This window comes from Maniola jurtina, chromosome 18, assembly GCF_905333055.1.
Source record: "Maniola jurtina chromosome 18, ilManJurt1.1, whole genome shotgun sequence".
NCBI lineage: Eukaryota > Metazoa > Arthropoda > Insecta > Lepidoptera > Nymphalidae > Maniola > Maniola jurtina.
In genome coordinates, this window is record NC_060046.1 from 11,163,678 (window position 1) to 11,224,335 (window position 60,658).

General features: G+C 37.0%; 1 protein-coding gene and 1 long non-coding RNA gene across 2 annotated transcripts; one reads left to right on the forward strand and one right to left on the reverse strand.

The window, feature by feature from the left end:
- The first annotated feature begins 16,544 nt into the window (after positions 1-16,544).
- Positions 16,545-41,031, forward strand: LOC123874382 (organic cation transporter protein-like). The gene is made up of 7 exons (XM_045919684.1): positions 16,545-16,792; positions 32,243-32,426; positions 35,531-35,747; positions 36,243-36,498; positions 36,968-37,588; positions 40,065-40,243; positions 40,794-41,031. The coding sequence occupies exons 2-7, from the start codon at positions 32,266-32,268 to the stop codon at positions 40,956-40,958; spliced, it is 1,599 nt and encodes a 532-aa protein (XP_045775640.1). The 5' UTR covers positions 16,545-16,792; positions 32,243-32,265; the 3' UTR covers positions 40,959-41,031.
- Positions 41,032-41,242: 211 nt separating this feature from the next.
- On the reverse strand, positions 41,243-48,605 carry LOC123874395. Its single transcript, XR_006797907.1, has 2 exons — positions 47,715-48,605; positions 41,243-42,024 (listed from the first exon to the last, which is right to left on the reverse strand). It is a non-coding gene; the product is annotated as an uncharacterized LOC123874395 (long non-coding RNA).
- Between the last annotated feature and the right edge of the window lie 12,053 nt (positions 48,606-60,658).

Here is a 60,658-nt window from a genome sequence, read left to right on the forward strand (position 1 = left end):
AGTGGCGGAGAGAGCCCTGTTAAGGCTATATTAGACAAGTATGTAGTTGTAAAAAATGGCTTGTTTTTATTACCCTGATGTCCTACCTCCTATGTCTTATATTTACCTGAACATGTGTTACACGAGTAATAGTAAAGTAGGTACTAAATATTAACTACAATGCAACGCTCGCTCCCGTGTTATACAAATTAATGGTTGTATTATGTACCTATTCCATTATTGTATACTCTAACTCAATATTTTGTATGAATTTTTTATCTATTTAGTATCTAGACCTTATTTTACGTAACCAGTGAGTTTCACACCTGCGAACTAACTTATGACCTGCTCAGCTCGCAGGTGTGGATGCTTCTTAAGGTTTAGCTTGCACTACTTTTTTGCTCGAGATTTTGACTCGAAGAGATGTAATATTCTATGAATAACGCCCACGCTACGGCTGCGATATAGGATTTCCTATACTTACCTACATAATATTGTAATGTTTTACTCAAAATATTTTAATAAAATAAAATATTGTATTAATAATATATAAATAAATTATTTCATTATATAAAATAAGTACCTACCTAATATAAAATAGCTATACAGCTTATAACAGAAACCTCCTAAAACTTTTATTTGCTAATAGGTTTAATATTACATATAATGAAACTGACTTATCCTTGCTTAGGTTATATATAACACTACGTTAATCATTTTTTGGTGATATTAAGTTTTTTCGTAAAGTCTGAAACAGAAAAACGTCCAACAAACCTCAAGAAATAAAAATCGGTCAAGTGCGAGTTGGATTCGCGACTTCAGACACAAAGGGCCCTTATATATGTGGTATGCAAGCTCAAGAAAATGAAACCAAGATGTTCCTTCATTACATTTTTTATTACAAAGAGAGGCTATCCTTACTTTGTTAGTACCTATAATATTTTAAGATTGATACATTTATTTTTATACATACCAAAGTACCTATTTATTATTAGATTTGACTATTCTCGATATTACATTTTGTATTGTGAAAATGCTTTTTAAAAAAAATCGTGTATATGTATAATATCACAAACACATTCAATGTGATTTTTTTTTAGTAAATTATGAAATAAACATTTATGAAAATCTAAGTATTACATTTTATTGACCCAAAACTTAAGTTCTAGGAGGAAGTGGTTCTCAATTCATCGGAATCTTTTTTTTAATGTATTATGTTCTCCGATTACTCAAAGACGCCTGGACCGATTTGGTTTTTTTTTTGTTTGAAAGGGTATACTTTGCAGGAGGTCCCATATAAAGGCAATAAATATTATGATGAGTATCTTCGGAGATGGAGAACAGAACTCCTCAATGGATAACAGTAAATTGCTCGCGATCAGTGTAAATAGCTTACTAAACAGTAGGCTTTTAACTAGGCATAGCATATTTTAGTGCAGTGAGGCCACTAAAAATTGTGAAATAAAATAACTGACTTCAATTATTTATTTTATTTTTGAAAGAGTTTGTTAACACTCTGGTCGCCTCACAGGACGCTCCCACATAGGTCACAGACTAGCTTTACCACAAACCCTCCTAGAATAAAAATGTTACAATCTGAAAAAGAAAAGTGCACTCTGACACTGAAAAAAAAAAACTCTGAAAAAAACTGAATCTCTGAAAAAATTGGCAGAAGTCCGTTTTTCAAAAGAACTTTCAATGATACCCAGGTACGTATAGTGCGCGACAGATTGAGATGGCAACTGGGGTGGAGACTTGCCGCACAACCTGCGCAAACACGCTGTGGGCGTGCGGGGAGTCCCCCCGCCTCATACTCCGCTTGCCATCTCAACCTGACGTTTATCTATACATATAATAAAATTGTAGAAAAGTGGTGTCTGTACAATGGAAATATATAAAAAAAAGTAGCAGGGGTTGTTATTATATCGATGCCGAACCCGAAATTGTAATTAATTTTTTTTTGTCTGTTTGTCTGTGTGTTTGTGCACGCTAATATCAGAAACGGCTTATTCGATTTAGATACGGTTTTCACTAATATGTTGTAGTAAGCTTCACTTAACAGGGCTCTCTCCGTCACTCGTTTCCACTCGTTTCATACAATCGTAGTTCCAATTTCATTTGAATAATAAGCAACCAAAGTCCATGAAATTTTGCAGACATATTCTAGAAACTAATATCTGTGTCTGTGGTGTTTTAGATTTTTCTAAAAATATGTAGTTTTAAAATTACAGGGGCTCAAAGATTTGTATGAAAATTTTTAAGACCGCGTAACTTTGAAACCGAGTATTTTAACAGAAATCTGGAAAACCAGAGACATAGATATTAGTTTCTAGAATATGTCTGCAAAATTTCATGGACTTTGGTTGCTTAATATTCAAATGAAATTGGAACTACGATTGTATGAAACGAGTGGAAACGAGTGACGGAGAGAGCCCTCTTAACATTTAGTGTTTATTTCATGTCAATCGGTTCATAAATAAAAAAGTTATGTCAATTTAAAGAATCACGGCAAACATTTTTAACGTACAGACTACAGAGTACGTACTACACGCCTCGCGCCTGAGCGTCCGTGGCTATATAAAGCGCGGTCACTATTCCACGCGAACGAAGTCGCGGGCACAGCTAGTTATACTTATGTTTTCACAAATAAAATAAACGCCTGTAGAATTAAGGTAAAAAAAACCTGATTTTGCACATTGCATTAAAACTTTACAAGGCGTTAAAAATGCAACGGTGAACTTGTTAAGGGTCCGCGCACACCGAACACAGTTCGCGCGCGTAAGGCGTTCAGACTGAGAATAATATTATGTCGCAGTGTTGTTATATTGCATGATACATCACACAGGAATTATTGTGGACAGCAAATTTTTTCATTGCATGTTACCTTGCATCAGTTGATACGCACACACAGGTTACTGTGAAACTGAAAAGGCACGCTCGTCACTGCACTTATTCGTATTATTATTGTAGCATACTCTCACCTTTTCTATACCTACCTACCTTGAGCCAATTGATCAGACCGACCGCGCCCTTACATTGCTTGAAATAAAATATTATTCAAACTTCAACCATTCAGAATCTACTATGCGATTTTGCTATCAGTTTTTGACTTTTTGCTTTTAAAAGCAAAACTTTTTCTTATTTTTCAGCCGAAATCCGATGAATGATGCATGCATGCCGCGTTTACATTCACTCAAATCGTACCGGATTGTGTAAAAATAAATATGTACTGTATAGACTTCACTCGTGGCGTCAATATACAGAGTACTGCGGTCGAAAATGGCCCTAACCAAATATGGAATACTCTCCAATCAATCTAGTATCGCCGTTTCTGAATAATTTTAGCGATCGTCAAATATTTGGAAAATTCAGACGGACTAGCTGATCTCCTGGAGTATCTGAATATTGAATATTGGATGTCAATTCTTTAAAGAGAGCAACCGCCGCGTTTCTTGCTGGTTCTTCTCGGTAGGAAAGGCATTCGGAACCAGTGGTAGATGCTTTTGACGATTCAAAAGTGGGTACTTTCAAAAGTTTGACTGAATAAAAAATGTTTTATTTATTTATCCTTTCTTAAACCTAAGTTATACCGAAGTGTACCTAAGTTATAAAGAAGTTAGTTATAAAGAAGTAAGTTACAAGTAAGTGTACCTAAGTTATAAAGAAACCCTTACCTTTTGACTGGGACAGGGAAGTTTCCCTCGCGCAGTGGTGAGCGCTGTAGTCTTATAAGTGCGAGCTCCCGGGTTCGATTCCCGGCAGGAGAAATTTCTGGTGATAGGCTTCGGCTCTAGCTATTTACCACTCTACCGTCAAATCCGTACCGCCCAGGATTTAACGTTCTGGTACGGTGATGCAAGAATTCTAACATTACCCATACATCCAAATCTGTTCCCGCATTTAGAATACAAGCTATGGTAGAAAAAAGAAACACACATACACACTGAAACTCTTTATTTTCTTATTTTTTATCTGCCTCTGCATTACTGAAGGTCAGCAGTCAGTTGTCTAAACTCCTCGTCCAATGGCTAGGCGGAATAGTTCTCCGACGGTTTTAATGCCAGTCCACTCCCTTATATTGTAACGTAGCCATGACTTCTTTCTTCTTTCCACCCCTCTTATTCCAGCTATTTTACTCATCATAATTGTCTGCAGGAGGCGGTACCTATCATGTCGCAAAGTATGTCCCAGATACGAGATCTTTTTTTAAAGAAAATACCGAGCAAACAAGCAGGCAGGTCACCTGGTGTTAAGTGATTACCGCCACCTATGAAGCACCACCAGAGGTACCGCCGATGCATTGCCGGCCTTTCAGTAATCTTGCGTTGCTTGATGGTTTTATAAAAAAAACTTTTTTTCTGGTAAGTAAACAGTACTTACCATTGCCAGTTGCCACTGAAGCTTGCGTCAATAAAGTTGTTTGAGTGAAGTCCCGCACTTCACAAGTTAACGGGTTAAACCGCTTATCTTAGCGGAGGCTGTGGTATTTTTAGAACACCGCGGTCTCTCTACAGGGGTGTTGTGAACATGTGCAAGCGCATTCTTATCGATGCAAGTTGAGCTAAGTACATAGGCAAAAAAACACCGACACAAAAACCTCTAAAAAGTAAAAAAAAAAAAAGTAAGTACTTAAGTATCGTTTAAGTTAATCTATGTAATTACTTAGTAAAGTTTTTGTCCAAGCGCTAATTCCTACCGAGAAGAACTAGCAAGAAACTCGGCGGTTGCTCTTCTCAAATGTTCAAAAATAAAATCTGCACCAAGCGCTTTCAGCGCCATAAATGAAGACGGTAAGAACTTACTCATTTTTCATTTTCTCAGTACAAAACAAACTTTAATCTCTGACCTTGTTAAATTAAAGTAAACAAAACCCCAAATTTAACAGGGCTCTCTCCGTCACTTAATCCATACAATCGTAGTTCCCATTTCATTTGAATATTAAGCAACCAAAGTCCATGAAATTTTGCAGACGTATTCTAGAAACTAATATCTGTGCCTGTGGTGTTTTAGATTTTTTTTAAATATGTAGTTTTATATGCGAATTTTTAAAAACGCGTAACTATAAACCGAATATTTTAACGGAAATCTGGAAACCCACAGGCATAGATATTAGTTTCTTGAATATGTCTGCAAAATTTCATGGTCTTTGGTTGCGTAATATTCAAATGAAATTGGAACTACGTTTGTATGGAGCGAGTGACGGAGAGACCCCTCTTAAAACAATAAAACTTTCCTGTCTGTAATGTCATCCAGTTCATGCAGTCTGCATCATTGGGGTCACACGGCCACGGTCTTCATTGATAATATTATGACTGTCTTGTCTAGTCTACAAGGCTTTAACCTTGAAACTTTTTGACGTGACAACGTCTTATAATTCGATTTAGATAGAGCCGGCTGCACGCACGAAAAAACATGACTCATGCGGCGTTACCTCGCTCTGAGGCGTTCCATGTAAGGCTTGAAGTGCAAGCGAGAGCGCGGAACGAGCGACAAAGAAGCACAATCGGCCTTTTTTGTCACGTTCAACTATCGTCAGTAAACCGACTTTACAGACAACCAATTTTTTTTTACCTTTTCAGCCGTTTAAACAAGTTAGTTTTACACCCTTTTGCATTGTTATGCAAACTTGAAACCAATTGTTTAATGTAAGTGTGGAGGTAAGTAACTAGGTACTTACTTAACTACTAGGTAGGTAGTTACTTAAAAAATTGTCAGTCAATGGGGACCCTGTAGTCCTGTTGGCCCTGTTAGCCGTGTCCCCTGTTACGGTATTGTATTAGTCTGTGTAATATCCTAACGTCATCTGTCACTTGTCACATACTTGTCACTTGTCACCTATCGCTGTCTTGATACAATGTCTGTCTGTGTCGTGTGAATGGAAATAAAGTCAAATCCAAGAGCATCCATCTTTTATTTGTAACACACCAATGAAATATGGTGCCAGAACAGGGATCACAATAAAGAAAAACAATGCAGGACGAAGATTTTGTGAACACAAAGCCTAGAAGACCACCAGGTCACAGCGAGTCGTCAACCAGCCACGCCATGACGCCATTGCCAGTAGGCATGACCCTGCCGCCGTTCATCGTTGAAGGTAACAACGTCCCATTGCTATGGAAAAAATGGCTCACACGACTGAAAGTCTATTTAAAGGCAAATAATTTAGATGAAGCCGAAGATGCACGTAAAACAGCCATTCTCTTGCAATTCATCGGATCAGATTGTCTGGAAATTTTTTACTCATTTGACCTAGATATCGAAAAAGTTAGTTTTGGCGATCTCTGTAACAAATTTACACAGTATTTCACTCCGAAAATAAACGTCACGATAGAAAGGCATAAATTATTTAGCAGGAAACAACTACCAAATGAATCTATAGACACCTATGTCACGGATCTAAAAAATTTAAGTCACACTTGTGAATTTGGTGACATACGTGAAAGCTTGCTCAGAGACATATTTAGCTGGAACTGCAACAACACTTACTATAAAGAAAGGATTCTAATTGAAAAACCGAACACCCTAGAGGAGGCAATAAACATAGCCAAGCGCTGTGAGTCTACTAAACAACAAGCAAAAGCATTGGAAGACGCATCATTACATTTCATAGGACGCGTGTCAAGATCACCAAGTCGCAGAGACTCTTCCCATAGAAACAGGTCCAGACACCAGTCACAGCAAAGACGTCAACGCACACCATCAACGTCAAGTCAGAGGAATACATCATGTGGTCGGTGCGGTCAGGTACATAGATTCAAGTGCCCAGCTCAAGGTGTCAAGTGCAGAAAGTGTAATAAGTCCAATCATTTCGCTCAGTTTTGCCGTTCACATCAAGTAAAAGTAGTCAATTGTGAAAATCAGTCTGTAAATAATGAATCTTTGTTTTATGTTGGTTCTGTCTACTGTATACAGGATGATAAGTCTAATTTGTCAAAACCTTGGAATATTGATCTATGTATAAACCAAATACAGGTAAATTTTTTATTAGACACTGGAGCAGACACAAATATTCTATCCATTCACACATACAACTCATTAAATCTGCCACTTTCCAACATACACAAAAGTAAGAACACACTTTCTACATACAGTGGAGAAATTATCCCTCTGGTAGGTCAATGCAATTTGTCAGTGATTCATAAAAATAAGTCATATACAGTTAACTTTCATATTGTCGACATGAAAAGTCAAAATATTATAGGTAGGGATACCTGTAAAACTTTAAATTTAGTAAGAAAAATTAATAGTGTTTCTTTCCAGAATTTAACATGTCAAGATATAGTTGATACAAATAAGGACTTGTTTGAAGGTTTAGGTTGTCTAACAGATTTTCAATGCGAACTAACCTTGAAGCCTAATGCAACTCCATCTATAGAGGCATGCAGAAGGGTTCCATTCCGTCTTCATCAACCACTAAAACAAGAGCTAGAATCTATGGAAAAAAGTGGAGTCATACAACGAGTTGAAGAGCCTACTGAATGGGTAAGCGCTCTAGTCTTAACCTCAAAAAAGAATGGTAAATTACGTCTGTGCATTGATCCTAGAAAGCTAAATCAGTCAATTTTAAGATCACATTTCCAATTTCCAACCTTAGATGAAATTAAATCTAGTCTTACTGGAGCTCAGTATTTTTCAACATTAGATGCCAATAAAGGCTATTGGATGCTCAAGTTGTCAGAAGCTTCTTCTAAGCTCTGTACATTTATTACACCTTTTGGACGATATAGATTCACTAGGTTACCCTTTGGTATAAATGCAGCTCCAGAAATATTTCATAGAGAAATGATAAAAAGATTTGGTGATATTGAAGGTGTTAAAATTATGATGGATGATTTTCTTATTTATGGTAGAACTGTAGAAGAACATAATCAACGGTTACAAAAAGTCTTAGAAAGAGCACGTCAAATTAATGTAAAATTTAACAAAGAAAAGTCTGTGTTTTGTCAAAAAGAAGTCAAATATTTAGGCCATATATTTAGTGAAGAAGGTGTACAAGTTGATAAGTCTAGAGTAAAAGCTATTTGTAACATGCCAAGTCCTAAAAATATAACAGATCTTCAAAGATTCCTAGGTATGGTCAATTATCTTAGTCCATTTATTAAAAATTTGTCACAGCAAATAAGTCATTTGCGAGCACTTTTATCAAAAAATACTGAATGGTATTGGTCAGAGCACCATGAGTCTCAATTTAATAATATTAAAAAAGTTATTTGTTCAACACCTGTCTTAACATACTATGACCCTAAAAAGGAAATAATTTTATCTGTAGACGCATCGAAGGATGCCATGGGTGCAGTGTTATCCCATGACAAGCAACCCATTGCATATTCGTCTGCTTCTCTAAGTAAAATACAACAGTCCTACTCGCAGATCGAGAAAGAACTACTAGCTGTCCTCTTTGGTTGTACTAAGTACCACCAATACATATATGGTCATAACATAACAGTGGAGACAGACCACAAACCTCTCATAACTCTTTTCAAAAAAGCTCTATATGACATTCCCCCAAGATTGCAAAGAATCATGCTTAGATTGCAGCCGTATGATCTAACTGTTGTATACAAGCCTGGTCGTTACTTATATATTGCAGATACTTTGTCTAGAGCAGCATTAAGTGAAACTTGTTTGTCAGAAGTTGATCAAGATATAGATTTACATGTTAATATAATAATGTCTAATTTGTCAGTCAGTCCAGAGAAATTAAAAGAAATTCAAGAGTCTACAGTCCAAGATCAAACATTAAGTCAAATAATTCAATATTGTCACAACGGATGGCCTGAACATAAGCGTTCAGTTAGTCAGTCAGTCAAATCTTATTATAGTCTCAAAGATCAAATATATGTCATTGATAACGTTGTCTTCAAATCTAACTGCATTATAATCCCAGAGTCAATGAGAGAGTATATATTAAAACTAATTCATTCTGCCCATCAAGGTATAAACAGCTCAATCCGTCTAGCAAAAACTACAGTCTTTTGGCCAAATATGCAAAATGACATAGAAAAATATATAGGTCAATGTAACATTTGTCTATCTTACCGTCGAAATAATAGTAAAGAACCAATTATGCAACATGAGTATGAAAACATACCATGGTACAAAATTGGTATAGATATTTTTGAATTTGAACGAACTAAATACTTAATGGTAGTTGACTATTATTCAAAGTATATAGAACTTGCCAAGTTAACATCAGGCTATTCAGCTAGCCAAGTAATTACACATTTAAAGTCAATATTGGCCCGTCATGGAATTTGCAGGATTGCAATAACAGACAATGGCCCCCCGTTTAATAGCAAAGAGTTTAAGTTATTCACTCAAGAATGGGACATAGAACACATAACTTCTAGTCCATACTTAAGTAGATCAAATGGTTTAGTTGAAAGGACTATTGGAACTATAAAAAATATGTTAATTAAGTGTAAAACTGACAAATCTGATATGTATTTAGCATTACTTTTGTACAGAAATACCCCTAAACAAAGTCAATATTCACCAGCAGAGCTGTGTATGTCTAGACAACTGCGTACAGTAGTTCCTACTGGAAAAGAAAACTTGCTACCTAAGCTTTGTGATATGAATAAAATAAAGAAATTAAATGAAAAACAAAAGTCATACACAAAATTTTATTATAATAAACATACAAAAATTCTTAAACCATTGCATGTAGGTGATAAAATCTTATTTAAACACAAACCTGAACACAAAAAATGGGTTCCTGGAGTTATTATCCAGATAGGTCCTGAACCTAGAAGTTATCTAATAAATAGTGAACTAGGACAGTTTAGGAGAAACCGTCAGTTTATCATTAAACAGTCAGTACACACATAATATCATTTTCCACAGCACACAACACAGTCAGTATACCTATAAAGATGTAAACAAAATGAAATTGTTATTTGTTAGTAAGTTTGTTAGTATTTCAATTATTTAAAGATGTAAACAAAATGTTAGTGTACAGGTATTTTTGTACAGATATTTAATGTACATATATTTAATGTACGACTGATGTCGCTGGATATATAGTAGCGCCGTGTTCTCTACCAGGGTAGTAATAAAAACAAAAGAAATGAACACTAAAAAAATATATATTATAATTCACAATTTTAAGTTACAATTTGTAAACGTCAACATGATACAACGGGCTAGAGGCAACTAACGAATTACGCTACGTCGTTGCACGCGTAGCCTCTAAAATGATTACTCGCTAGTGCCTCTACATCACACCACCCCAAATTTTTATCTTAATAAAAATTAAACAAATACAAATTTCCGCAACCTTAATTTTATTTCACAATATTCGTTCTTTATTTTTCGACAACCCTAACAATGTTTCCGATCCGCTTACCCAACAAATCATAATTTAAACACGTCACCCAGTTAAAGTGTTCCTTTGATTCGATGCATGGTACATCTCTTAACACATCATACTTGAGATGAGGTCACTACAACTTGAGCGGGTGGCGACGGGGTCGCTGTGGCAATACCACGTTCAATTGTTGCTATTCCCACGCCATCCAGCCTTCGTTGCACTCAACGCTTCGAATGTTGGTTACATTACATTTTACATTTACACACTATCCAATAAATTATAACAATCGTCAACCACTCTAACACTCTTAATAATAAGGTTTAGTTATGACTTCTAATAAAAAATAATACATGAATAAAATAAAAAATAATATATGCGGATCGGGGCCATTTTACAATACTTATTTCGTAATACTTATTGCTTAATTGCTAGTTGATACTCAAATTATTCTACTGATACCTAACGGGCGTTTTGCTGACTCTCCCACTCCGAGTAGTACGGATTGTATGAGTCGGCAAAACGTCATCGTCACTAAATCTACATTTTTTCTTACATGACGTTTCACCCGGCGTCTGTCGTGGATTTTTGATATCCAGGACAAAAGCCGGTTTTAACCTGTCAATTGAAATAAGTGCTTGTCTATTGGGTAACTGTACTAAGTATGCTTTTTCCAACCGCTTTATGACGTCATAGGGACCGTCATACGGTGGTTGTAGACACTTACGCATTACATCGTTTCTAACAAAAACTTTTTTACAGTCTTTTAAAGCAGGGTGCACAAAAATTGTTCGAGAGTCTCTCTGTGTCTCAGGTTTCGGTCTTAAATTACTAATTACCTGTTTCAACTGCTTTAGGTACTCCTCACCGTCCGTTATCTTACTATCCGATGGTTCGAAAAATTCTCCAGGGAGCCTCAGAGTTCGCCCAAAGGTTAATTCCGCGGCACTTACCCCTGTGTCACTGCGTGGTGCTGCACGTAGTCCCATCATAATGGTGTGCATTTCTTCAACCCACGATCTATTGTCCTTTAATCTCGCCATTAAGGCGGCCTTAAAACTACGATGCCATCGTTCGATCATGCCATTACTTTGTGGATGGTACGGTGTCGTCCTAAACTTATGAACCCCTAAATATTTCATTAACTGTCTAAAGAGACTGCTTTCAAATTGCTTTCCTTGATCTGAGCTCAAATTAATAAAACACCCATGTCTAGTAATCCATCCTTCATACACGAGTTTGGCTACTGTCTTCGCACAAATATCTTTAATTGGAAATGCTTCCGGCCAACCCGTTTCTCTATCTATCATTGTAAGACAATACCTGTAGCCTTCCTCTGAAATAGTGAATGGGCCTGTAATGTCAATGTGTAAATGACACATTCTATCTACTTTTGCAAATTGCCCTAAAGGTGACATAGTGTGTCTGTGAACCTTTGCTTTTTGACACTCTATGCACGACCTAGCCCAAATACCTATATCTTTATTCATCCCAGGCCAAAAATAATTATTAGTTACCATTTTCCTTGTTGTTCTAATGCCTGGATGGCTGAGGTTATGTATTGTTTCGTATGCGATACGCCTAAACTGTTTTGGTAAGTAAGGCCTAGCCTTATCGCCTCGCAAGTTACAAACAATCGGTTTATTTACACTCGGCAAGTCAATTTTTATTAGTCTCGTATTACCGTTTTTTGTTCCTAGCAATTCTGTGAGCTCTTTGTCGTTGGCTTGCGCAATAGCCACTTCTGTGAAGTCAAGTACAGACGGGCACGAAATTGTTTCAACGCGCGATAACGCGTCCGCGGGCGCGTTTTCTTCGCCTTTTGTATAGCGTATATCCGTCGTGAACTCACTAATAAATAATAACTGACGGGTCCTTCGCGGCGTTTCTTTACTACTACTTAGCTTTTTAAACGCAAACGTTAACGGCTTATGATCTGTATACAAAACGAGATCTCTACCTTCGAACATGTTCCTAAAATATTGCACTGACAAATAAAGCGAAAGTAACTCCCTGTCGTAGGTACTGTACTTTTGTTGCGTGTCAGTCAATTTTTTTGAAAAATAACCTAACGGAACCCATTCGTTATTTACTCTTTGTTGCAATGTGCCTCCAACGCAAGTATTTGACGCGTCTGCCATTATAGCAAGCACTTGACCTGTTATCGGATACGCTAACAAAGCAGCGTTCTGTAAATTCAACTTGCATTGTTCGAAAGCTTGAATAGCACTTTCTGTCCACACTATACTACTTTTGTCACGTTTCTTTGCTCCGTGAAGATACTTATTTAATTCAGCTTGATATTCGGCTGCCTGACGCAAATGACTTCTATAGAAATTTACCATGCCTAGAAATCTACGAAGTTCCTCTACCGTTTTCGGTCTGGGAAAGTCTACAATGGCTTGGACCTTGCTTGGCAACGGCCTTAAGCCACTGGCTGAGACCTCATGACCCAGAAACTCAACTTTATCCTGCGAAAATGCACACTTTGCTAAATTAATAGTTAGTCCAACTTGTTGTAATCTTTCAAAAACGGTCTCTAAATGTTTTTCGTGAAGCGAACTATTTTCGCTAGCTATTATTAAATCATCTAAATATGAAAAAACAAATTCAGTTTTATAATTCGCGCAATCCGGGTTATTTTGCTGAAAATTTGCCTCTAAATCCTGTAAAACATAATTATTCATGAAACGTTGAAACGTCTGTGCTGCGTTTCTTAAACCGAAAGACATACATGGCCATTCAAATAAACCAAAAGGTGTAATGATTGCTGTTTTCTCCACGTCATCCTCTGCTATCGGAATAAAGTGATACGCTCGGTTAATATCAATCCTGCTAAATACTTTCTTATCGGCTAAAATAAACGTAAAATCCTTTATGTGAGGAATTGGGTATCTATCAGGCTTCGTAATTGCATTCAGCGCTCTATAGTCTCCACACGGCCTTATATTACCATCTTTTTTAGGTACAACGTGTAGAGGACTCGCCCACGCACTCTTTGACGGGCGGCAAATACCCATTTCCTGCATAAGGCGAAATTCTTCTCTTACCTTTTTAAATCGGTCCGGCGGCAGCGGCCTTGGGCGCGCATGCACCGGAGGACCTGAAGTCTCGATGTGGTGTCTTACGTTGTGACGTGGTGGTTCTTTGAACGTCGCTGGCATTGTCAATTCTGGGAACCTACTTAGAAGAGAATAACATGGATGCGATTCGGCTATAGTAAAAATAGATGAATGCTCCGAGTTTACTATAGTGGAAATTACATACATGTTAGTCTCTTGATCTAACAATCGTCTATTTCTTAAGTCTACTAACAAATTATACTTAGCTAAAAAATCCGCTCCTAAAATGGGTTGTTTAACGTCGGCTATTACAAAAGTCCACTTAAACGCACGACGCAATCTTAAATTTAACACTAGAGTCTTTGTTCCGAAAGTTTGTATTTCACTACCATTCGCGGCATAAAGTTTGTATTTATTATTTACTGTACTGTCACACACTGATTTATAACTTTTAGGCAACACTGAAATGTTCGCACCTGTGTCTATTAAATAACGTATGCCATTGTCCTTATCTGTAATACATAAACGGTGGTTCCCAAATTCGACGCAGGTACCCACCGGTTCCACCTGCATCTTTACTAGTTTTCCTGCTTCGTATTCCAGGTGCACGGCTGTTCGCAGCGATTAGCTCTCTGCCTGTATCTAAAATGATGCACGCAGAGCCAGTCCGGGCTATCCGGGGTACGTCTGGACCTGTTGTCGTCTCGTCCTCTGGAACGCGAACGACCACGGAAACCTCCGCGACCTCGCCAACTGTGTCTGGACCTGTCCAGCTGGTCCAACCTCGCATGGATCCTGGCTATTTCAGCTGCCATTGACGAAGTTCCGGGTACCGCCTCCTTTGCTGCCACTTCTGCTACTGGTTGGGACTTCAGAGTTTCCATTACTTTGTCAGCAATCACGGCTAGTCTGTCTAGATCTTTAGCTTCTGTCGCAGCCAGAACGCCTCGTGCTGCTGCTGGTAGCAGATTCTGCCATAATACGCTTAGAGTATCATTACTAATTTTACCCCTGGCCAGATCCTGCATTTTCTGGAGGAGGTGGCTGGGTTTCTGATCACCCAGTTCCATCTCCCCGATGAGCTTCTGTATCTGGCGGTTCTCCGACTCTTCATATATGTTCAGCAACCTTTCTTTAAGTACCTCGTACTTACGCTCTTCCGGAGGATTGATGAGGATGTCCGTCACTTGTTGTATGACATCCTTACCCAGCTTGGATACCACTATATTATACCTGGATGCGTCTCCTTGTTTTTGTGGTGCCAGTATTGCTTCCAGCTGGATAAACCAGACCCTAGGTTGGTCGGTCCAAAACTCCGGGATCTTCGACGTGAGAGATATCGACGCTAGATACGTGTCTTCATCCTTCACTACTGTCGTAGGTTGCGCCATTTTTAAAGTTTTTTAGTTTTTCACTTCCTACGTGTTAATTTGAGTTGCCCTAGCTTACGTTACTTTACTTTATTTTAATTAAGAAAATTAACACGCGCTACCCTGGTAGTTCAAAGTCCGAGTCACCAATGTACAGGTATTTTTGTACAGATATTTAATGTACATATATTTAATGTACGACTGATGTCGCTGGATATATAGTAGCGCCGTGTTCTCTACCAGGGTAGTAATAAAAACAAAAGAAATGAACACTAAAAAAATATATATTATAATTCACAATTTTAAGTTACAATTTGTAAACGTCAACATGATACAACGGGCTAGAGGCAACTAACGAATTACGCTACGTCGTTGCACGCGTAGCCTCTAAAATGATTACTCGCTAGTGCCTCTACAGTTAGTATTTAAATTATTTTTCAGGAAAGGTAAAGGTTCAAAAAACAAATGTCAATTTTAGTAGTAGTCTGTCAATGTATCGAGAAAGGCAAAGGTTGTAAACCATGCAGCCTGGATAGTCATAAGTGATTTTCTTGTGGTGTTATAAAAAATAATGTTGTACTTGTACTATGTATATACTTGTGTTTATAAAATATAAAAAATCTGTCGTTGTCATAATAATAAAATTGTTAACAGTTAGTACCTAGTGTTAAAAAAAAAAAAAAAAAAAAAAGGGAGATGTTACGGTATTGTATTAGTCTGTGTAATATCCTAACGTCATCTGTCACTTGTCACTTGTCACCTATCGCTGTCTTGATACAATGTCTGTCTGTGTCGTGTGAATGGAAATAAAGTCAAATCCAAGAGCATCCATCTTTTATTTGTAACACACCAATGAAATAACGGGGCCAACGGGATAAGAATAAAATTAATAAAAATCAGTCCCGTTGGCTCCGTTTAATTCAAATTCAAAATATTTTGACTGCCGACAGAAGTGAAACCTTAAAATATGAAATAGCTAGGTAACTGATTCATGCCTGCGACTTCGTCCGCGTGAATTTAGATGTTCAAAAATTTCGTGGAACCTCGTTGATTTTCAGGGATTAAAAGTAAGATAGGTCACTCTCCATCCATGCGAAAAATCACGTCGATCCATCGTTGCTCCGTTGCAAAACAGCTTGATACTGTCACAGTTTTACGATATACTGAGATCATCTACCTATACTAATAAATAAAATTGAAGTGACTGTCTGTTTGCACGGGCTAATCTTCGGAATGGCTGAACCTATTTTGACGGAACTTTCACAGACAAGTAGAGGATTAACCAAGGAGTAACATAGGCTACTTTTTTAACTGACTTTAAAAATGGAGGAGCTGTGTTTTTCTACCTAATACGCACTGATATCTCCGAGATTTCTGAACCGATTTGCGTTTTTTTTTTTTTAATCGATAGAGGAACTTTGCGACTTTGTTCCATAAAAAAATTTGGATTCCAACTCCTCAATCCTGATGCTGCAGGGGATCTGACCAATCCACGCGGGTGAAGCTGCGGGCATCATCTAGTCGTTACTATGTTGATGTATCTACGTAGAGATTGTGGGAACCATCGATATGGTGGGAACACATTCGTTGCATCCCGCTACCAAACATAACTGCACACCGCAACTTAATGATGCACAAAAAGTTCGACGTACATTATCTTAAACTTATGAGAACAAATTAAAAATGATTAGATAAAAGCAGCAATGCATGCGCGTACATTGATAGAGGGGTTATGTCTGCGTAAGCGCGTCGTGGGGTTTTAATTCGTGGTAGCGGTTCAACCACATGAGGCGTCTTGTTGAACCACTCAACCAATGAGTGAGGCGAAACGATCGGCCCGTGACACACGCGATCATCACGCCGCCGCCGGCCGGCTGCCTTCGATTTCTAAATCTAAATTCGATTTTTAAAAATCTATCATAGACTTATTTTGTTTTTTTTTTTTAACACGGACTATAGTGCTGAGTGTACATGTATGAAATTTAAGTTTACGTCTGAATATAATACAGATAAAGACATTCCATTGAATGATTTTGTGAATTGGGACGTGAAATTCTGGAACTTTTTTCCATGTGAGTACAACATCTGTATATTATTATTGTTGTAAGGAGAAAAATAAAGAAAGTGACGACTGACGAGTTTTAGTGAAAATGTTGGGAAAATCCAACAGATGTTTAACTATACTTCTACGCATGCGCTAACTGTCGCTAATTAGATTGCAGAGTGCAATCCGCAATCGTATACCTACTTAGCTTTAAGTATATTTTAGTTCCCAACATTTTATTTGATCCCCAAGATAATAATTATTCTCATGGGATATTTCACAGGGCATTAACAAAGAATATTGTATTTAATGACAAGGTTAATCATACATAGAGTTACTTTGTCTTCATAATAAGTAGTTAACTAACCTAACCTGTAACTTAACTGTAAAATAAAAATTCCAGTACCTATCAGTAAAATGTTTCATAAATAATTTAAACCGAATTAAGTACCTACTGATATTCTTATAGATTTTTTTAAATTTATTATAGGTAGGTAGGTGTAATAAGAACATAGACACAAATATTTTCTACACTTCACGAGGTAGGTACTTACCCAGGTACCCAGAGCATCATTGGAATTTGTTTACAGCAGCACAACTGCGTAGGTAAACCTAAGCATAAGGTAAGTAGTAGGTACATACTTAACTTTGGTACCTATTTTTTAGGCTTCCGTACCTCAATAGGAAAAACGGAACCCTTATAGGATCATTTTGTGGTCTGTCTGTCCGTCTGTCGTGTCTGTCAAGAAAACCTATAGAGTACTTGCTGATCTAGAATCATGGGCAATTAGGTAGGTCTTATAGCACGAGTAAATGAAAAATCCAAAAACCGTGAATTTGTGGTCACAAAAAAAATTAAGTAAATGTGTTTCATTTTCAAAGTAAGATAACTATACCAAGTGGGGTATCTTATTATGAAAGGGCTTTACCTGTACATTCTAAGACAGATTTTTATTTATTTTTATGCTTGATAGTTTTTTTTATTTATCGTGCAAAATGTCGGAAAAAATACCCGAGTACGGAACCTGATTTGCTTAACCGTGTTTAATGTAATACCTACCTACGCGGTGGTACGACTAATTACGATAGCACAGGTCTGAGCTTATCAAAATATTGAACATTAGCGGATGCTCGCGACATCGTTCGCGTAAGTTTAGGTATTTTTAGTTGAGGGGTAAAGAGGTAACAGACACACTTTCGCATTTATTCTATGGATATCATTATGATACCTACATGAGATGGACGTATCAAAAAGAGGCCACAGTGGGAATCCAATTAAGTACATGAGTGTGTAAGAAAGGTACCCGTCAAGGAGGCGGGGAGACGAATTGATAAGCGATTAGCGAACCACAGCTAAAATGACGACTGTAATAATTAATAATTTGTCTGCCAAGACTAGCGCCTAAAGTAGAATATTATTGATGGAAGTGTTCAAAGTTCGGATTTTTTTAATTTTTAGGGTTCCGTACCTCAAAACTTCAAAAGGTAAAAAGTAATCCTCATAGTTTCACTTCGTAATCCATCTGACTTATCAAAATCCATTGTCTCTGAAATGAGAGAACGTATCAAATTGAAATTAATGTCAAATACGTCTTAGGTCTAAGAATTTGAATTTTTGAAACTGAAATTGATATCCCTAAAGCCTATTTTGATTTTTTACTCGCAATTAAATTAAAATCTTTGGAGCACGCTTGCTTAGAAGATTCACTCTTGTCTGGAAGGTACCTACTAAATTAATACTTATAAATTTATAGATCATTGATCAGTAGATGTACCTTCTGTAGTACTTAATTTATATGCCTAAATCAAATAACGCTGTTATCTTTTGAAATATCATTTGAATACCTACAAGTACATAGTGTAAATTTAGGCTGAGTTCCAATTACCTATTCGCTTAGTCAATAGTCGACAAACATTAATTCGTTGATTAACCGCGGTGATCCCAAGCATTAATTAATACGCATACAACTAGGTAGGAACTATATCCTCACTCCGAAGGTTACCACGGAAAACTAATTGGTCTGGTGTAGATATGGTTTCAGAATAGAATTTAAAATTTTAGTTCCTTTATTCGTTTGTTACTCCTAAACCACTTCCCACAGCATTGTAAATTTCATCTCATTAATGATCTTAGCTTAGAGGTCTTAGGTTTTACTCTTAAGCTCCTTAGTTTTTGACTTATAATGAAATCTCTAAAAAAGTACCGTTCCTCCCTTTTATCTCCGAAGTTTGCAAAATGATATAGGTACCTAATAAGACTTGATAGAACTCTTTGATACCATTATGGAAAAAATAAAACGAAGTTGTCTACTATCTAACAAGCCCAGTTTTTTTAGTACCTTTTATGTTACCTATTTGTTTTTGAGACGGTAGATTTTATTTAAATGTTTCTTTTCAAGCAATGGAAGCTATGGCAGACGGAACCCTTGGTGGGCGAGTGTAGCTCGCACTTGGCCGGTTTTTTAGACAAAACAACATTTCTGTGGGCCATCGGATAATATCCGATGGCCCGACGGATATGAAAGTGTATTTAATCCCATTGTACTCAAGGTTCGCGAACGCAGCGCATTGTTAAATAACAATCGAGTGCGCTCTGAGTTATTTCTGTATGGGGTTCGACAACCGCCCGATGACTCTGAATGGAACGGGACTAAGTTTAAAATAAACGGTCAGTTTTCATTTTTAACCACACATTTGCAAAATCTGGTGCTTTATTACGGTAAAATGATAGCTACAATGTCACGATCATAATCACCTCTGATTGTCTGACGCTCGCTCACTATTGGCTAGGTACAATCATTGTTGCCTGTGTGATCTAAATGATCTCTGATTGGCTGACACTCTTCCACTATCAGCTTAAATGTATTGTTGCAGCAAATAAAACACCATAAGTTCAGCCAATCACTGAGATTTCAGCAATATTATGACAATTATCTATACATATAATAAAATTGTAGAAAAGTGGTGTCTGTACAATGGAAATATATAAAAAAAAAGTAGCAGGGGTTGTTATTATATCGATGCCGAACCCGAAATTGTAATTAATTTTTTTTTGTCTGTTTGTCTGTTTGTCTGTCTGTTTGTCTGTTTGTCTGTGTGTTTGTGCACGCTAATCTCAGAAACGGCTTATTCGATTTAGATACGGTTTTCACTAATATATTGTAGTAAGCTTCACTTAGGATTTAGTGTTTATTTCATGTCAATCGGTTCATAAATAAATAAAAATTAAATTAAAAATTTAAAAAACCCCCGACACATAAACCTCTAAAAAGTAAAAAAATAATAGGTAAGTATGTATGGGCCCTTTAAGAATAGTATAAATAGTAAAGTTTTTATCCAAGCGTTCGTTGCGCCAGGGGACCGCTACCTATCATAAACTATGAAAATCATCTGTTATAGAAAGAATAGTCTTTAGCGGTCCCCCGACGCAACGAACGCTTGGATAAAAACTTTACTATTTATACTATTCTTAAAGGGCCCATACATACTTACCTATTATTTTTTTACTTTTTAGAGGTTTATGTGTCGGGGGTTTTTTAAATTTTTAATTTAATTTTTATTTCACGCTTTTTAAACTTTTACTTATAAATTACCGTTTATTTGTGCCATTCTAAAACCCAATTTCTATAATAATATAAATCCAATAAGGCAGCTAATATCTCTTCAAAAGTAACATCAATGTTATGTTAATTATACGTTCCATGAAATATTTTTAACCGAACATCACTAAATCAAGAATTATCTGAATGACTCACATAGTTTAACACGACCAAAACGAAATATCTGTTTCTAAATATCGTTGCTTTAAAAATGTACCCATTTTACGTAGTCGTATAATATAGTTCGCTTTTTAAGATATACGATTAAATTGAAATCGACTTTCACCCGATGAAATAAGGAATAAAGTGGCTTGTATTTCATTTTGTTTGTTATTGCATGTCAAATTTTTATTTGACATAACTTTCAAAAACCGGTCAATTGCGAGTCTGCCTCACACATGAAGAGTTCCGTACAAGTTTTTTTTTTATGTAATGACAATTCAGTTGTCGGATTTTTCTCTTTACTTGGGCCACAGGAGTAAAGTGCTTGGGCTATAAAATATTGCTACCTGCCTTTCATGATTCTAGGTAAACGGGAAGTACCCAATTTATAAGTTTTGATTCTCTTGAAAGATGCGACAGACGGACACACAAACAGACAACGAAGTGGTGAAGGAGTTTTCCTTCAGGAAACCTGCATGCTTGAGAGTTGGCCATAATGCTCCCTCAAAGGTGCGTGAGGTCTGCCAATACGTGCTTGGCCAGTGTGGTAGCTTCTCATTCTGAGAGGATACTTGTGCTCAGTAGTGAGCCGGCGATGGGTTGATCCTGATGATGATGAATTTTAAAGTATTTTGTCAAAGTAAATAAGCTGAGTTCAAGCAGATAAAATAAAAGAAGGTGCGCCTAATGCATCATCCAAACCTGCGCGACAAAGCGACTACGAGGCGGGAACCTCAGTCGCGCGGAGGGTCATCGCCTCCTACGATATTTAATGGTGACATGCACACCTACGCGACTACAACTGTCGAGGTTACAACATCTTTTTATTCTCTACAGATGCCTACTGAACCCTAAAAATAGTTTGACTATGGTTTGGGTTTTGATTGATTGTTCGTGGCCTTTGGTTGACTGTTGGATATTATAATTGAATTGATGTTTTCCCGTTTAACTGTGATTATAATATTTAATAAATTAGAAACTCCGCGCCTACGATCCAAAGTATCGGAGTTTTCCAAAACATCATTTTCAAATAAATAATTATGCATCTAGGCAACGTCCATCTTGACAGCTTGACATTTGTCAATTGACATAATATTATGAACCTCTGTTACAATAGTAAAAGATCCCAGGGCCACCAGCCGTCACGTATTTTCTGACGAACGAAATGTGGACGATTGAGTAGTGTTAGTATGTACTAAGAACGCATGCCTACAGACCTGCTAGCTTACTTAGACGGCCAATTTTCAGGTATCAGGTAATCAAGGTACATAAAAACATTACTTACCTCACGTAAATTCTCCATTTTTTTTTAATTTTTAGCAGATTTTTTTAAATATTAATAATTAATTGACATAAGTAAACTATAAGAGAGTGAGAGTCAATATACCTATCCTAATACATGTCTCACTCAGTCTCATGCGCGTAGATAATGCCCTCGCGCTCAAACCCACAGAGGCATTAAAATTGAATTTAGGGGATGATTGGCCCTCTGGATCGGTCTGTCTTCTTGTAAAAGGTTTTAAAATAGTTGTCTGGTGAACATATATAAAAATGGCGCATCAGAATTTACGTGCAGTTAAGTAATTACTTATTTTGGGAGCTTTAAAGCGTTTGCAAAGCAATACGGCCGACGCGGGAAGTGTCCGGGAGTATTGGCGACTTATTTTTAAGGATATTGCCTAAAATATACGTAAAAATCAGCTTGGAGAATTTACGTGAGGTAAGTAATGTTTTTATGTACCTTGATTATCAGATACCTGAAAATTGGCCGTCTAAGCAAGCTAGCACGTAGGCTAGGCATGCCTTCTTAGTACTTACTAACACTACTCAATCGTACATATTTCCTATGTCAGAAAATACGTAACCTCTGGTGGCCCTGGGATAAAAGTAATAAGAAAACCAGAAAAGAGCTGATAACTTCCAAACGGCTGAACCAATTTTTTTGGATTATAGCTAAGAACACTCTCGATCAAGCCACCTTTCAAACAAAAAAAACTAAATTAAAATCGGTTCATTCGTTTAGGCGCTACGAGGCCACAGACAGATACACAGATACACAGATACACAGATACACAGATACACAGACACACAGACACACAGATACACAGATACACAGATACACACGTCAAACTTATAACACCCCTCTTTTTGGGTCGGGGGTTAAAAAGTTATGTCAATTTAAAGAATCACGGCGCCTCGCGCCTGAGCGTCCGTGGCTATATAAAGCGCGAAAAGTCACTATTCCACGCGAACGAAGTCGCGGGCACAGCTAGTAATAAATAACTTCTGCATTTGACCTTTTGGAGGATATATTGTATACTTTTCTATACGGAGAAACGGACGCCCCCACACTACCGTTGCGAGTCACTTCATACCACCAAGTCGAACGATAAATTACCCACTGCGCAGGTTCAAGGCAAAACAGTCATAATATTATTAGTGTAGGTTACACCTATAAAGTTAAAAGCTGCTAAATACCATTTATCAGCTTATCACATTTATTATGTTAAACAGTGAAATTCATTGATTGTTTAGAATAAAGAGCTTATTATAATAAATTGCTATTAATAAACGCTGGAGCGCTGTTTATAAATAAATTATTAATTACAATTTTGTTCACGGAAACTGATAACGGTTCATTTGCTTAAGCTCCAACTGAAATAACGATTTATTCGATGATTTCAAATAATACTAAGCTTGTTAATTTATGAGTTTGATAACACTTTTTTGTGCTCTTTAACAGTCTACTAATCTTCCAATCCACCGACCGTCTTAAAGCACTCACCCTTTAAAGAAATTATTAAAATATTTTTATATTTGTATTCGGCCTATTTATTATGAACCCCGAATTCGATCGGGTGTAATTTCTGAAAATCCTTTCATAGTAGGGGACTTCTATATTTATAGAGAAAACTTAAAACATCCAAAATCTTAGTTTTTTAAGCTTTGGGCTTGAGCAGTAGATAATTTGATAAAATAATATTATAAATCAGCTGATTATTACCTAAACACACACATTTTACGCACTAATTTGAAGAATTTAGTGTTTTGACTCCAACGGCCATACGACAAGCATGATCTTTGGACGGTATACTACACAAGTTTTTTTATGCATGTGTAGATAAGTAGCCTATGAAAATGGTTATAATATTAGGTATAGTGCAAATTGGTAGCCAGTACCTACCATCTGTGTCTAAATGAATCTGATCAATTGGTCACGACATTATTAACTACGCGATTTGCGTATTGTTGCACTTCCACACATTGTTTCGTCTGAGTCAGTTTATACCAGTTTATGTTCATTGTGACTTATGATTATAGATTACTCTGTTGCTTGATAGGCTGAATTTATGGTATTTTTGCTGCAACAATGCATTTTCATATCAGGCAAAAAATTGGTTATCTTAAGGCAGCTAGATTTTAATTGGTTTACTGCCTGATTTAGCTACACTGTGGCAATATGAATAAGTATTGTTTATTCCGTAGAATGCGAGTACCAATAGAGGTTTTATCTACTGGCGCGAGTTTATGGCGCATTAGCTATGCGACCCACATCTACCACGCGAAATGCTAATGGGCTGGACAAAGTAACACGCCACGCCACCTGATGCCATGTGACGCCACGGTCGTTTTTTTAACATGATAGATGTCCACTGCTGGACGTAGGTATCTTGCAAGGATCGCCATAAGACACTATCTTGTACCGCTTGAAGCCAGTGGTTTCCAGGCCCAACGACTTAAGATCTGCGCTTGGGCCAACGCTTGCGCTTTCTTGTGCAGTCTCCATTCAAGCATCTTGACAAAGACCCCAAGGTCTAACAGTTCTTCGAAATCTTTTAAGGTTTTCTATAGAACACGATCTTTTACTGCTTGAGGCCATTCAAGCTCCTTGAGAAGGAACCTAACGTCTAACGGTTCTTCGAAATACCTACTTGCCCCAAATTGTCACTTCAGCTTCGTGACTCTTACTCTGTTGGTTGGTAGGCTGAATTTATGGTAATGTTGCTGCAACAATGCATTTTAGCAGATAGCGTGAGGGATCAGCAAACAAAATGGTTATCTTAAGGCAACAATCTTTTAGTTGGTTTACTGATTTAGCTACATTGTGGCAATATGAATAATTAAAATATGCATTGATTATTATTATTATTTAGATTTCAGAGAGCATTGATTGTGATTTGTGAGATTAGGATTACCAATAGAGGTTATATCTACCGGCGCCAGTTTACCGCGCAGTGCCATTAGCTATGCGACCCACATCCACCACGCGAAATGCTAATGAGCTGACGAACTCGTAACACTCGTAACACGCTACACCATCTGACACCAACTAACACCACGTGCCGCGGGTACTGCCATCATATAAAATATGTAAAAAAAAATATCGCTAGTGACTCCCGCGATTCCTTTGAGATCATCTGACCACCTTGTTAGGGGTCTTAACTCCCAATGCAGAGCTATCCGTTGCGGGATCTCCATTCAGGCACCCTAGGACCACTGTGATTTGGGTCCTAAGGTGCTTGGGCACAGATAGCTGATAGACTAATAGTCTATCAGCATATTCTGTGCCTCGCCCATTGAGGCATGTAGCCCTAATCTATACATATAATAAAATTGTAGAAAAGTGGTGTCTGTACAATGGAAATATATAAAAAAAAAAGTAGCAGGGGTTGTTATTATATCGATGCCGAACCCGAAATTGTAATTAATTTTTTTTTGTCTGTTTGTCTGTTTGTCTGTTTGTCTGTGTGTTTGTGCACGCTAATATCAGAAACGGCTTATTCGATTTAGATACGGTTTTCACTAATATATTGTAGTAAGCTTCACTTAGGATTTAGTGTTTATTTCATGTCAATCGGTTCATAAATAAAAAAGTTATGTCAATTTAAAGAATCACGGCGCCTCGCGCCTGAGCGTCCGTGGCTATATAAAGCGCGAAAAGTCACTATTCCACGCGAACGAAGTCGCGGGCACAGCTAGTATAGCCATATATTTTATGATATCACGTCACCATATTGACATGTCGTCGATACAGGATCAAACCGAGAGCTTCCTCACTCTAGTTCACTCTGCTCTAGTTTTTCTACGGATCGATAAAATTACCGATATTCTTTCAAAATGATACCCAGAGGCCTAGAGGTATTAATTTTATCGTCGCGAGTTTATGACGCGCAGTGCGATTAGCTATGCGACCTACATTCACAGAACGAAAATTGTTTATAGCGAGCCAGACTTGAACTTCGTCTTCAGTTGATATTGATAAACAAAAGATTTATACTCGGAAAAGTGAAATTCTTGTAAAATTACTAGATGATGTCCGTCAGCGTGGATTCAATTTTTTTTTTATATCCCGTGGAAACTTTTCGATTTTCCGGAACCAAAAGTATAACTTTATGTCCTTCTCCGCTCTGCAATATATCTCTGTACCGTGCATCAAAATCTTTGAAACGGATAGACCCTGAAAAGCTAACAAACAGACAAACAGACAGACAGGCAGTCACACATTCGCATTTATAATATTAGTAATTAGCATGAATGTATTGGATAGGGTATAATATGGTTCGAAAACCCGATAAATGTTGGGGTCCCAAGGTGTTAGAATGTCGACCTCGGACCGGAAAGCGCAGAGCGTTCGAAGACTCCCTAACTAGATAGGCAGACGACATCAAACGTCGCATCGCAGGACTGCTCCCTGTAAACATTTCAAAATGGCCGCCACGAAAATGAAAAAAAAAACAGTGTTAAGTATTTCTTATACGGCGGTCCGCGGTACGGAACCCTTCGTTTGCGAGTCAAACTCCCACTTGACCGATTTAATACATGTTTCAAATATTCAAATTAATCATTCAAATCTGTTTCGCTTTTGTGTAAATAAGTAAAACAAATGAATCACGCCACGTTTGACGTCAGGAAACTTTTGTTAATCAAATTAGGGTTTCTGCTCGAGTTTTGGAACAAGGCTGACGGAGTGACGTCTACCGCATTTCCCGTTAGCTACAGATTCTGTCTGGCTACCTACATATCAATACTTACTAACATTATTAATGCGAAAGTGTGTCTGTCTGTCTGTCTGCTACCTTTTTGACGGCCCAACAGTTTAACCGATTCTGACGGGTGCAGAGTTAGCTTATATTCCGGGATAAAAAGTAATCCCGGAAAATCAAAGAGGTCCCCCGGGATTCCTAATAACCCATCCGCTTAACCGATTTGTATGTAATCTGGTACCATGATACGTCAATGTAATTGACATAGGCAACTTTTATCCAGGAAAATCAAACAGTTCCCACGGGATCTTTAAACCCTAAATCCACGCGGATGAAGTCGCGGGCATCCTCTAGTAATTGATAAAGTATCTGATAACCAATACATTCATCATCATTATCAATAGACAGATATCCACAGCTGGACATAGATCTCTCGTTGGGACTTCCACAAGCAAATGTCTCGCGCTGCCTGAATTCAGCGGCTCCCTGCGAATCGTTTGATGTCCTCTGTCCACCTAGAGAGGGTCTTCCAACGCTGTGGTTCCCAGTGCGAGGTTGCCATTCAGTGGCGTGCAGTTCATAGAGACACAAACGCACTGCTTACCATAGTTGTAATCACTAAATGCGTACCGTAATTTAAATAATTATAAATTACGGTAATTTAAACGTAATTTAAACTCTGTGCACGCCATTGTTGTCATCCTAACACCTTAGGATCCAACGCCTATCGATTTTTCTAACTATAAGCCCAGCCCATCGCCACTTCACCTAGTAATCCATAATGCAATCTAATCCAGCACACCTACAACGTATCCTGTTATTAAATGTTATTGTTAGGTACATCTACCAAGTATGTTTGCTCATCAAACAATACACAAACTATTTGTGCTAGTCTGGTAATTGGCTCTACAAACACTGAAGCCATTCCGTAGATTCCTGATAATTATAATTATAATAAGAAATTAAATATAAGTTTACATAATTATTATGTACCTAAACTTGTATTTAGTTATTTTGTTTAAAAATAAATGGTTTATCCCCTCATCATTATGAGGTATCTTCGTTTTGAAAAAAAAACCTAAGTTTTAGAAATAATGACCGCCAAAATTTTTAGCAGTAACATGGCTCCGGAAGTCGGAACCCTACTACAAAGAACCATAAGCGTGATCTGAACTTCTGACTTCAAGTTTTTTATTGTTCCTTAGGTACCTCAAAAGGAAAAAGAAACCCTTATAGGATCACTTCGTTGTCTGTCTGTCTGTCTGGCGTCTCGTCTAGCCCGCGAGTACCAGCGCGGTCATTACGGGCAAAGCAAAACCCTGATAAGGGAGGTGACATTTATTAGTGCCTACGCCCGTGCCACTGAAAATAGAACCCCGTAACTTAATCGCTACGTGTAATGATTTTATTGAAACACGTGTATTTTATGTCTAACCTGTGTCTAATCAGTTAGCATTTATCTTTATCTTTTTTATCTTTATGTAAGAGATAACTGGCCGTCTTTAGTAGATAACATCAAATCATCATCAGGCGGACATGGCAGATAAATTACTTTGTACAATTATGTGCCTAAATAGTACCTACCTTTTATTTTAAATTTGTTTTTAATGTTTTCGCAGTATTACAAGATAATGAAAATTATAATTGAAACTGCTATGAAGTGGCTGTGTTTACATAGGTGTTTTTATTTTGTATATTATAGCAATGTTCACTCAGTTTTTAACCCCCGACCCAAAAAGAGGGGTGTTATAATTAACCCCCGACCCAAAAAGAGGGGTGTTATAAGTTTGACGTGTGTATCTGTGTGTCTGTGTATCTGTCTTGGCACCGTAACGCCTAAACTAATGAACCGATTTTAATTAAGTTTTTTTTTGTTTGAAAGGTGGCTTGATCGAGAGTGTTCTTAGCTATAATCCAAGAAAATCGGTTTAGCCGTTTCAAAGTTATCGACTCTTTTCTAGTTACTGTAACCTTCACTTGTCGGGGGTGTTATAAATTTTTAATTTACGCTTGTTATTGATAAATTGATAATGAACTAAATTTCAACTGAAATAGAGGCCAATAGACAATTGAAATGCCTTTGGATTTTCTCCTGCATTCATAGGGTCAGCGCACAGTACCACCCTCCTGAAACTATTAGGGAAACTACACATTAAAAGCCTTGTCTACCCGCGTCTCCCTAAACTAAACCATTATACGTACTCTGTTATCGAAAAAGTTTGAATAGAGTAATTTTCTCTACCTACATAAATTATCTAGATAAAAACAGATAAGCCACGAAGGCAATTACTTTTTCTACAGAGCCGTTTGCTATGCGATTAAAGCAATTAAGATTAAAGGGTTAACTAGTGTATTAATTAATGCGGTTAACTCCTCAATTAACCTTATAGGTAGGTATGTTGAATGTGGGCGAAATAACGAGAACTATGAGTTAATCGATGGCGCCTTTATTTTTACTAGCAAACGCCCGCAGCTTCGTTCGATGGTAAATCCCTATTCTCTTTATTACTCTTTATCCCCTATTCCGTGGGTATTTTGAAAAATCCGGCCTTCTTCACTGTCTTACATTATTAGAGAACTTTAAAAGACTAGAACTAGAGCACATTAAAAGCCTTTTCTATATTATTAGGGAAACAGCCCATTGAAAGCCTTGTCGACTTATTAGGGAAACTACACATTAAAAGCTGGGCGTTGATGAGTCAGTCAGTCAGTCTGTAAGTGAGGAGTTTTCTTTTGACGTCACAACGTCTTATATTTCGATAGAGCCGGCTGCACGCACGAAAAAACATGACTCATGCGGCGTTACCTCGCTCTGAGGCGTTCCATGTAAGGCTTGAAGTGCAAGCGAGAGCGCGGAACGAGCGACAAAGAAGCACAATCGGCCTTTGTTGTCACGTTCAACTATCGTCAGTAAACCGACTTTACAGACAACCGATTTTTTTTTTATTAGTGACTAGAACTAGATGATGCCCGTTATTTTGTCCTGCATCGATGTTCGATTTAGATTTTTAAATCTCGTGAGAACTCAGATCTACCGGGATAAAAATTAGCCTATATTATATTCGTCCCCGGAACGCAAGATTATCTATGTAATTGTTGTCAAAATGTGATAAGCGGATGTACCACTAAAACAAAGAGAGATTTAAAGGGCCAATAAAAAAACGGATAGACAGCAGAATAATTAATTATTATTATTATGTCAGACCCTTGTGTGGCAATGGTCTATGAGGTCACACTTAAATAGTCACCTACTAGATACCCATAAAAGGTATGCATATATATATATATATATAAGGTACCATAGATTATGTACTATATGTAGATTGTAGGTACTTAATTATGTACAGCTAAAGCGTGTCTGTAAACATTAATTTACATTAAACCTCGACATTTCAATGACAGAAGGGCAGAGGATTTTGTAGATCTCTCTGGTGGATCGATGCATTAACCGACTTAAAAAGGCGGATTTTGTATGCATGGATGTAGGTAGGTATGTCAATAAGTTTCGTAGATTTTTCACGCATCAAAAATCTATTTATTTACTAGCTGTGCCCGCGACTTCGTTCGCGTGGAATAGTGACTTTTCGCGCTTTATATAGCCACAGACGCTCAGGCGCGAGGCGCCGTGATTCTTTAAATTGACATAACTTTTTTATTTATGAACCGATTGACATGAAATAAACACTAAATGCTAAGTGAAGCTTTCTACAATATATTAGTGAAAACCGTATCTAAATCGAATAAGCCGATTCTGATATTAGCCTGCACAAACACACAGACAAACAGACAAAAAAAACATTAATTACAATTTTGGGTTCGGCATCGATATAATAACAACCCCTGCTACTTTTTTTTTATATATTTCTATTGTACAGACACCATTTTTCTACAATTTTATTATATGTATAGATTTGATTTTTATGGTTCCGGAGGTACCTCAAAAGGAAAAACGGAACCATTATAGGATTCTCCTGTCTGTTTGTCTGTCTGTCTGTCAAGAAAACCTATAGGGTACTCCCCGTTGACCTAGAATCATGAAATTTGGTAGGTCTTATAGCACAAGTACAGAAAAAATCCAAAAACCGTCAATTTAAAAAAAGTCAAGTCTCTTTGACAAATTAGAGCGTGGCTAAGTAACTTATCGACAAGTTAAAGATAGATTGAGCATTAATTGTGGCCGTAAGTCGATCATTCAAGGTATCAATATCAATCCCACAATAACACCTCGGACACCTCAACACCGGTAACCGCGTAATGTACACACAACCGCAGTCGTGCGACCACAGGTGGCATTAGCGATCGTAAGCGATCACATTACAGCCCAAATATCACACGTCACTGACCTTCGACTGCGGTACACAGTAGATAGGCATATAACTATGTAGTTTCATAAATATAACATTAATGTATTACAATTAATGTCTCATTTAAATAATTATAAATTCGTCTCGATTTTTCCGATTTCACCTGGTACAAAACTATGTAAATGTAAGTATAATAGGTATTTACCACTAATATTACAAATTCGAAAGTCTGTTCCCTTTTTAACACCCGACCCAAAAAGAGGGATGTTATCACACTAATATTATAAAGGCGAAAGTTTGTATGTGAGTGTGTGTGTGTGTGTATGTTTGTTACTCCTTCACACAAAAAATACTGGACAGATTGGGCTGAAAATTAGAATGGAGATAGATTATACCTTGGATTAGCACATAGGCTACTTTTTATCCCGGTAAATCAAAGAGTTCCCACGGGAATTTTAAAAAACCTACATCCACGCGAACGAAGTTGCGGGTATCAGCTAGTAAGTTTATATCTGTGTAACTGTCTGTGGCATCGTAGCTCCTAAACTAATGAACCGATTTAAATTTAGTTTATTTTTTTTGTTTGAAAGGTGGCTTGATCGAGAGTGTTTCTTAACTATATTCCAAGAAAATCGGTTCAACCGTTTGAAAGTTATCAGCTCTTTTCTAGTTACTGTAACCTTCATTGTGGGGGGTGTTATAAATTTTTGATTTACAAATACGGCTCACAAAGTCATCCACACATGGATCAACCCATTGATTTTAGAAGCGACTTTTGTTTATTCTGAGGATCAACCGTTATTACTGATCTCGACGGGCACGCAAGATAGCTTCCATCCTGGAGAAGGATGTGTTGTGTGTAACTAGGGGCACCTATGGCGGAGCGCAGCGCAGAGCACTTTTCACAGTCAAAATATTATCGATATTATTTCAATGAGGACAATCCTCATTGAAATAATATCCAAAATCAATTGTGCATCCGTGCGGATACTCGCGCGTGCTCGCGCGTTCTCTGGTACAAATTCGCGTGATGTGTCACGCGATTAGAAAACTTCACGGGCATGCTCTGCGCTGCGCTCCGCCATATTATGTGCGCCGACCCTAAAAGTCACTTTTTGCCCAGAAAATCTAAAAATATGGATGAATTAATTCGTTAATTCATAAAATCTACTGGGGTCTAGTCGCACCATAAATAAGGGTACCATTTTTACCATTTTTGTACGAAACCCTAAAACTAGGTTAAAAGAGCAAGTTGGATAGAAGGTTCAATTTGGCGGTCTTTAGATTGCAGTAGTGGGTATATGTGTAAAACTTTTTCGCAAACAAAGTTTGACGTATTTGTAAGGACTTGGACTTGAATTGCAATGTACCTTAAGTGCACAGTATTCAATGCATTAACCTAAATTGTAAGACTTCAATCCTTTTACAGAAACCGCAAAGGGATAAAGAAGAATGGAGCACAAGAAAGATGTCAACCTAGACTCCATCCTCGAGAGTCTGGGGCCGTATGGACGCTACAATCTATTTAATTTCGTCTTGTTGCTGTTCCCTGTACTTTTGACCGGTTTCTTCGAGTGCGGATTCATCTTTGAAGCTCAGGAACAAATGTACAGGTTGGTTATTTTCAATTTATCTATACTCTATCCTTCCTAATCTATACTAATAAATAAAATTGGAGTGTCTGTCTGTAATTTCGAAATAACTACCTCATATTAAGCTCATATGGTTATTTGAACGATACCAACACTGAATCACACGTTTTTAAAATTTTTGTCTGTCTGTCTGTCTGTCTGTTTGAAAAGGCTAATCTCCGGAACGGCTGAACCGATTTTGACGGGATTTTTACAGACAAGTTGAGGATTGACCAGAGCGTAAAATAGGCCACTTTTTTAACCGACTTTCAAAAAGGGAGTTGTGTTTTTCTACCTATGTACACCGAAATCTCAGAGATATCTGAACCGATTTGCGTAATTTTTTTTTTAATCGATAGAGGAACTATGTGACATTGTTTCATACAAAAATTGGATTCCAACTCTTCAATCCTGATGCTGTAGGGGACCTCACCATCCATACTGATGGGATTTAGAAACTGTCGGTTATAAATTGATTGATATTGAAGGTATCTGTACCATGTAAAGACTTTGTCGTTGACCTCGAGGACCCAACTCCTCAACCCTGATGCTGTAAGGAATTGCATTCCTAAATCCTGGTGATCCCTCGGGATTTTTTAAGGATCATCCGTTTAAATGTTTTTACGTGATACAGAAACACGTTGCATCCCGGGGACAGGCTATTACGGATAGGCTACTTATGTCCTGGGAAATCAAAAGTTCCCACGGGATTTCAGACCCTAAATCCACGCGGGCGAAGCTGCGGGCATCAGCTAGTAATAAATAAAATTGAAGTGTCGTGTCTGTTTGAACGGGCTAATCTTCGGAATGGCTAAACCTATTTTGACGAGACTTTCACAGACAAGTAGAGGATTAACCAAGGAGTAACATAGGCTACATTTTTAACCGACTTTAAAAAATGGAGCTGTGTTTTTCTACCTATACTACACTGATATCCTGATGATACACTAGGCCATCGCCATTGCTCTATCTACAATTTTGCGTCTTCATTCCTCATACGCATGGCTAAGGTTTGAAATACTCTTCCGCGATCTGTGTTTCCTACCAATTACAATCCGGGTATCTTTAAAACAAGAGTGTATAGGCACCTTCTAGGTAAACGCGTCCCATCTTAGACCACATCATCACTTTCCATCAGGTGTGATTGTGGTCAAGCGCTTACCTATAGTGAATAAAAAAAAATTGATATCACTAAAATCTAGATGATGATGAAGTTGATCATGCAACTAAAACAGCTGTAATCATTACTAGCTGATGCCCGCGACTTCGTTCGCGTGGATGTAGTTTTTTAAAAATCCCGTGGGAACTCTTTGATTTTCCGGGATAAAAAGTAGCCTATTTGCTAATCCAGAGTATAATCTATCTCCATTCTAAATTTCAGCCCAATCCGTCCAGTAGTTTTTGCGTGAAAGAGTAACAAACATACACACACACACACACACACACACATACAAACTTTCGCATTTATAATATTATAGTGTGAAGTGTGATAATCAACGTAATCTCATGTATGGCTTGCTGATAACGCATCAATATGACGCCCATAAAGGTTATCTAGATGCATGTTAGGAAATCGATACCCAGATATTGGGTAATAGTTACACCACTGCTAATAAACGGATGCAGAGCCGTAGCTAGGCATAATTTCAAGGGTGGGTTTATTTATAGAGGACTGTCCAAAAAAAGTAGTGTAATTTTCAGGATTCATGTAAGTACTAGCTGATACCCGCGACTTCGTTCGCGTGGATGTAAGTTTTTTAAAATTCCCGTGGGAACTCTTTGATTTTCCGGGATAAAAAGTAGCCTATGTGCTAATCCAGGGTATAATCTATCTCCATTCTAAATTTCAGCCCAATCCGTCCTGTAGTTTTTGCGTGAAGGAGTAACAAACATACACACACACACACACACACACACACACATACAAACTTTCGCCTTTATAATATTAGTGTGATGTGAATAATTTCTAAACGCCTCAACAGATTTGGATGTAGAACATTAGAACCCTTACATCATCCCAAGCGATACTGTCTCAAAATTTTTTGACAGCTTAGCTTTCTCGTAGCTTTATTAATTAGCACCATTACATCATTATCTCACAAATTCAATAAGTGAATCAAAAAATGTACTTACCTACAATAATTTTATTATTTTACCCAATTTGAATAAATGATTTGACTTTAAAAACTATTTGGTGTGTCTACAAATGCAGCTATTGAATCCCATCACAAAGTAGTTATCTCATTGTATGTATCAATATGTGCGGATACAATAGTTAGATAGGTGGGCTCTACGCCTATTAATTAGCAAATATTAATTGATAGCAAATATGCTTGCAGATTACGTTTCATTCACACCTACTTATCTTTGTCGTATTATTGAAATTTGTGATTAGATGTAATGTTGTAAGTAGTTATCTATGAGGTCTCTTGAGGACCTCTACACGCCGCAGTTTTTTAGGATTTCGTACCTCAAATGAAAAAAAGGAACTCTTATAGAATCACTCCATTGTCTGTCTGTCTGTAGAGTCTGTCAAGAAACCTATGGGGTACGTCCCGTTGACCTAGCAACGGGCAGGTAGGTAGGTCTTAGTAGCACACTTAAGAGGGAAAATCCAAAAAACGTGAATCCAGAAACGGATTCTCGGATTTTTCCGTTTACTTGTGCTATAAGACATTGCTACCTGCCAAATTTCATGATTCTAGGTCAACGGAAAGTACCCTATAGGCTTAAATTCCCTTGACGGATCTTGACAGACAAACAGACTACGAAGCGATCCTATAAGACTTCCTTTTTACTCTAGAGATATGGAAACCTTGAAATCAGTATAGAGTGACCAATCCATCCATAATTAATATTATAAATGCGAAAGTGTGTGTCTGTCTGTCATTCTGGCTGTCTGTCTGTCTGCTAGCTTTTCACAGCCCAACAGTTTAACTGATTTTGATTTAGCTTACATCCCGGGTAAGGACATAGGTTACTTTTTAGCGTGGAAAATCAAAGAGTTCCCACGGAATTAAAAAAAAAAATATCCACACGGACGAAGTCGCGAGCAACATCTACTAAATGATAATTTTATTTGACAGGTGTAAAGTCACCGGCTGTGAAGAGAGATTCAACGATACGTCCTGGCAGAAGTACGCCATACCCTTTGACGTGGAGAAGAACCGCTCAGTCTCGTGCACCAGATACGCGCCCCTACACAACAGAACCGTTGCACAGTGTCTGCCAGAAGAGTTCACTAATGTTACCATTCCTTGTGACGAGTTCGTCTATGAAGAGGGAAGGTCGTTGGTTAAAGAGGTAAGAAGGTACTCTGAGGTTAAAATATATAGAGCGTACTTTGACTTTGCTTAGACTTAAGTTTCAGTTAAAACGAGACAGATTTATGCTCGTTATAAAAATATGGAAATAACCTGAAAAATACCACAATTATTTTAGGGTTCCATACTTCAAAAGAAAAAGGGACCCCTTATAGGATCACTTTGTTGTCTGTCTGATTGTCCGTCTGTCGTGTCTGTCAAGAAAATATATAGAGTTTGACCTAGAATCCCGTTGTCCTAGAATCATGTTTGGCCTCATAGCACAAGTAAAGGTAATCCGAAAACCGTTACAGCACAAAAAAATTAAAATGTGTTCACGAAAAATTTTATTAAGTAATTTACTAAATCACATAGAGATGGCACTGATGTCATTAACTTGCAGTATTGCACATAAACATGTTAAAATATTATGTACGATGGTACAGAACCCTTTGTGTGCGAGTCTGACTCTCACCTAACCAATTTTTTTACCTAGTTCGATCTAGGGTGCCAAGAATGGAAGCGGCTATTCGTAGGGACGGTGCACAACTCGGGAATGTTGGCAGCCATGGTGGTGACCGGCGCGATCTCAGACCGCTTCGGCAGAAGAGTCGCTGTGGGCATCGCCGCCACCGCCAGCTTCATCTTTGGCATATCGAGGGCCTTCTCACCGGATTATAGCACGTATCTGGTGTTGCATTTCTTGGAAGCTGCCTTTGGGGGCGGTTTATATTCCTCTGCGTATGTGTTTGGTAAGTTAACTCTACCTAATTTTTAGGGTTCCGTACCTACGAAAGAATCACTTTGTTGACTGTCTGTCTGTCTGTCTCTCTGTCCGTCCGTCCGTCCGCCCGTCCGTCCGACCTGTCAAGAAAACCTATAGGGTACTTCCCGTTGACCTAGAATCATGAAAGGCAGGTAGGTAGGTCTTATAGCACAAGTAAAGGAATAAATCCGAAAACCGTGAATTTATGGTTACAACTTACATCATTAAAAAAAATATTAAAATGTGTTTAAATTTTCAAAGTAAGATAACTAAACCAAATGGGGCATCATATGAAAGGGCTTTCCTTACCTGTACATTCTAAAACAGATTTTTATTTATTTTTATGTCCAAAATGTCGAAAAAAATACCCGAGTACGGAACCCTCATTGCGCGAGTCCGACTCGCACTTGGTCGGTTTTTCTGACAAGAAAATTAAACTTATTCTCTCCTTACAGCGGTGGAACTTGTCGGCATAAAACAGCGCGTTATCGTCTCAGCCATGTGCAACATGACATTCGTCGTTGGTGTCGTCCTGATAGCAGTTCTCGCTTGGTTCGTCGACAACTGGCGGACGTACATCCTCATCCTCTACAGCCCAGCCATTATAGTAGGAATATACGTTTGGTTCATGAACGAGAGCGCAAGATGGCTGCTCAGCAAAGGCAGAAAGGACGAAGCTATCACAACGTTGAAGAGAGCTGCAAAAATCAACGATTTAGATTCAAGAAATTTAGAATTAGACTCCTTAAGCGATCCGTTATTGAAACCAGAAAACCAAACCGAGGATAAGAAATCTCAACTCTCGAAAGCAATCAACTCAAGTATTATATGGAAAAGACTATTGATATGTTCTTTCTTGTGGTTGACATGCTCTTTAGTTTATTATGGGATGTCTATCAACTCTGTGTCGTTAAGTTCTAATAAGTATGTGAGTTTTATGCTGGTCGTGTTAGTGGAGATACCTGCGTATATTGTGGTGGTGATAGTGTTGGACAAGTACGGCAGGAAAAAGACGATGATTGTGACTTATTCGACTTGTGCGATAACGAGTTTGCTCTTCGCGTTTTTGCCGAGAAGTAAGTATGGAGTTTTATTACAAAATAGCAGATGCCCGCGACTTCGCCCGCGTGGATTTTATTATTATAAAGGTGAAAGTTTGTGTGTATGTGTGTGTGTGTATGTTTGTTACTCCTTCACGCAAATACCACTGGACGGATTTGGCTGAAATTCGGAATGGAGATAGATAATATCCTGGATTAGCACATAGGCTACTTTTGTCCCGGAAAACCAAAGAGTTCCCCCGGGATTTCGAAAAACCTAAAATCACGCGGACGAAGTCGCGGGCGTCAGCTGGTCAGTAATATAATAAGTCTATGCTCTGTATTCATTCAATTTGTTTCTCTAAATATTAAAAGGCTTAAGTATTTTTTGTTATCGTAGACTGGATTCACGTGAATTAGATATCAGCATCTTTTTCCACGTGTTGCGGTCTACCTGTCACAGATCTCGTTACTATGATGACACTCATTACGTTAAAGTAAACTAGCTGATACCCGCGACTTCGTTCGCGTGGATGTTGGTTTTTTAAAATTCCCGTGGGAACTGTTTGATTTTCCGGGATAAAAAGTAGCCTATGTGCTAATCCAGGGTATAATCTATCTCCATTCTAAATTTCAGCCCAATCCGTCCAGTAGTTTTTGCGTGAAGGAGTAACAAACATACACACACACACACACACACACACACACACACACACACACACACACACACACACACACACACACACACACACATACAAACTTTCGCCTTTATAATATTAGTGTGATATTGATATAATATCATTGGGTTCCGCACATTTTTTATGATGCAATTATTGATATACAACGCTAGCTTCTCCTTTCAGCGAAGGTTGCCTGGTAGAGATTGCTCTAAGGCTAATAAGGCCGCCTTTGCACACAATTGTTTTTTCTGTTTTTCTTCTTTCTGTGTTGTGTTCCTTTACATGTGTTTTTGGTGTGCAATAAAGTCTTTCTATCTATCTATCCAGCTGACGCCCGCGACTTCATCCGAGTAAATTTAGGTTTTTCGAAATCCTGTGGGAACTCTTTGATTTTCCGGGATAAAAGTAGCCTATGTGCTAAACTAGGATATTATCTATCTACATTCCAGCCAAATCCGTCAAGTAGTTTTTGCGCGAAGGAGTAACAAACATACACACACACACATACATACAGACAAACTTTCGCCTTTATAATAATAGTGTGAAGTGTGATTCTCATAGATGCTAATAGTAAGACCTATTAGACGACCTATTACATTTGTCACTATTCTCTGGGGAAGAAACGGACTGATAAATAAAATAATTGATATATGGTCAAGTAGCCTAATCAGGATTTCTAGCAACGGATCTCTGCTTAGTTTCTGAATAAAACGGCGCCTATCCATTGACCCAGTTTTTTTTATTTCGAAACAGTAGGTAGGTACTACACGTGTGTGCGATGTGTTCCGATCATTCTTAGACTACATGACTTTGTTATTATCTTTCATTTTAGTGTCTATTTTAATGTTAAAAACTGATAAGTGATAACCCTGTCTGGATATTTTTTATGATTTACCGGTTTTCGTTTTATTAGATACTAACTTGAGCTATCTTAGTTTTAACTGGCGGTTAATAATGCAGTTTAAGACAAAACAAGGCAACTTAATATGTTACAAAGTACCTACAGAGGCCCTCGTGGAACTTTCCAAGTTAACGTGAATGTAACTAACTTGACATAGCCTGGAAGTTATACACCCGTGTCTCACAGAGCACGTAGAGATCAGGTCTAAGGTCGGTATCTGTAGAACGCACTTTGACTTTGCTCAGACTGTTAAAACGAGACCGCGCTATTATACCACTGAGATAAATCGGTCTTGTTTTAACTGAAACTTAAGTTTAAGCAAAGTCATAGTGCGATCTATAGATTTCAACTTAAGAGTGCACCTTTGTTTTCGCACACAGGTCGAGATGGCAATGGGGGTGCGGACGCCCGCGCTATACCGCACCAGCGTGGGGGCTGTGCGGGTGTGCGGGGCGTCCGCACCCCCATTGCCATCTTGACCAGTGTGCGAAAACAAAGGTGCACTCTTAAGTTGAAATCTACAGAGCGCACTGTGACTTTGCTTAAACTTAAGTTTCAGTTAAAACAAGACCGATTTATCTTAGCGGTACAATAGCGCTCGTTTTAACAGTCTAAGAAAAGTCAAAGAACTGTTGCGTACCATAGCTACTTAATATAGCTTAACATCGTTATGGCTGACATTCAGCAAAAGAACATACGACTATAAAACCAGATTGTCTGGTGGAAGACTTCTGTCATGGCTGGTTTTAGCGTTTAATAAAACTTCCATATCCCTTTCAAGTTATCCCGCTTTCACCTCGGACTGCATTATCACTTACCACCAGGTGAGATCGCAGAAACTTGAAATGGAATAAAAGAAGATAGATATAAGAACTCAAGTCTAGTTACCAAGTGCCATAGCATCACTCGATTGATATTTTTTTTTTTACAGCGGATCTCTGGTCCATCCCTCTATATCTCATCGGAAAATGGAGCGTTACATTAACGTATAGTTCAGTATACATCTACGTGTCAGAGGTGTTCCCGACCAACATGCGACAGACTCTCATCAGTGTGTGCTCAACTGCTGGCAGGATAGGATCCTTGATTGCGCCGCTGACGCCTCTACTGGTAACATTATTTACTTCATCTTCAATTTTTGACGTGACAACGTCTTATAATTCGATAGAGCCGGCTGCACGCACGAAAAAACATGACTCATGCGGCGTTACCTCGCTCTGAGGCGTTTCATGTAAGGCTTGAAGTGCAAGCGAGAGCGCGGAACGAGCGACAAAGAAGCACAATCGCCTTTGTTGTCACGTTCAACTATCGTCAGTAAACCGACTTTACAGACAACCAATTTTTTCACTATGGGATATACATACAGTATATCAAAAAATCTAAATAAATTCATTCAAGGATACAATAATTCACATAGAGCTAAAAAAACCGGCTAAGTGCGAGTCGGGATTTTTTTGTGATATTTTGCACGATAAACCAAAAAAATATTTTTTGGTTTATCGAATAAAAATCTGTTTTAGAATGTATAGGTAAAGCCCTTTTGTATGATACCCCACTTGGTATAGTTTTCTTACTTTGAAAATTTAACATTGAAGTAAAATAAGGACCTATAGTAGAATTACTTATTACATTTTGAAAAGTGGGTATTCTTTTGTTTCAGTCACAGTACCACAAATCGATGCCAACTGTTCTGTTTGGCGGCATGTGCCTGATATCCAGCGTACTGGTACTCATGCTGCCTGAAACCAGGAACGTGAGGCTACCTGACACTATAGAAGAAGCCGAAGCGTTGTCTAGAAGGAAGACTAAAGAAGATGCGATGTGAAGAAGATGATTTGATAAAACTAGGTGACTTCAAATGGATTCCTTTCTACAAAATTAATAACTATCCTCCGAATAGGTACAGAAATGAATCTTATAAGTTAAGGCCTGACCAGAAAAAAGAAGACTAAAGAAGATGCTATGTGAAAAAAAGATGAGTTGGTTACATTAGGTGACTTAAATTGGATTCTACAAATTAATAACTACCCTTCGTATAGATACAGAAATGAATCTTATAAGTTAAAGCCTGACCAGAAAAATCAACTACTTCGCCATATTGCGAAACCCCGTGGAACTAATTTATACAAGACATACTTAGTGACCATAGACTATATTATACTATTGGCGCCCCCAAAGCAAGTTTTTTTATATTTTTGGTTAGAATATATAAGGATTATTGCTTTTAATTTGACATAAAGGTATCTTTGTAAGGTAACATAAACTACCTTTCAGAAAAATCCTAGGTCTACATAATATAATACTGTGATATGATTTATCGTAATTGCGGTTTTATATACCCACGGTCTATCTAATAACTGATGGCAACGCCACTTAAAAATAGTTTTTATCTCACTAGCTCGGAAAGCATTTTCTTTATCGTTCGGAATCTACATGGAAAAGTCTGTGTCTGAAAAGAAAACCCTGAGAACGAATCCACGTTTTCAGCGTTCCTTACTACAACTACAATTATTGTGCAATCCAAATGCCCGTATTAAAGTGAACCTTATAGTTTTATAATCATATACTTATGTAACGGCCGTATTAACAAACGTTACTATGAGGTCTCACAGTAAGCTCGAACGCATAGTGTAGATTCCACCAATCAGATCATTGTAAATTGATGTGATACAGTCATCTGATTGGTGGAACGGACACTGTGCGTTCGAGCGCACTATGAGACCTCATAGTAACTAACGTTTGTGAATACGGGTGTAAGTAGTTCACCCCATACAAAAGACTATTTTGATACCTGACTGACAGAATAATAATAAGATTTTTCCATGCATATGAAGCTCAAAATAATACATCGTTATATGAATGAATATTCGTGTAATTCATAAATGCCTACTCTAAGGTTGGGTACAGGAGGTGTAGAAAAATGAGTGAACGAGTCGATGGTTGTAATAGGACTGACTTTTATTCATGCCACATTAGTATACATGAATGTGCTTATAAACTATTGACATTACACTGTACACCTCCCATGGGGTGGTAAAAAAATTATTAATGTTCTATTACATAATTTTTTTTTCTTAATAGCTAAATATAAAATACAAAAACATTTTTGTTTTTTTTTAAATCGTAGGGAAACAATATATTTCTTACATCTAATTACAATATTGTTATATTTTCTTACAAATACATACAGTTAATCAGTTAAGTATAGTTTAGTTCTATTTTTATGAATAACATCTATTTTTCCATTAGTATATTCTATTTTTACATTCGGTGACAAGTCTTCAATTACTTTATATGGTCCTAAATATAAATCTGATAGTTTATTGCCTGTTTCATTTTTAATTAAAATTAAATCGTTAGGCTTATATTTTATAGGATTAACATATTTGTCGTATCTAAATTTTTGTCTATATTTACTATTTATTAAATTGTTACGCGCCTCTGTTTGTGAAACTTGTAAGCGATATCTCAATTCTTGAGGATAGTTATCGTGATTGTAAAGAGGTTCTATTTTCGTTGAAAGATTGCTTGGTAGGTTACACTTTTTACCATATACTAGTTCAAAAGGTGTAAACTTTGTTGACGAATGTACAGTTGTGTTATACGCAAAACACCAAAAAGGAAGCCATGTACTCCATAAATCTGGTCTACCTTCGGTCTGAATTCTTAGAAAACTTCCTAAACTCTTATGTGAGTTTTCTAAGGCACCTATACTTTCATGGTGGTATGCTGTTGAATTTAGTTTAGAAATATTGAGTAACTTACAAACCTCTTGAAATGTTTCCGATAAAAATTCAGATCCTCGATCTGTTCCCACAATCGTTGGTATTCCATGAACAAGGATAAAGTTATTTACAAAAACACGCGCTACTTCTGTGGCTGTTTTTGTAATCAATGGGAATGCGCATACATATTTTGTTAGTTCGCATTGTAGCGTTAAAATGTATGTGTAATTATTAATATCTCTATCTAAGGGTCCAACTATATCTAAAAATATTTTTTCAAAAGCTGAATGAGCTGTTGAAGTAATTACCATGGGTTCTTTCACCGTGGTGGTATATTTTTGTTTTTGGCATTTAGGACATTTTTTTACAAAATTAATTATGTCTTTTTCCAGTCCTGGCCAGAAATAATATTTCTTTATGTTATTTAACATTCGTCTAATGCCCGCGTGGCCACTTGTGGGCAGAAGATGAAAGTCGTTTAATATAACTTTTCTATCATCCATGTTATCTATTCTATTTACGTCCTCTAAAATACATAAACGAGGTCCTTTCCATTCAATTGTATTCTTTATCTCCTCTACTAACTTCTTAACAAATATATTATTGTTATTACTTTTAATAAAATATATTTCTTCTACATTTATTCGTTCACAAAACTCACCTAGCTCTCTCACAAATGCGGCTCGCGTCAATTGCGATTGAGAAGCAGGGTTTATAAATATCGTCATTTGACCTCTGTCATATGAAAAAATATTATTTTCGCAATTAATTTTATTTTCTTGTCGCAATTTATTTAAAATTTTCGCGTCTATAAATCTTAACTCAACTGCGTTCTTTGGTTTAATATGACTGTCTACGACTATTGGCTGATCAGACCTGTCGTCGGTAGAGATCATATTATCCGAAGAAGCACTTGTATCTAACCGTTTCCTCTGTGCACGCGTCATCACATTTACACTATCACACATCTCTTTCAAATCTTTAGAACTCATAATCACTCGAGATAATGCGTCTGCAGCCACATTATCTTTACCTTTCACATACTCTATCAGATAGTCATACTCTTCCAAGGTCAATCTAAATTTAAGCAACCTACTCGAAGGGTCCTTCATACTAAACAAATAAATTAAAGGTTTGTGGTCGGTAAGAATTTTAAAAGTCCGACCGTACAAGTAAGGTCTAAAGTATTTTATTGCCCAGACCACAGCTAAAAGCTCCTTTTCAATAGTCGGATAATTCTGCTCAGCTTTGTTGAGACTTCTACTTGCGTAAGCTACTGGACGTCCATCCGAGTTTGATAAAATTGCACCTATCGCGTAACCTGATGCGTCTGTGTGAACAATAAACTGATTACTTTTTGAAAAGTCAGGGTATTGTAGAACTGGTGGTGTCATCATACATTCCTTTAAAATATCGAAAGATTTTTGACAATTACTATCCCATATAAATTGAACCTTTTTTCTGCATAAAAGATTTAAGTTGTAAGCTTTTTCGGCAAAATTAGGTATAAACTTTCTATAATAACTAGCTAATGCGACGAATCGTCTTACTTCGTCAGCAGTTTTTGGGATGGGGTAATCTTTTATGATACTAACTTTCTGAGGGTCGGGTACGATGCCATCGCCTGACACTACGTGTCCCAAATAAAACAATTCCTTTTTGAGAAAATCACATTTTGCTGGATTTAATTTTAAGTTAACGTTACGAATTCTTTCAAACACTTCAATTAAATTTTTGTTGTGATCTGATAAGTTCCGTCCAAAAATAATTAAATCGTCAAGGTAACAAAGACATTTTTCGTAGGATAAACCAGCCATTGCCATATTCATCATTCGTGAAAATGAGCTTGGACTTGTTTTAAGACCCATAGGCATTCTGGTCATTTGATATTGGCCTGAACTAAAAGCTGTGTATTTTCTGCTAGCTGGATCGAGCTCAACATTATAAAAACCTTGATTCAAGTCTAAGTGGGTAAAGTATATACATCCTGATAATGAGTCTAATATGTCTGTTATATTCGGTAGGGGAAATTTGTCATCAATAATACAGTTATTTAATTTTCTATAGTCAATGACTAATCTCCATTTTTTCTCCGTACTTGAGTTCGATTTTTTCGGAACTAATAGAACAGGGCTAGACCATTCACTGTTACATGGTTCTATTATGCCTTGTTTAAGCATCTTATCGATTTGTTTATCCATTTCATTCTTTTGTGAATGCGGAAGTCTATAAGGCTTGGAATACACTGGTGTCGTATTGGGCTTTAAAGAAATTGAATGTTTATAAAGCTTAGTAGTGGTAAATTGGTCACCTTCAAGGTAAAATATGTCGTTATATTTTGCACATATATTTTCAATACTAGATTGCTCCTCCAAATTTAAATGGTTTAAATTTAGTAATTTGAATAAACGTTTCACTCTATTTGAGTCTCTACAGGGATTTTCAAATAAACAAACATCATAATCACTAGCCTTGTGTATAATAGGCTTTATATCCTGTAAATAAAAATCGGTTTCAGTAGTATTCAAAACTTTTATAGGTATTTTTCCGTCCTTAGGCATAACTAGCATGCTCGCGATAAAAATTCCATCTTTAATTTCGGATGCACAGACTACGCTCTCTTCAGTCATACTAGTAGTAATGTAATGCGTAGATTCAGACCTAGCAGGTATAGTCAAAAAGTTAGGTTTCTCAACTTCAATATTATTTAACAATGGTAGTATGAATTTTATTCCATTAAAGTTCAATGTTAAAATGCAATTTTCTAAGTCAATATGAGCTCCGTACAAAGAAAGAAAATCTAGACCTAAAATTCCATTGGCCATACACGGTAAAGAATCAAATACATAGAACTCATGCGGTAATTGTACACCACTTGGAGCAGATAGTGTTAAATAAACAGAGCCTTTCGCTTGGATTTGACCCCCCACGCCGTTGATTAGAATACGGCGGTCGGCTATGGGTGTATTGTTACATACTATTGTTTTGCAAACCGCTGAAATGCTTGCGCCGGTATCTAATAACCAGAAGCATCTTGTATTGTTCAAATATAATTCTACGTATTTTACATTTTTCTGTAAGGTTAATATAAAGGGTTTATTCTCGAAAAAACTGATTTTGGTTTTCAGGGGAGGATTTAATCTGACAATCCGATTCTGATCCGCCCAACATATGCATGACATTTCTAGTCTGTTTAGCTCCTCGATTTCTATAATAATAATTATTATTATTAGAAAACTTACCTCCGCGACCTCGTGTCATCCCACGAGCGCCGTTCTGTTTTCCTCTCGAAGAAGAGTAGTAGTGCGCTGAAACCTGATGCCCTAATGCTCGCCCTCTGCCAGGTACATAATATGATGGCCGTGAACCTGTATACTTACCTGTATTCCATCTACCTGAGTAATTATTAAAATTCCTAGACTGGTAGTATGTACGCTGTTTCATGGTTAATAAATCACCTGCTGAAGGGGAAGGGTTCGAGATTTCTTCATCAAGGGCACCCTGAATTGCATCCTTAAGCGAATCGTAGTTCCTGGCTGTAATTACTGTGCTAAGTGTACGATTACGCAACCCGTCGGCAAACTTTTTAGTGACAAATTTTTCATTTAAGGGCTTAAGTACCGCATAAGCATTTGAATCACCTTTTGACTGCGATATTGTAAGGTCAACAAAAAGTTCTGACATTTCTTTCCCATAATCTTGTACAGATCTATTATTTTGCCTTAACTGTTGTATTTTATTTTGGATAGCTATAGGCGATTTTTGTGGCAGTAACACACGCCGCATATCGCTAACCAAGTCATTGATGGCTGTGTAATTTGGCTGTAATTGCAATTTAGCATTTTGTGATAGTCTACTTTTTAAGATGAATTGAATGAGATTATTTTTACAGTCGGGACTTGTAAGCAAAGAATCATAGTAAATAATATTATCGATTAATTGCTTCACAGATATTTCAGAGTCATCGATGACTGGCAGTAATTGTAATGCTACTTTTAATTCGAATTTTGACATTTTGTTATAATTTTCACAAGACTCGGTATTACACAATTTTAAAATAGTATCATATAAATTGAAAAAATCATTACTTAACTTGTCAAATCGTAAGCATTCATCACCCTTAAAAGATACTGGTATTGAAGCTAATTCTTCTAAAATCGAATTAAAATTACTTACTAAATTGTCCGCTTCACTTAACTTTTTAGATATAATTTCACCTTTTCTCCGACTTGGGCCGATTTTCACTAAATATACCTTTATCTTGGAAAGTTCGTTATATAATTTCAATAAATCGTCATACATCACTGTCCATCTTGCACTTTGCACTAATTGTAATAGTTTTTTCTTGAATAATAAAATATCACGATCCACAAGGTTTAGCACGGCAGTTCTCACACGAACGCTCCAGTGCTGGTCCTCGTCCTGAAGATCGGCGCGACCGTCGAAGCACGTGCTGGGTTATTTGGCTTCTCATCCAATTTTCGTGGCATTTTTTGTAAAATTTGAAGAATATGTAAAGTACTCCCAGTAACAAAATTGTGCATATAATAATCACAATTATATTGATTGAGGAAATATGCCAATGTAATTGTTCTATATTGGCATTGTTTTGACTATTCTGATTGATAAAAATGTCTTCTTTCTCCACCTTTGAGTTGCACATTATACAGGTGTTTTTATATTTTATAAGTATTTATTTATTTGAGTCCGTTTGGCGGGGTCGCCATCTAAGGTTGGGTACAGGAGGTGTAGAAAAATGAGTGAACGAGTCGATGGTTGTAATAGGACTGACTTTTATTCATGCCACATTAGTATACATGAATGTGCTTATAAACTATTGACATTACACTGTACACTACTATCAAACTGTATGCAAAATTGTGATTCAGTTTTTAGCTATATTTCTCATATTGGATTTTTAAAAAGCTTTGTTCATTTTATTCATACAAAGCATTTTACTGGGTTGATAAAAACTTAAAAAGCTCGAAAACTGTTACCTATAAAAATACACAATTGTAAATCATTGACGTAAGAATACTATATAGATACACCTTCAACCAATAAGTACAAAGAGAAATTCAATATATTCCTAATTTCGAACACAGATTTTCGTCTGATACGGTTTTCTAAATAGCTATTATGTATGTGTATTGTGTACTCAAAAAAAAAAACTGCTTCGCGCTAGCGTAAATTAATTTAATATCATTTTTTTAATGAAATACTAATACATATTTTTTTTATAATTAGGAAGATTGCCTTCTTTCGTAAATTTAAATTCGTGTTGATTTTCTTTAAAAATAAAAACAGTTAATTTTTTAATTGAGCAAGATATTTTGTAGCTGGTGGCCAAGATTCGATATTTTTTTAATTATATAGCTAAACTATATATAGGTACTAACTAGCGCTTGGCTGCAATCAGACCTGCTAGCAAGTGATGATGCAGCCTAAAAGGAGCGCGCTTGCCTAGAAGTTGCCTATTCACTCTTGACTTAAAGGTACCCATATTAAAAGTGGGAGAGAAAACTGATGCCTGACTGATGATGTTCGGTTTAGAAACGAGGCAGCAAATCGCTTCGTACGTGTTCGAGGAATTTCGACTACGTACGGATGCAGACCTCAATTCAAATATAATACATATTTCGTTTAGGCCAACTTGTGGCTCTTATGATTCTTTATAATAATATGAAAGTTAAGACTCTACCACCGATTTAGAAATCAGATTTTACTGAGAAGAGTCCCGATATCTATATTTACTAATAAATAAAATTAAAGTGTCTGTCTGTTTGAACGGGCTAATCTTCGGAATGGCTGAACCTATTTTAGCGGGAGTTTCACAGACAAAAAAAGGTTTAACCAAGGAGTAACATAGGCTAATTTTTAACCGACTTTACAAAATGGAGGAGTTGTATTTTTCTACCTATGTACACTGATATCTCCGAGATTTCTGAACCGATTTCCATATTTTTTTTTATTCATAGAGGAACTTTGTTATATTGTTCCATAAAAAAATTGGATTCCAACTCCTGAATCCTTATGCTTATGCGTCATCTAGTAATTAATATACCTATGTAGTTCAAAGTTGCTGTCTACCTATCTTGGTTTTAATATAGCGATGATATAGTTTAGTTTCTCATTTACTTCCGTTACAGGCTACAGCTGCTTACTCAAAGGGAATTTAATAAGTTTTTGAATGGCGTTTTTATCTTTTCTTTATGTTGCGGACGTAAAGCTGACAATGGGGCTTTTCGTGCTCATAACCATTGTTGGCTACATTGTCTTTGTTCCAATTATGAATTAACAATGTTACCTTTCAAGCTACCTTTTAGTGACTTCACTAAAAGGTAGCTAGAAAAGGTAAAAGGACTGAAATTACTGTACGCTGGACCTGCAATTGCCGAACTGTAGCTTTCTTTCATCTCTCTGGGCTGGTTTCCACCTATTTTGGCAGTCTATATACCTATGTATGTATGTAGGTATGTTTTTATTTCCTCCAACGTGTAATTGTATAGGTCAATTCAATTCAGTGACTGGAATATAATTTTATGAAAACTTTGGTGCTATTACGCACTGTCAGTAAAGTATCCTGGGGCTCGATTACGATAAAATGACGGTTACAATGTAACGATCGCAATCGCCCGATTTGTTCATTCAGTTCTTAGGTAGTTAATGCTGTTTTACGCCATAGCAACAATATGCGACATTACTGCATGCTAATTTTGCGGCTTAATTAAGCAATTAATAAGTAAGGCATTTGCATTTCGTTGCTCTGTTGCGGCGTGATTGAAGGATAAAGCAACAAACCAATAAAAATAACACACTTTCGCATAATCATCATCATCGTCAGCCTGTGGACATCCACTGTTGGACATAGGCCTTCCCTAAAGAGCGCCACCACACCAACCACCTTCCTCATCCAGCCTCTTCCCGCCAGCCGCTTTATATCGTCGGTCCATCGTGCTGGAGGGCGTCTCACACGCTTGCTTATATGCGGTCTCCACTCAAGGACTTTCCGGGTCCAACGGTCATCGCCTCTACGACAGGCATGGCCTGCCCACTGCCACTTCAGCTTGCTAATAGTTTAGACTATGTCAGTGACCTTGGTGCTCCTGCAGATCTCCTCATTTCGGATCTTTCGCATAATTTACGAGTATAATATGGATAGAGATACGGCTCTGTAGCATGCTGCATTGTCGTACTATGTTGCTCTAGTGTACATAAAGTTTTATTTCATAAGTTTGATATAATTTCGCTCGATACTTAAGTACTTACTTATTTATTTATTACGTAATTGAGTTTTGATTTAACATTAGATTTAACTTTACCTGTCTTGACCCATGTTGATCCCTTGTCATACCCTGTCACGCTGCGGTAATTGATAAATCTATGATAAATTAACCCTAATTCGCACGAGCGTTAAAAAAGCGTTGCGTTAAAACCCGGCGTTGCGCTGAAAATACAAAGTACGCGTTAAAAAAGCGTTGACGTGTGAACAGATACTTAAGAATGCATTTGTTCTATTTGAACGCTTTTTTAACGGACGTTCAAAAAGCTCTCGTGCGAATGAGGCCTTACGGTTAAAACTACTGATTAAATTATAAATATAATATAGGCAAGGTTATAATTATAATGACATTCTGATTAATGAACAAGGATCACGTTTATGATATGAAAAATTATATTTATTTAGAATAATATTAAATAAGATTAAAACCAATCTTAATTACTTATCTAAAGTATAACCAGGATGAAAACCAAAAATAACGATTTTTCTATGAAAAATGTACTTACTTAAAAAATGTTTAGGTATATTACTTATGTAGGTACTAAATGCAATTATTATATTAATTATCCTTAAGTTAGTAGATATACCTAAGTTATTTTTATTTAAAAAAGTGCACCAGAAGTTCTTTTGCTTAATACACTTGCAAAAGTAAGCGTTCAATTTGTATCAGTTTAATCATTGTTTATTGTATTGGTAGGTTATATAGTTATTGTACAATTATTTCCAAACTCAGCCATTTATGGACAGTATTTTAGACAGTAAGTTGTGTCTGTATGTTATTATATTTAAATCAAATAGAGTGGGACCAAAATTCATTTAAAATTACACATAGACTAAAGGAAAAAATGGATGACACCCTTGCGAAAAATGTGTTCGAGCGTTGACAATAATTGTGTCCAGTAACGTGCACAAGTTTGAAGCCAGGATAAGCATCATTTAGGTAGGTTCCTATTACTTGACGAATTAATAAACAATGAACGTTGAGTTAGTTCTCCTGAGGTAAGCAGTACTTTTATGCCTCTATGGACTGCACGGCACTGATTGTGTACTGAGTCGTGCTCATTGCATTGTTCAAGCGTTCATGTGCATTACTGAAATCTTCTCCGAATGTTTGGGGGATTACTTTGGTTTTTCTTAGTTTACTTAAAAGTCAAACAAGTAGCTTCTCGTTGAAAGAGCACTAGCTATACGAGGCCCATACGACCTTTTTTTTTTTTAATCTTTATTTTTTGGGACTTTTGCCTTGTTGAACAAACAATGAAATCATTATACGAGTGAGTTGTTTGAGTAATTTGTAATTTTACCTACATAATATTTCTTACCTGTTTTTTTTATTTTTTCCATCACTATATTTTGTAAATCATCTTTGCGTTCATTTATTGTAATGTTATTGCGGCCTTTCTACTTTTTTTGTGTACTTATTCACGTAGTTTTCAGTAAGTAGTTCTTTTTTGTAGTTTCAGCTTTTCTTTTTAACTCCCGACCCAAAAAGAGGTTTGACGTGTGTATCTGTGTATGTCTGTGGCATCGTAGCTCCTAAACTAATGAACGGATTTTAATTTAGTTTTTTTTTTTTGTTTGAAAGGTAATGATAGAGAGTGTTTTGGCTATAATCCAAGAAAATCGGTTCAGCTGTTTGAAAGTTATCAGCTCTTTTCTAGTTACCTACTGTAACCTTCACTTGTCGGGGGTGTTATAAATTTTTAATTTACACTTGTACACATGCTGTGGTCGTTTGAAGTAGGTTGCATCGTATGTATTATCTACTTATATAACTTTTAGTGCAAGGATTATAACCAGTTTAATGACCCAAATATTTATTAAAGCCAGCCAAAGCTAAAGCTAAAGCGCCGCCCGCCGCCGCCAGGCAAATCGCGTCGCTTACGCGTTTCCCCGTGAAGGTTTCAATGTTTTGTTTATCTTTTAAACAAACTAAGGAAAACTTAAGTATAGCATAGCACTCAAGTAAGTGTTACTATCGCAACAGTTTTCGTTACTGGCAGAATTTGTTATTCTCGCCAAAACTGTGCATTTCTTTATAATTTTTATTTTCAAAGATTATTCGCTAGGCCATTATGTCTCTCTATACATATAAAGTAGCTACAAAAGGCACTGCTTATCACTATACTAGGTACATATCTATACTTACATATAATAAATCAATCGGTTCATAAATAAAAAAGTTATGTCAATTTAAAGAATCACGGCGAACATTTTTAACGTACAGAGTACGTACTACACGCCTCGCGCCTGAGCGTCCGTAGCTATATAAAGCGCGCTGATTCCACGCGAACGAAGTCGCGGGCACAGCTAGTAGGTAATTATGTCTGTCTTGAGAGTGATGATGATCGTTAAATTGTACCTAGCCTTTAATACTTCTTTATTATTGGCAGTTAATTTTTAACCCTCATTTCATTAAATGAGAGCTGGAAAATTCGAAATATCGAGTCGTAACATTTCCAACAGCACGATTAAATTGCTCGTCTCTTTGATTCAACTGTAAATTGTTATATTTATTTATGATTATTAAAGTGCGTTGATAAAGCTGACCGTCTACAGTCTATGCAATAAAATGCAGGTACAAGTTTGCACAATTAATTATTATGAGAGCTGTATTCGTATGTGAGCTTATTTTATATTGTATGCAGTTTCATATCTAGTGGGCGGTTAGCTTTTTAATTAGTTATGTACCCTAGCATAAAAGACAATGGATTAATTAGGCACTTAAGCAAATAATGTCAATAACTAGTATTATCTTTTAGTATGTTTTTATACTGAGTGATTAAGATACTTAATAGATTTTTCTGTTAAACCCTCGAATTTTTACGTTTTATTTAATGAACCAATCACATTGTTAAAATAGGTAGGTATTATAATTTCACAATAAAGTTTTTTTAATAAAAATTCTTCCCGAGAATTTTATTTTCCCCTCGCGAAAAAAATATTTATGTTTATTTAAATGAAGCCAGTTGCAAGCATGTTTTTCAAATCTGCTTGGCCTGATTAAAATTTTTAGAAGCAGTTCGTTTATTTCTAATTAACAGGGCTCTCAACGCCACTTACTCCATACAATCGTAGTCCGCGACCGCGTTACTTTGAAACCGAATATTTTAACGGAAATCTGGAAAACCACAATATAGATATTAGTTCCCGGAACGTTTCTACAAAATTCCATTGAGTATGATTGGTTAGTATTCCAATGAGAGACGAACTACGTTTGTATGGAGCGAGTGACGGAGAGACCGCTCTTAAGTCTAGGTAAAAAAAAGCTTGATTAAAAGAACATAAAAAGTTTACTTGGTTTTTAGACTGATTTGATGAGTTACAAGTGCTGAAATTAGATACAATCTAATTTCAACACTTGTAACTTAAAGTATCAAGATTCAAAGTGAGTAAGTAGTTCACATAATGAATTTTAGGTTCTTTTAAAGTCAACAGTAAACTCATGCATATTGTATTAACTATTATCGCTCCGACTAAGAGTAGTTGGGTAATTTATATGGTACGACAAAATAGTGTTAAACTTCGTGCGAATAAAATTTTTAGTTCGCGATTTTACGCACCGAGAAAAGTTAGGCAGTCAGAATTTGTTCCTACCTATATTTCTATATCTTTTCAAAACATGACCGATAACCTAATCTAGATAAAATTGGGCACAAAGATAGCTTGCATACTTGTACCTCAGAAATATATAATACTAGAGGATGCCCGCGTGGTTTTCAGGTTTTTTAAATCCCGTAGGAACTCTTCAATTTTCCGGAATAAAAAGTAGCCTATGCCCTTCTCCGGGATGTATCCCAAGTCTGTACCAATCTTTATTAAAATCGGTTCAGTGACCGGGCCTAGCAGACAGACTCACTTTTGCATTTATGGTATTATTAGTAAGGGTTTAGCTCCATCGAAAACAGAAAAATTAGGTACATATTTTTCTATGAAATTACATAAATTCTACGTGAACGTATTTAGGGGTAGCAATCTAGAACATGGAAATAAATAGAGAAATCACCTAGGGCAAAACGGACATCGTGTTTTGACTTGCAGTAGAAAAACCCCAGTGCATAGGCTTTGCCCTCGATATAAACCCGACTGCAAGAGCATCGTAGAATGCATTTGGGGGTAACAGCTGGAAAGAAATAGACAAAGTAACATAGCTGTACAGTGTAATGCAGCAGAATAAATCCAAAGCAAACTCAATGCATATAGTAGGCGACAGGGTCGAGATGGCAATCGGGATATGAAGTGGGGGGACGCCCCGCACACCTGCACGTCACCCACGCTATCTCCATGGGGTTATTTATTTATTTTGCCAAATGTGAGTATATAGGTAACAATAAATGATGGTTCATTAAACTCCTGGATACAATAAAAATAAAAAAAGTGCAGATGAGGGGGGCGTCCCCACCCCGCTTTCCATCTCAACCTGTCGCGTACTATAGGCTTTGCCCTCGCTGTAAACCCGAATATAGGACCATCGTATATCTTGATCGTATCCGATACATACTCAGATAAATCTTAACATATAAATGGATCATAATTACATGCACGTTACCTCCGCGCTCGTCTCAGGAGTTACGAAGCTAAATATTTAACCGAGCTTAAGTAATTACTTAGTACGCGAGAGCTGCGGGTACGACACTATAACGTACAGGTACGACGCCGAAAAGACTAATCAAGAGACTAAAGGTGCCCACGCACTCGAACTGAACTGCAGCGGAAGTGCGCGTCGCGGCAGCGCCCCGCACGATATTCTCTCCAGCCGTTTCGCTGCAGTTCAGTTATAGTGCGTGGGCACCACGTGCGTGCAGTAGACATGTTAAGCCCTAAATATTACCAAGATACAATGCATAAAGGCTGTTTTACGCGAACAACGCAACGCGAAATTGAGGCATGCTACAGGGTGCATCCTTGACTACTTAAGAGGATTCATACCCCCTGAGTCCAATTTTAAGCAATTTTGACCCTTATAGCTTGTTAATCCTTGTCATGGATCCTCTTAATTCAACTTGTACAGTACCCGACAAGAAATATTGCACATCGAATTTTAGAAAGAGATTTTAAGTTTATAGAGCGTTGTCTCTGTCACACGTACCTACCTATAGTACGCGACAAGTCGAGATGGCAATCAAGGAATGCCCGCACACCCGCACTTAGATATCCTTAAGTATTTTTTAACCCCCGACCCAAAAAGAGGGGTGTTATAAGTTTGACGTGTGTATCTGTGTGTCGGTGTATCTGTGTATCTGTCTGTGGCATCGTAGCACCTAAACGAATGAACCGTTTTTAATTTACTTTTTTTTGTTTGAAAGGTGGCTTGATCGAGAGTGTTCTTAGCTATAATCCAAAAAAATTGGTTCAGCCGTTTAAGAGTTATCAGCTCTTTTCTAGTTTTCTTGTAGAAAAGAAGGTTAGATAACCGTTAGGTTCATAATATTATGTCAATTGACAAATGTCAAGCTGTCAAGCTGGACGTTGCCTAAATACATAATTATTTATTTGAAAATGATGTTTTGGAAAACTCAGATACTTTAGATCGTAGGCGCGGAATAGTCCAAGAAAATCAGTTCAGCCGTTTGAAAGTTATCAGGTCTTTTCGGTCTTTTCTAATTACTGTAACCTTCACTTGTCGGGGGTGTTATAAATTTTTAATTTACACTTGTATAAGTTTAGGTTAATATAATAGGTATTGCTTATTAGCTCTACTCGTAGGCTAGATTGTAATGTTAGTAAAGTACTGCCGTCAGCACTTTAGGTTTAATAAAAAAAATACTGCATTGTTGCATTTTATTATTACTCCGGCGTAAAACAGCCTTAATGGTTTAAGTTGATATGTCAGTCAGTCCGTTTATCCTTTTATATACCTATGTACCTATAAGATTATGATCAGTTAAGTAGGTGGGTACATACATTGAGATTTGAGATAGGCTTTAATATAATCTAGGCTGGCAATATACTAATGTAGGTATAATAATTCAATCAGTGATATTAGAGGTAGGTAATCTGGCAAAGGCCAATCGCACAATCGAAACTATAATTAATGCTTCTATCTTAGTGGTTATGACTTGACGGCTGACGGTTCATTAATATTCTAAATCTAAGCTTCATGTATACAAACTAATAATATAATAGTAAATTAAAGTCACTCTATAGATGTATTACTTCACTACGTTAGGTACCTACCTACTACGTTAACTTCATCGAAGGTAAAACTGAGAAGGTATGAATGCGTCCAAAGTCCAAACAAAACGGAAAAGGCATGGACCTAGAACTGTCAAGTGTAATTTAAGTACAGTTTTTCAAGGAAAATACTCTTCATAAATAACAATTCATTTCTACATTAGATATCTAACTTAATTTTTAAGTAGGTATAATTTTTATTCAAATAAACTTACAAGTGCTTTAACTATGGTTCGGAATGCCGTTCTTGCCGGGAAGACCCAGCAAGAAACTCGAAGCTTGCTCTTTACAAATGTTCAATTCACAATAATATTATATTGTATAAGCAAGCTATGATCGGATACCTACATTACCTACCAATACAAAATGATACTCGCGACTTCGTCGGCGTGGATATATCTGGGTTATTTTAATCCTGCGAGAACTCTCTGATTTTCCGGGATAAAGAGTAACCTATGTGTAAAGTCTTACCTATAAACTACCTCAACCAAATCCGTCCAATAGTTTTTTCGTGAAAGAGTAATAAACATACACACACACAAACTTTCGTCTTTTATAATATTAGTGTGATATAAAAACCAGAAAAAAATCATAACAAAATCAGCGCAAACCAAGCATAAAATGTTCCCACTAGGTTACAACATGGTGTTATTCAAGGGGCGAACTAACAAATTCCTAAAAGGCCGGCAACGCATCGGTGGTTCCTCTGGTGCTGCAAACGTTCATGGGCGGCGGTAATCACTTAACATCAGGTGACACACCTAAAAAAAAGTAAAGACTACAAACGTTGTAAACTTGCCAATTTTATAGAAACCTCTTCACTTAGAGTCTTTACTTGCTTCTTTGAACACACTCCCCAACTGCCAGTAAAGTGGTGAAACATTCCGACCAAAATAAGTCGAAAAACTCAATTTCCCAATAAAACTCAGACACAAGTTTGCGAGAGCGAGTGTGTTGTTTCGAATCCGGGGTATTTCTGGTATTCACTTGAAGAAGCTTTTACACGTTACGTAAACACTTACCCGATTTCGTGCCATGTACCTACTATACCTATTTATTATGTCCCGACCCAAAAAGAGTGGTGTTATAAGTTTGACGTGTGTATCTGTGTATATGTCTGTGGCATCGTAGCTCCTAAACTAATAAACCGATTTTAATTTAGTTTTTTTTTTGTTTGAAAGGTGGCTTGATCGAGAGTGTTCTTAGTTATAATCCAAGAAAATCGGTTCAGCCGTTTGAAAGTTATCAGCTCTTTTTTAGTTACTGTAACCTTCACTTGTCGGGGGTGTTATAAATTTTTAATTTAGGTACACTTGTATTATTCTGTGCTTAGGTCTACAACTGTATAAGACTAATTTCACAGTTCACGACTTAGGGAACTTCTAACAAAACGCCGAAGCGTCGAAGTCACTGGCAGGCGTCAAATCCATTTCATTTGACGCAGGTAGCCCTAAAGTAGCCCTATTTTTCTTTGATTTTACGTCACCATAGCCACCATTTTACATTTGGCATGTTCATAGTTAGTTCATACTTTTAATAATATTTAAATGTTTTTGTATTTCAACTTGTTTTACTTAATATCGATATTCCTCTTTCTTGCAATCTTGAAAGTAAAAGCAGTATTAAAATAAGAACTCTTATAATAAGTATACTTAGATAGGAAACTACTTACCTTTCTTTTATCTGTGATACTCACCTACTCAAAAGTTAAAACTAAGTAAAAGTTAATGTAATAACTTTACTTACTCTTCTCAAGTAAAAAATTTCTCACTTTAGAAGGCATTATCAGATTATGTGGTGAGTAAGTACCAATACAATGTAGAAACCACTACAATTTTTAGGTTCAATAAATCTAAAAGTCATCACGGAAACTTTTAATTTCGCCCGTAATCATCGCCAAAGAACACACAACGCGCTATTCGTGTTTTATCAACCGTTTTTAAAACCTAAAAAAATATCCCTTTTGCAGTCTCATTTAAAACTGCAAGTAAGCAATACGTTCTCGAGAAGATTTAAAATTTCGCACATGATCAATCCATTGCCGGCCCACTGCTGACCATCGGTCTCCTTTCAGAATGAGGAGGGTTTAGGCCATGGTCTGCCACGCGGGCTCAGGGTGGATTGGCAAACTTCCCACACCTTCAAAACCATCATGGAGAGCTTTCAGGCATGCAGGTTTCCTCGCGATGTTTTCCTTCACCATTAAAGCAGTAGATATTTAATTGATTAGTTCAGTGATCTCTAGCAGGTTTAAACTGGAACACAAAAAAGAGCGCTGCTGGTAGAGTTTTCGTCCATTTTAAAGGAAAATTGTAATGCAATGCTTACCGCACCGAACACCATCCATGCTAAATCAGTTTTTCTATCTCCATGCTAATCACAGAAAAACTTTCGTGCAAAACTATAAGTACTTTAATTGTTTTGATATCTTATAACATAGGTAGTTGCTGATTGTATTCCCCAATGTACAATATTTTTTCTAAATTCATTTTGTTTCTTTAAAAAACGTAATGGTCTATGACTATTCACGTGCAAAACTCAAAATACTCAAAACTTAAAATTAGTACGAGTTTATTCAAAGTAAATACACCTTTTGATGGTCAGAATTGTTAGATTTGAAAGATGGTATAGTGATAATTAATTACGTAAACTTAAAAGTAAAGCTACAAGGGCTCCAAACAGGCCTAAGTCTGCACTTCAACGCCTCTACGTTTAGGTCCCGTGAGCTTACACTTTGGCGAAAGTGGACTTCAGCTATAACTTCTCCCCACCAGAGGATATGATTTTTGGCTGCAACAGTGTCCCTCGGAGTGTGAAAACGACCACACGTTTCGCAGTATAAAAGAGTATGATGTATTCGTTTCACAGGACTTGAATATTCACATATTCTCACTGTTCATATTTCCGCAAAGCGAGCTTTGATTGCAGTTGTCTGTCTGAAATAAAAACTATTGTATCTTAGCACATATGTGCTTCAGTGTATCCAAGTATGTGCTTCAGTGTTGCATTTTAACAAAGAACCTCTCTAAATACAAACTTTGGCTAGTTGGCCCCCTGGCTTCATCATCATCATCATCATCATTATCAACCGATAAACTTCCACAGCAGCTGGGTATAAGGAGGTACGTGATATAGGAACTTCCACACACAACGGTCTTGCGCCGCCTGAATTCAGCGGCTCGACTCGTTTGATGTTGTTTGTCCATCCAGCAAGGGGTCTTTTAAGGTTACAACTTACGTGGTGGAATTTTGAAAATCAGCTCCCCCCTTTTTTGCCTAGTCATCATAATCATGATCAACCCATTGCCAGCCCACTACTGAGCACAGGTCTCCTCTTAGAATGAGAAGGGTTTAGGACCCAGTCCACCAGGCTGGCCAAGTATGGATTGGTAGACTTTACACACCTTTTAGAACATTATGGAGAACTATTAGGTATGCAGTCCGGCTAGCATGGGCAGTAGATAAAAATTATATCCCCGATTATATCCACTGATTTCTATGAGATCAGTGGATATAATCGGGGATATAATTTTTATCTACTGCCCATGCTAGCCGGGCAGGTTACCTCGCGATGTTTTCCTTCACCGTTAAAGCTAGCGATATTAGTTGCTAAAATAATTAGTAGGTAAGTATATTAGGAGCCCTGCTCGCTGCACGATTGTACCACATCACTTATTTGGATATCCAGCCATCAAATACCAAAATGAAACGTAACTAGGTAGCCGAAATATGGGAACGTGTTCCGTAATTTTCCTCCTGCTACCTAATATTGCTGATGCTCCTCTTATTACGTTATATCTACCTAGCTATTATCTTAAACAACTCCCGTTATAGTACCCCTAGTAAGAGCTTTCGAAAACTTTGATGGTTTTCGAAAGTTTTATTTTGATAATATATTTTAACATTAATGAATGACCTAAAATACATTAATATTGTGTATCTATACCTAATTCTTTAATTTAGTTTTGCCTTTTCTGTGTCTTCATTGTAAGTAATTATTAATTAATGTACTTAATTGACCTACGGCCGTCCTAATTAATGAATTAATAGTTTAAATTATAAAAGCTCGAGAGGAATATTTCGTAAGGATAAGAAGGCATGCTTCGATAGTTCGAAATTATACGCTGTCTGGCATATGAAAATATTTACATTATGATTAGAAAAAATCAATGCCCATTCTTGTAATAAAAGTCAAAATAAGCCTTGTAGTAGGTACTAGTCTCTAATTTGTAATTTTAGTGATGTTTTTTTAATAAGTGTGTGTTTTTTAGTGTGTAATTTGTAATTTTAGTGCCGATTTTGATTATACAAAGTTATCATCGCTGGATAAAGGAACAGTGAATT

What these genes read in the sequence shown, in the direction of transcription:
- LOC123874382 (XM_045919684.1), top strand. Translation starts at nt 32,266, where the DNA reads ATGGAGCACAAGAAAGATGTCAACCTAGACTCCATCCTCGAGAGTCTG. An exon ending in TTCCTCTGCGTATGTGTTTG is followed by an intron (nt 36,499 to 36,967) that starts GTAAGTTAACTC and finishes CTCTCCTTACAG; the next exon opens with CGGTGGAACTTGTCGGCATA. An exon ending in CTTCGCGTTTTTGCCGAGAA is followed by an intron (nt 37,589 to 40,064) that starts GTAAGTATGGAG and finishes TTTTTTTTACAG; the next exon opens with CGGATCTCTGGTCCATCCCT.